Here is a 72089-nt window from a genome sequence, read left to right as displayed (position 1 = left end):
TAATTTTCAAATACCATTTTTATTTTAAAAAATTATTTATTCCTTTTTTCCGGAATTTCACTATTTTTATGTTCAAATGCCCACTAAATGCGCCACTAGTACCTTTTTCTATACTAAAACTAATTCCTTATTGTTTTCTAGAATTCAGATCAAGAATTTCCTTTTATGCAACAAATACATGATCTCTAAAATTAGGTTGAAAAGTTGTTTTAGAACCTTTAACTAGTATTAGTACCCGCGAGATGCGCGGAGAATTAAAAAGAACAATTTACACTGTATATTTTAATTTGTTAATGTTGATATCATCTTTACAATCAAACATTAAATATATTTTGAGACTCCAGTAAAACTTTTATTCCGCCGCCCTAATAGATATTCCATGAAAAATAATGATATTGTACAATTTGTTTGATATGAATGTTCCATAATAAATAATGATGCTATAAATTTTGCTTCATATGAAGCATGTCAACAACATCGGTTTAATGATCTCTTTAATTTTTCATCTTCTACATGCCCTTGATCAATTTTCTTAAATATGTTAGTATATTTTTTTAGCAGATCTTGTGTCACGACCCGGATTTTCCACCCTCGGGAGTCATGATGGCGCATACTAATGTGAGCTAGGCAAGCCGACTGTTTGAACCAATTACCTTTTTACCCCTTTATATTCTTTAACAATTATAAAGCAATAACGTGTAGACAGCGGAATTTACAATAAGCGGAAGAAAAGCAATGAACTATCTAAATATGTATCCAATACAACTGCTTGAACATCGACTACCCAGAACTGGTGTCACAGTTTCACAGATGGTCTAAGAACACTAAATACAAAGTCTAAAAGATAAAAGATATATTGTTTCTGAAATAAGTAAAGGAAACAGGATAAGGAAAGATAGGAGGTGACGCAAGGCTCGCGGACGTCTGCAGGACTACCTCGGGTCGCCTATGTGGACTGAAGACAGCACCATCACTGCGGTCCAAGCGCTCCGGTATCAGTATCTGCACACAGTGTAGAGTGTAGTATCAGCACAATCGACCCCATGTGTTGGTAAGTACCTAGTCTAACCTCGACGAAGTAGTGACGAGGCTAGGACCAGACTACCAAATAAACCTGTGCAGTTAAATCATATACAACAAAAAATAAAAGCAGATAATTACAGTTAAAGATGGGAGGGGGAAAACATGCTTCGGGGAATAACAGATAACAATAGAATATCAAGAGGAATATAAAGAAACCAAAATCCAATTACTAACAAGGATACGGAAAACAAATGCAGAATTCACTTTTATTTCACATCTTGTTGCAGGCGTGCAACCCGATCCCATTTCATATATCTCGTTGTAGGCGTGCAACCCGATCCCATTTCATATATCTCGTTACAGGCGTGCAACCCGCTCCCATTTCATATATTTCTGTGGCGGCGTGCCACCCGATCCCAGTTACAAATCAACAACAATCACAAAAGAATTCCGACAAGGAAACAAGAGAAATATAACAATATCCTGGCAAGGGAGCAATAATATTTCAACAACATCCCAGCAAGGAAACAATAATATCAAAACAAACATCCCGACAAGGGAACAATAATGATAATAACATGTGAAGCGCAATAAACTACAACGGAGTCATAACAATTACAATACAAAACTCACGAGCATACTTGACACCAACGTAAAGATACTCGTCACCATGCCTATATGTCGTACTCCACAATTAACACATAGCAAATAAGACACGACTCCTAATCCCTCAAGCTAAGGTTAGACCAAACACTTACCTCGATGTCACGAACACAATTCAAGTCTCAATTATCGCTTTACCTCTTGATTCCACCACCAATTTGTTCGTATCTAGCCACAAGTTACTTAATTACGTCAATAAATGCTAAATGAATCAATTCTAATGCATGAAAATAAATTTTTCAAAGTTTTACCCAAAAAGTCAAAAATCGCCCCCGGGCCCACATGGTCAAAACTCGAGGTTCGAACCAAAATCCGATTACCCATTCCCCCACGAACCCAAATATATAATTTGTTTTGAAATCGAACCTCAAATCAAGGTCTGAATCCCCAATTTTTGAAAAACCTAGGTTCTACCCAAAACACCCATTTTCCCCCATGAAAATCATTGATTTTGAGTTGAAATCATGTGAAAAGATGTTAAGGATTGAAGAAAACTAGTTAGAAACGACTTACAATTGATTTAGAGAAGAAGTTTTCTTTGGAAAATCGCTCAAGAGAGTTTATGTTTTGAGAAGATGTGAAAAATGGTTGAAAATGCGTCTAAGTGTGAAATTACAGGTCTCTGATATCGCAATTGCGACCAGGGTTCGCAATTGCGAACCCTTCAAAAACTGGGACTTTCGCATTTGCGACCCAATCAGCTTTCCGGTCATCTTCGCATTTGCGAGAGACCATTCGCAAATGCGAAATCGCATTTGCGAGAAGACAGTCGCATTTGCGACTCAGGCTGCTGAGGTCCATTCTTCGCATTTCCGATACAATGCTCGCATTTGTGAGCTCGCATTTGCGGCGAAGCCTGCAGGCCTGCAACATACCAACAAATTCCTAAGTGAAATTTTCACTCCGTGGCCTATCCAAAACTCACCCAAGCCCTCGGGGCTCCAAACCAAACATGCACACCAACCTAAAAACATCATACGGACTTGATCGTGCATTCAAATCACTCAAATAACATCAACAACTATGAATTTAGCATCAAAATCATGGAATTTCTTAAGAACTTCAATTTTTTTCCAATTTTCTCAAATACAATCAGATTCACGTCATCTCAAGTCCGTTTATTACTAAATTTCACAGGCTTAACTTAAATCACATATAAGACCTGTACCGGGTGCCGAAACCAAAATATGGGCCCGATACCATCAAGTTTTAAACAAATTTCATTTTCAAAAATTCATAAATATTCCAAAAAATAATTTTCTTTAAAAATTTATTTCTCGGGCTTGGGACCTCGAAATTCGATTCCAGGCATTTGCCCAAGTCCCATATTATCCTACGGACCCTTCGGGACCGTCAAATAATGGGTCCGGATCCGTTTACCCAAAATATTGACCGAAATCAACTTAAATCCATTTTGAAGTCAAAATTTATTATTTTTCACAGATTTTCACATAATGGCTTTCCGGCTACGCGTCCGGACTGCGCATGCAAATCGAGGTAATGTCGAAAGAGATTTTTAAGGATAGAAGAAGGAAGTACCTGAGTCGGGAAAAAGATGGGGATAACAGCTTCGCATATCGAACTCGGATTCCTAGGTCGATGCCCCAGCGGGCTGACCTCTCCACTGAACACGAACAGAAGAAAAACTCTTCGATCTCAATTGACGAACCTGCCGGTCTAGAATAGCTACCGGCTCCTCCTCATAAGACAAGTCCCTGTCCAACTGGACAGTGTTGAAATCTGACACGTGGGATGGATCGTCGTGATACTTCCGAAGCATGGATACATGCTACACTGGATGCACGACTGATAAGCTCGGCAGCAATGCAAGTCTATAAGCCACCTCTCCCACTCGATCAAGAATCTCAAACGGGCCAATGAATCTAGGGCTAAGCTTGCCCTTCTTCCCAAATCTCATCACACCCTTCATAGGCGACACTCGAAGCAATACCCGCTCACTGACCATGAATGCCAAATCACGAACCTTGCGGTCGACATAACTCTTTTGCCTGGACTGAGCTGTACGAAGCCTATCCTGAATAATCCTGACCTTGTCCAAGGCATCTTGAACTAGATCCGTACCCAACAACCGAGCCTCCCCCAGCTCAAACCATCCAACCGGCGACCGACACCGCCTCCCATACAAAGCCTCATAAGGAGCCATCTGGATACTCGACTGGTAACTGTTGTTGTAGGCAAACTCTGCTAAAGGCAAAAACTGATCCCACGAGCCTCCAAAGTCAATGACACAAGTTCGGAGCATATCCTCCAAAATCTGAATGGTCCGCTCGGACTGCCCGTCCGTCTGAGGATGAAACGCTGTGCTCAACTCAACCCGTGTGCCCAACTTTCGTTAAACTGCTCTCCACAAATGGGAGGTAAACTGCGTACCTCGATCCGAAATGATTGACTCGGGCATACCATGAAGATGAACAATCTCCCGAATATAGATCTCAGCTAACCTCTCGAAAGAGTAGGAGACTGCCACAAGAATGAAATGTGCTGACTTGGTCAGCCTATTAACAATAACCCACACTGCATCGAACTTCCTCTAAGTCGGTGGGAGTCCAACAACGAAGTCCATAGTGATACGCTCCCACTTCCACTCAGGAATCTCAATCTTCTGGAACAAACCACCAGGCCTCTGATGCTCATAATTAACCTGCTGACAATTCAAACACTGAGCCACATATGCAACGATGTCCTTATTCATTCTTTTCCACCAATAATGTTGCCGCAAATCCTGATACATCTTCGCGGCGCCCAGATGAATAGAGTACTGGGAACTATGGGCCTCCTCTAAAATCAACTCTCAAAGCTCATCCATATTAGGCACACAAGCTCGACCCTGAAACCTCAAAACTCCATCATCCTCTAAGGAACCTGCTTGGCATCTCCGTGCTGCACCGTGTCTCTAAGGACACACAAATGAGGATCATCATACTGCCGATCTCGGATACGCTCCAATAAAGAAGAACGAGCGACTGTGCAAGCTAACACACGACTGGGCTCAGAAACATCCAACCTCACGAACTAGTTGGCCAAAGTCTGAACATCCAAAGAAAGCGGTCTCTCACTGACCGGAATATAAGCAAGACTACCCATACTACCTGACTTCTTACTCAAAGCATCGGCCACCATATTAGCCTTTATAAGATGGTGATATCATAGTCCTTTAATAGCTCCAACCACCTTCTCTGCCTCAAATTTAGCTCCTTCTACTTGAACAAATACTGTAGACTCTTGTGATCCGTGAACACCTCACATGCCACGCCATACAAATAATGCCTCCAAATCTTCAATGCGTAAACAATAGCTGCTAACTCCAAATCATGAACCGGATAGTTCTTCTCATGAATTTTCAACTGCCACGAAGCATAGGCAATGACCTTGCCATCCTACATCAACACCGCACCAAGTCCAATACGAGATGCATCACAATAAACTATATAAGGCCCTGAACCTGTGGGCAGAACGAACACCGGTGCCGTAGTCAGAGCTGTCATGAGCTTATGAAAGCTCACCTCACACTTATCCGACTATCTGAACTGGGCACCCTTCTGGGTCAACCTGGTCATCGGGGTTGCGATAGATGAAAACTCCTCCACAAACCTACGATAGTAGCTTGCCAATCCTAAGAAACTCCGGATCTTTGTAGCTGATGCTGGTCTAGGATAGTTCTTGACTGCCTCAATCTTCTTCGGATCAACCTGAATACCCTTTGTTGATACAACATGACCCAGGAATGCTACTAAACTCAACCAAAACTCACACTTCAAAATTTGGCGTACAACTGACTATTCCTCAAAGTCTGAAGAACCACTCTAAGATGTTGCTCGTGCTCCTCCCGACTACGAGAATAGATCAGAATATCATCAATGAAGTCTATCACGAATGAATCCAAGTAAGGCCTAAACATTCGGTTCATCAAATTCATAAAAGCTGTTGGGGCATTTCTCAACTCGAATGACATCACCAAGAACTCATAATGCCCGTACCGAGTGCGGAAAGCTATCTTAGGGACATCGGATGCCCTAATCCTCAACTGATGGTAGCCAGATCTCAAGTCAATCTTCAAAAATACCTTGGCACCCTAAAGTTGATCAAACAAATCATCAATCCTCGGCAATGGATACTTATTCTTGATTGTAACCTTGTTCAACTACCGGTAATCAATACACATCCTCATCGATCCGTCCTTCTTCTTAACAAACAACACCATCACACCCAAGGTGAGATACTAGGTCTAATGAAGCCTTTTTCAAGCAAGTCTTGTAACTGCTTCTTCAACTCTTTCAACTCAGGCGGGGCCATATGATACGGCGGAATAGAAATGGGCTGAGTGCCCGGAGCCAAATCAATGCAGAAGTCAATATCCCTATCGGGTGGCATACCCGGCAGGTCTGAAGGAAATACCTCAAGAAACTCATGAACAACAGGCACAAAATCATAGAAGGAACCTCAGTACTAGAATCACGAACATAGGCCAAATAGGCCAAACACCCATTCTCGACCATACGCCGAGCCTTTACATAATAGATAACACTATGGGTGGAATGACCAGGAGTCGCTCTCCACTATAAACAAGGTAAACCTGGCAAGGCTAAGGTCACAGTCTTGGCATGACAGTCCAAGATAGCGTGGTACGGTGATAACCAGTCCATCCCTAATATGACATTTAAATCAACCATGTCCAGAAGTAACAAATCTACACGAGTCTCAAGACCCCCAATCATAACTACACACGAACGATGGACTCAATCTACTACAATAGAATCACCCACCGATATAGACACATAAACAGGAGCACTCAAAAAATCACTAGGCATGACCAGATATGGTGCAAAATAAGATGACACATAGGAGTACGTAGATCTTGGATCAAATAAAACCAAAGCATATCTACTACAAAATAGAACAGTACCTGTGATAACTACATCGGAAGCCTCAGCCTCGGGCCTGGCTGGAAGAGCATAACATCGGGGCTGGGCCCCACCACCATGAACTACATCTCTGGGACGGCCTGCTGCTAGCTGGCCTCCACCCCTAGCGGCCTGAGCTCCACCTCTAATACCTCTACCTCCACCTCTAGCACCTCTACCCCCACCTCTAGCTAGATGGGCAGGCTGTGGAACACCCGGTGCCTAAACCATGGCATGGGAACCCTGATGTGGAGAGCTGCTCGATGCTCGAGGGCAATACCTAGCAATGTGCCTCGTGTCGCCACAAGTAAAACAAGCCCTCGGCTGCTGGGGCTGATGACCCTGGAAACTCTGAAATGGCGGTGCACTGATAGGAGTTGGTGGTGCACTGTAGGACTGCTGATCAGAATACTACATATGAGAAAGGCCACCTGAAGCAACGTGAGAAACCTGAAGTGCTGACTGAAAAGGCCTAGGAAGATGGCCTCTACCATACGAATCTCTGCCTCCAAACGAGGTACCACTGAATCGGCCTGAATGACGAGGCCTCTTGTCAGACCCCTGACCACCTCCCTACGATAGAACCATCTCAACTCTCCTGGCCACATTGGCTGCCTCCTCGAAAGAAATCTCACTCCCAGTCTCCTTGGCCATCTGAAGTTGAATCGGCTGAATAAGTCCCTCAATGAATCTCCTCACCCTCTCTCTCTCGGTGGGAAGTATGATAATAGCATGATGAGCCAACTCGATGAATCTGGTCTCATACTGAGTAACGGTCATAGAACCCTACTGGAGACGCTCAAACTGCCTCCGATAGGCCTCTCTCTGAGTGATAGGGAGAAACTTCTCCAGAAATAGCAGAGTAAACTGCTCCCAAGTCAAAGCTGGTGATCCGGCTGGTCTAGCCAAACAATAATCTCTCCACCAAGTCTTGGCGGATCCAGACAAGCAAAAAGTAGCAAAATCGACCCCATTGGTCTCAACTATCCCCATGTTCCTGAGAACCTCGTGATAGTTGTCTAGATAATCCCAGGGATCCTCAAAAGATGCACCGCTGAAAGTAGTAGTGAAGATCTTGGTGAACCTATCCAATCTCCACGAAGCATCGACAAACATAGCTGCTCCATCACCGGTCTGAGCTATCACACCCGGCTGAACTGTTCCAACTGGCTGAACTGCTGGAGTCTGAAACTAGGGAGCCATCTGCTCTGGAGTGCGAGTAGCAGGAGTCTGGGCTCCTCCTCCAGCCTGAGAGACGGCTGGTGCTACAGGAAGTAAGCATGCCGGGGTGACACTCTCCATAAGGCCCACTAGGCGGACCAGAGCATCCTGGAGTACTGGGGTAGCAATAAACCCCTTAGGGACCTGAGCTGGGCCCATCGGAACTGTCTGGGCCGGAACCTCATCATCAAAGTCAACTTAAGGCTCCGCCGATGGTGCCGCTGCTCTAAGCTGAGCTTGGCCCCTACCTCGGCCTCTAGCACGGCCTCGCCATTTGCTCCTTGTAGAAGCTGCTGCTAGGGGCTCGGGCTGTGGGTCGGTGGATAAGGAAGCGCTTGTTCTCGTCATCTACGAAAGAACAGAGTACAAATTAAATGAACATTGAGAAACCAAACCGCACGATAAGAATGAATAAATGTGAAGTTTTTCCTAACTCTGTAGCCTCTGGGGGATAAATAAAGACGTCTCTGTACCGATCCCTCAGACTCTACTAAGATTGTTTTTGAACTGTGAGACCCATGTAACCTAGAGCTCTGATACCAACTTGTCACGACCCGAATTTTCCACCATCGGGAGTCGTGATGGCGCCTACTAATGTGAGCTAGGCAAGCCGACTGTTTGAACCAATTACCTTTTTACCCCTTTTATATTATTTGACAATTATAAAAGCAATAACGTGTAGACAGCAGAATTTACAATAAGCGAAAGAAAAGCAATGAACTATCTGAATATGTATCCAATATAACTACTTGAACATCGACTACCCAAAACTGGTGTTACAGTTTCATAGACTGTATAAGAACACTACATACAAAGTCTAAAAGATAAAAGATACATTGTTTCTGAAATAAGTAAAGGAAACAGGATAAAAGAAAGATATGAGGTGACGCCAAGGCCCGCAGACGTTTGCAGGACTACCTCGGGTCGCATGTGTGGACTGAAGACAGCACCCTCACTACGGTCCAAGCGCTCCGGTATCAGTATCTACACACAGTGTAGAGTGTAGTATCAGCACAACCGACCCCATGTGATGTTAAGTGCCTAGCATAACCTCGGCGAAGTAGTAACGAGGATATGACCAGACTACCAAATAAACCTGTGCAGTTAAATCATATACAGCGGAAAAATAAAAGCCGATAATTACAGTTAAAGATGGGAGGGGGAAAACATGCTTCGGGGAATAATAGATAACAACATAATATCAAGAGGAATATAAAGAAACCAAAATCCAATTACTAACAAGGATAAGGAAAACAAATGCAGAATTCATTTGCATTTCACATTTGCAGGCGTGCAACCCGATCCCATTTTATGTATCTCGTTGCAAGTATGCAACTCGATCCCATTTTATATATCTCATTACAGGCGTGCAACCCGATCCAATTTCATATATCTCGTTGGAGACGTGCAACCCGCTCCCATTTCATATATCTCGTTGCAAGCGTGCAACCTGCTCCCATTTCATATATCTCGTTGCAGGCGTGCAACCCGCTCCCATTTCATATATCTTGTTGCAGGCATGCAACCCACTCCCATTTCATATATCTTGTTGCAGGCGTGCAACCGACTCCCATTTCATATATTTCTGTAACGGCGTGTCACCCGATCCCAGTTACAAATCAACAACAATCACAAAAGAATCCCGGCAAGGGAACAAGAGCAATATAACAATATCCCGGCAAGGGAACAATAATATTTCAACAACATCCCGACAAGGGAACAATAATATCAAAACAAACATCCCGGCAAGGGAACAATAATATGACAATAACATCCCGACAAGGGAACAATAATGATAATAACATGTGAAGCGCAATAAACCACAGCGGAGTCATAAAAATTACAATACAAAACTCACGGGCATGCTTGACACTGATGTATAGATACTCGTCATCATGCCTATACGTCATACTCCACAATTAACACGTAGCAAATAAGACACGACTCCTATTCCCTCAAGCTAAGGTTAGATCAAACACTTACCTCGATGTCGCGAACACAATTCAAGTCTCAATTATCGCTTTAACTCTTGATTCCAGCACCAATTCGTTCGTATCTAGCCACAAGTTACTTAATTACGTCACTAAATGCTAAATGAATCAATTCTAATGCGTGAAAATAAGTTTTCCAAAGTTTTACCCAAAAAGTCAAAAATCGCCCCCAGGCCCACATGGTCAAAACCCGATGTTCGAACCAAAACCCAATTAACCATTCCCCCACGAACCCAAATATATAATATGTTTTGAAATCAGACCTCAAATCGAGGTCCAAATCCCCAATTTTTGAAAATCCTAGGTTCTACCCAAAACACCCATTTTCCCCCATGAAAATCATTGATTTGGAGTTGAAATCATGTGAAAATATGTTAAGGATTGAAGAAAACTAGTTATAAACGACTTACAATTGATTTGGAGAAGAAGTTTTCTTTGGAAAATTGCCCAAGAGAGTTATGTTTTGAGAAGATGTGAAAAATGGTTGAAAATGCGTCTAAGTGTGAATTTACAGGTCTCTGATATCGCAATTGCGATCAAGGTTCGTAATTAGAAACTGGTACTTTTGCATTTGCGACCCAATCAGCTTTCCGGTCATCTTCGCATTTGCGAGAGACCATTCGCAAATGCGAAATTGCATTTGCGAGAAGACAGTCGCATTTGCGACTAAGGCTGCCCAGGTTCATTCTTAGCATTTGCGATACAATGCTCGCAATTGCGAGCCAGGCTTCACAAATACGAAGCCTCCATGCCTGCAACATACCAGCAAATTCCTAAGTGAAATTTTCACTCTGTGGCCTATCCAAAACTCACCCGAGCCCTCGGGGATCCAAACCAAACATGCACACCAACCTAGAAACATCATACGGACTTGCTCGTGCATTCAAATCACTCAAATAATATCAACAACTATGAATTTAGCATCAAAATCATGGAATTTCTTAAGAGCTTCAAATATTTTTCAATTTTCTCAAATACGATCTGATTCACGTCATCTCAAGTCCGTTTATTACCAAATTTCAAAGACTTATCTTAAATCACATATAAAACCTTTACCTAGTGTCGGAACCAAAATACGGGCCCGATACCACCAAGTTTTAAACACATTTCATTTTCAAGAACTCATAAATATTCCAGAAAATAATGTTCTTTAAAAACTCATTTTTCGGGCTTGGGACCTTGGAATTCGATTTCGTGCATTCGCTCAAGTCCCATATTTTCCTACGGACCCTCCGGGACCGTCAAATCATGGGTCCGGGTCCGTTTACCCAAAATATTGACCGAAGTCAACTTAAATCTATTTTAAAGTCAAAATTCATCATTTTCACAGATTTTCACATAATGTCTTTTCGGCTACACGCCCGGACTATGCACGCAGATCGAGGTGATACCGAAAGAGGTTTTAAGGCCTCAGAACGTAGAATTTACTTATAAAATAAGTAATGACCTTTTGGGTCATCACATCTTGGACTTTAAGTTTATTACTTAATATACTATACTTTAACTTTGGTTCATCATTGTATGCTCATTATCTATAATACACGCGCATAGGAGAAAAAAAGTGAGAAAAGATTAAAAACGTACGAAATACTGCAAAAAAAATCTCAGTTCTCATAAGCATTCGAGATATATGAGTAATTAACTAGATGCCAATATGTTACTATTCTCGTGGAGTTATTGAGATAAATTTCAGCTTCCTTCAAGTATCCACATTTAAAATACATATCAATGAGTGCAAATTCACTTTGCAATTATGGATCAACCTTCCCTATTATAGCCACTATGTTGTCAATGCAGTTGTATTAACTAACATGTTTGAGCTTATCACATTTTTTTGTATCCTCATATCATTGACACCAATACTTAAAAGACGCCCTCTTCTATCTCGATTGGAAAATTATATATGAACAATAATCAGTTTAGGTAATCTATATATGCACAATTATAGTGAAAACCGATTAACTATTTGGAACTGACCATTCATTATATCACGCAAAGTAGGATCGATTTTCTTCATTTTTGATTCTGCTCCATTTACCATTTGTGGGATCAACATCTTGTAGAAGAAATAGTGAAAGATAAAACAATTACCGAATAGTTCATTCTTATCAACATCAATTTTATTTTTCAAATGCTTACAAGGTTTAAAGTTGATGATATTCAAACTAAACTGTAGAACATTAATTTCAATCACACCCGTCCTATGAGAAAACGTCAATTTCAATTTATGCTTGTTAATCTTAAGTTTCATATTGTTTGGTCCAACTACAAAATTCTTCATAACATACAATCTCATTTCATATATTTTTCTTTTAAATTTAAGTTAGTATGAGGTCATGTTATATAAAGATTATGCATTATTTTGTTTGTAAAAACCCCACAACATACTAATGCATCAATAGGTTAAACATGAATCAACACCCAAATAAATTTTTATCTTGACAGCATGGACAAAATTTGATCATAACTCTCTGACTAATGGCTTAGTCGTTTGAATTCAAAATCTGCCAAGAAGAAAAAATCCTTTTCTGTTATGCATTAAGCGTAAAAGTTGTACAAACTAACATAAAAAAAAAAAATTTAATACCAAACTATAAAAGTAAAAACTCACAAAATCAGCAAATTTTATTGAATATGCAAAGAAATACAAATAAACTCGTCTGTAATTTAAAATCTTGAGTTATTTATGTATTCAATCACATATGCAGATTTCTTACATAAAATCATAAAGGAAAATAGATTTTCAATGATAAATTTATATTTCCTAACACCAGTTCAAATTGTAAATGAAACTATATTAAATCTCTATCTAGACCCTAACAAAACCGTAATTAATGTGGATTAAATATACGCATAAGTTGAAGAAAAAACAAAACAACTCGAATATCCACATTACATGGTAATGGAAAAGTTTAATAGGACTTAAAAATGTATGCACCTTTTCATCTTGAATAAGTAATTCAAGGGGCTGTCTAATTTATCACGATATAGAACGTGTCATCTCTAACAACTCCAACCCATTTTGATACTTGCTATTTCACTAATATAGTTAATGGTTGCAATCATATTTTGTAGCTTCTAATTGATTGTAGATTTGTTTATAATGAACTGTACGTAAGGTATTTTGTAGTAGGTCATATGATTAATATATTAAAAACTATAAGCAGCAAAACCCTGATTAAAAGAGATTCTTAATAGCATTTCCTTATAAACATCAGTACCAGCTCTAATATGCAATATATAAAAAATAATTATTAAGTAAATCCACAATTTTGAAGGTTTTGCAAAAGGAAAACAATATTTAATACTAATTTCTTAGATAAATGAGCAACATCTCTAATATGAAATTCATTATAAAAAAAATCAATTATTAAGTAGATACACAAATCTGGAGAATGTTCAAAAGGAAAAAGTATTAATTTTATTTCCTTATATAATCAGTCATAGTTCTAATATACCATTCATAAAAAGTATTCAATTATTAATCAGGAAAAAATTCTAGAGAATGTTTCTTCAAAAGGAAAAAATATTTAGTAATATTTTCTTATATTAATCGATGACAACACTTTATGCAGTTTATAATTTTGTTTTAATTATTAATTAGATTAGATAAACAATTCTGGAGAATGTTTAAAAGGAAAAGATATTTAATATTATTTCCTTATATAACTCGGTGATAGCTCCAGCAATTCTTTAAAAAAAAATCAATTAGTAATTAGATACAAAATTCTAGAGAATGTTCCTTCAAAAGGAAAAGATACTTAGTACTATTTAGTTATACAATTCGGTGACACTTTATGCAATTCAAAAAATCCAATTATTAATTAGATATAAAAGAATATCAATTAATAACTTTTATTAATGTTATACAAATAGAATCCAACAAATTAAAGCTTAGGTTAGCGGCGAATTTCCATTAATTATAAAGCTTGATCAATTAGCGGTGGATTTCCATTAGTTATATATATATATATATATATCAAATATGTCTAATATCTATTTAGATTATGTATAAAATTTATTAAAATACTTTCATTAATTATGTTTCCATTTATAATTTCTAATTATTAATGTTGTCTTAAATTGCCAACTGGCTTCTTTTTAGCTTGCCCCTTGGCTTAACCACATGCTTCACTACTCTCCTTTTAATATAATATAGATATCAGCACTTTGCCTTTAAATCTAAATAATTTCAGTTTCACTTTTATATAACGACTCTACTATAACACGATTATCTACTTATCTCTTGTCTTGATCAAATTTCGGAAACTCAAAGTGTCGGGGTCATCCCCTGTCGGGCTTGGCAGACGGATCATGATTGCTACGAGTTCGAGAGAAATCTGACTGCTTGTTCCGTGGTTACGCTTTTTAGGTTTCAAATGAGATGGCGGCGTTCTTTCGATGTCCTTGGACCATTGCGGCTGTTTCGGAACCGAAACGTCATTTGGTATTGAAGTGTTGTTTCATGGTTTCCGCCATTATGACACACATTACTGAGAAACCGAAACGTTTCGTGCCCTATCAGATTCGATTGGCGACTCTTGGGTTTCGTGCTTGGGAGATTTATGTCTCTTACAAATAGGAGGAACACACCATTCGATTGACACACTTTTTTGCCCTTTGCTTGAAAGAATTCTGCAAATATACTTTCTTCCTGATACTCCAAATTTTCGTTTGCCCTCAGTTGACTGAAAACTTTCATCCTTTCTTTCCATTGTCTTTTTGCCACATCATATTGACAAGATGGCTGATGATTCCTCTCGCACTGATCTCCCTGTCACAATTCCGGCACCGAAAAATGTTGCTCCCGCCACTAGAGGGGCAGAAGTGGTGGAAGTTGAGGAGGTCCCGTCGGTAGTTGAGATCTTGCCTCGTCCTGGGGGAGAATTGACCGACTTCTGCACTCGCGCCGGGGTGGAGCCGGAACCTGTCCACTCCATTATGAGAGAAGAAGACATTGTAGAGTTGAAAGCTAGGTGGGGAATCCCCAATTACGTTGACATGCGGCCGGCGGTAGGGAATGGCATAGTCCATTTTGACCGCCCTGGGTACTGTGTGTTCTACGCCTACCCTTTTCTTATTGGATATACACTTCCTCTCCCTCTGTTGATGGTGGATTTCTGTCATTTTTACGAGGTATCCCCACTCAACTTTTGCCGTACCTGTACAAGCTGTTCCTTATGTTGCTTAAGTTCGCAGAACTCGCCGGTCGTGAGATCACTTTGGATCATATGCTCAACATCTTCGCCCCTTAACTTATTTGTGGCACGATGATCCACATGCGTCCTCGGGGATCGAAGAGTCTGGTGGTGAAGATGGATGACAGGACTAACCATCATTTCTACAAGAATTATTTTTACGTGCGGACCGAGCACATCGTGATGGATCCAACGGGATTCCCTGAGAAGTGGAACTTTGCACGTAAGTTTCTTATATTTTTGGTCGGTGAGATGTCCGACTACTTTCTGTTACAGTACTAAACCTTATTATGTCTTTGCAGCTGAGAAATTGTCCCCTCCATCTGTCGAAGGTATCCGCGAGTGGGTTAGTGCCATCCTTCCCCATACAGTGGGGGTTTGCACATGGTCGACCTTTTATGAAAGGTTTGGACGCAGGCCCCTTACAGGTGAGATATCGTTTCTGTTTGCCATTCTTCCTCTCTTTTTACTTAGTTTCTTATGTGTTGTTTGTCAATGCCAGGGAGAGTGCGGAGAGCGAGGGCTCTTCCATTAGCTTTTCGTCAGCCTGCATCATTTGCTCGCCCAGCTGCAGCACCTGCCGCTCGGTCTTCATCGAGGTTGCTTCAGTTGAGTTCGTAGTTATGGTTATTCCTGCGGAGGCTGCTTCTCAGACTGAGGTCCCGACTCGTGTCGCTCATCCGACGGGTGAATCTCCCCGTGTTGAGGAATAAGAAGGGTCGTCTAAGAGGCGACGAGTGGAATTCGAGACAACCCCTCCAACTGTAATACACCTGGATGACTCTCCCTTGACAGGATCTGGGGCGGGGATTGATACTACTCCATCCGTAGAAATGGAGTTAGCCGTCGTATCTGCCCCGTCGACGAAGATTCCTGCCGCTGTTGCTGATCAGCAACCTGCTGTGACGGAGAGCCAGATTTCTAAGGCTGTGGCTGTGGTTTCGAACGTACCTTCGTCCTTCGTACCTGGTTGTGCTTCCTCCTTAGTTGCTGAAAGAGGAAAGGGCGTTGTGGTCGACGATTATGAATCCGAGTCAGACCTTGATCCTGACGACATTAGGATGATTGAGGAGGGTGTTACCCACTCAGCGGTTCGTGCGGGAGGCCCGGCCCGTATCCTTGAGATCCCTTCGGATGTTAATCTTCTAGGGGACATGAAGGATTTGGTGCCGCAGTTCAACATTTTGTGCTTCGCTGCCGAGAATGAGACTCTCCGGAACATTCCTGACAACAATTTGATGAATGAAGTGGCCTCTATGAGCTTGAGGGTACATTACACTTTTTCTTTTATACTTCTCTTGTTCTTCTTGGTGATATGGATTTAATCCATCTTCTCGTTTTTCAGACGTACATGGTGGAAGTGGAGAGTATGCGCAAGGTCGACATTCGGGCCAAGATTTTCTTGAAGATGCTGGAGAAGTATCGACGCTATAGCAACAAGTGCCGTGAGATGCACGAGCGGCTGAGGGAGAATCCTGGTGCTCGGTCCCTTGGTGAGGAATTGGATAAGAGAGACTAGCAGTTGATGGAGGCCATTCGCAAAAATAGTGTGCTCGAGGAGCAGCTTCACGCGAAGGATAAAGAGCTTGAGTTAGGCAAGGGGGTAGCCGCAGAGATGGATTAGAATCTTATCAAGGTCGAGGCAATGAGTGCAGAGTGGATGGGGAAGTTGGTCGAGTTGGAGAGAAAGGTTTCCGGGTTGGAGAGTATCGAGAGTGACTGGTCTGCAACTTCGGCAAAGGCGGCGGCTTTGGAAACCACTATCCACGTCCTTCGATCAGAGCAGGAGTCGGAGAGGGTGACAACCACGCTGATGGAAGCGAGGCTCGATGAGCGTATAAGTGAGATCGACCGGGATGCATCGTCCATAGGAGATCGGGTTGCCGCACTTGAGGCTGAGAGGGAGCAACTACTGGCTCAAATCTTGTCTTCTTACGCTACCGTCCCTCGCCGTTTGCATGATCTTTAGGTTCATGCTGAAGCCCAGTGGGATATATACAAGAGTTAGTGGGAAGCGGGCAATGTTGCTGAGGCCGCATACGAGGGAGCATGGACAAAGGCGCGAGAGGCTCGTGTCAACTGTGGTTATGACTTTGTGACTCCGGAGGCTGATGAGGGTGCGGATGATGAGGGAGGACTTCTTGGAGATGGTGATGATGATGGCGGTGAAGACACCGAATGAAGAATGTCATCTTTGTCTGTTTTCGTTTTTAGTTTTCAATTTTTTTTATTTGTTCGTCGTCTGTTGTCGTTGTTTCTTTCCCCTTTCCTTTTCTTTCTTTTTTCTTTTACTGTTGACTTGGGTTGTATGTAAGATGCGATTGTTCGTGCAATGACTTTGTATAAAGAAGAGTTTTTCGTTGTTTGCCTTGTACTTTATCTTTGTTTTTTTTGTTCATGGCTTTGGTGCGAGGTAGATTCCCGTATGGCGAGTCCTGGTTTTTCGTTCTCTTTATATTTTTCTGACGGCTTTTGGCCTTGGGAATATTTCGAATTTTCTCTTTGGCGATGGCCCGCGGTCTTGAGGGTGTGATTTCGAACTTTTGTCGAGATATCGACTCGTCGTTGTTCGATAAAAGTCGACCTCTTTTTTTTTTTTTGGCGAAGGCCCTTGGCCTTAAAAGGTGTTATTTCGAACTTATCAAAATAGTCACCTGTCATCGTTCGATCGAGGTCGAACTCTTCTTTTTGGCGAAGGCCCTTGGCCTTGAAAGGTTATTTCGAACTTATCGAAATAGTAACCTGTCGTCGTTCGATCATGGTCGAACTCTTCTTTTTGGCGAATGCCCTTGGCCTTGAAAGGTTATTTCGAACTTATCGAAATAGTAACCTGTCGTCGTTCGATCGAGATCGAACTCTTCTTTTTGGCTAAGGCCCTTGGCCTTGAAAGGTTATTTTGAACTTATCAAAATAATAACCTGTTATCGTTCGATCAAGGTCGAACTCTTCTTTTTGGCGAAGGCCCTTGGCCTTGAAAGGTTATTTCAAACTTATCGAAATAGTAACCTGTCGTCGTTCGATCGAGGTCGAACTCTTCTTTTTGGCGAAGTCCGTTTGCCTTGAAAGGTTATTTCGAACTTATAGAAATAGTAACCTGTCGTCGTTCGATCGAGGTCGAACTCTTCTTTTTGGCGAAGGCTCCTGGCCTTGAAAGGTTATTTCGAACTTATCAAAATAGTAACCTGTCGTCGTTCGATCGAGGTCGAATTCTTCTTTTTGGCAAAGGCTCTTGGCCTTGAAAGGTTATTTCGAACTTATCGAAATAGTAACCTGTCGTCGTTCGATCGAGGTCGAACTCTTCTTTTTGGCAAAGGCCGTTGGCCTTGAAACGTTATTTCGAACTTATCGAAATAGTAACCTGTCGTCATTCGATCGAGGCCGAACTCTTCTTTTTGGCAAAAGCCCTTAGCCTTGAAAGGTTATTTCGAACTTATCGAAATAGTAACATGTCATCGTTCGATCGAGGTCGAACTCTTCTTTTTGGCAAAGGCCCTTGGCCTTGAAAGGTTATTTCGAACTTATCAAAATAGTAACCTGTCGTCGTTCGATCGAGGTCGAATTCTTCTTTTTGGCGAAGGCCCTTGGCCTTGAAAGGTTATTTCGAACTTATCGAAATAGTAACCTGTCGTCGGTCGATCGAGGTCGAATTCTTCTTTTTGGCGAAGTCCCTTGGCCTTGAAAGGTTATTTCGAACTTATCGAAATAGTAACCTGTCGTCGTTCGATCGAGGTCGAATTCTTCTTTGTGGCGAAGGCCCTTGGCCTTGAAAGGTTATTTCGAACTTATCAAAATAGTAACCTGTCGTCGTTCGATCGAGGTCGAACTCTTCTTTTTGGTGAAGGCCCTTGGCCTTGAAAGGTTATTTCGAACTTATCGAAATAGTAACCTATCGTCAGTTCCAATTTTTGGAGAATCAGGCATCTTCTAGGGGAGTCCCAGTTCGCTTGATATGGTTTGCATTGGAGAGTGTAATGTCGGAGGGTGCGAAACGTGGCTGTTTTGCTTGTGTTCGTTTTGTGCACACATTGGAGTTTTCTTGTTTGATTCCTGCCTTCCGCCCTGGAGGTGTCATCAACGGGCGATGTTTCGGTTGTCTTGTGGTAGTTTCCCATTCTCCGATTGAGATGTTTCTTTACTCGCTCGCCCGCGTGGCACTTGTATTCCTGCTTGAGCAAAGAGTAGAAGGTGAGTTGGAATGGTACTTTTCTTACCCCTATCCGATGGATCGGTGAATGAGAGTAAGTTTGTGACGTTGCTCGTTTTGTCTGGCATTTCGATGGTTGATGGGGCGATGATTCCTAAATTCGGTGACTCTACTCAGCTCTCTTTTCCCCTCCTATGTTGTGCCTTTGACCTGCGTGGGTTGGGCTTTGCCTTAGCGCTCTTTTCAGTGGGTAATCGTATTTCTTGTCTTTGATCTGGAAGAGACTAGGAAATTTCACTAAGAAATCCCCACAGATGGCGCCAAATTATTTGACTCAAAAGATATTGGAACCTTTTTGAACAAATCAATTAAAGAAAGTGAAGGGGTAAATCTTAGTTAAACATAATAAATCCCATATCAATGAGCTACTCGAAAAGATGATATTTGAGCTGAAATAGGGGTAATCAATCTTATTGAAGCTCTTCATTGTGGCTCACATTAATCAATGGGAGAGGTTGCTTTACATGTTTTTCTTTGAGTGCTTCATTCTTCCTTTTGTTATGAAGATTACAGAAAAGAGAAAAAATGAGAAGGGAAAAGAAGTCGAGAGCCCCCTTCAACCGAAGGTTTTCCCTCACTATATATAGTCATGGGACCTTTGCTATTTACTTGGTCCGACGCTCTCTTACTCTATGTCTTTCTTGGTCGTCCTCTAAATGTCGTTTCTTCTGGCTCGACGGGTGTCGAGAATGTTGGATGTGGAATTGGTCATGTCGTCTTTCACTGTCTTGTCGCCTGAACGGGACGTTCGCAAGCTTGACAGCAGACGTCAGATTTCGACCAATACACAAAGGACAAATAAGAGAAATGCAAGCTAACTTATGCCAAGGGTCGTACATTAGTAGTGGTGATAAAGGAGGAAGATGAGCTATCTCTATTCGTAGACAAAATCGAGTATCGTCAAATTTTGGAAAATAAATCAAGAATCTTTAGGCATATTCCATTTAGGACATAGGACAGTTAAGTAAAAGCCAAAATAGCTACTTTTATTTGAGATTGACATTTCACTTATTTTCCAACTTATGTCGAGGCATGAAAGGTAATCACTTAAACTTTAAATTTCAATAAAATTAATGCCAATATAATATATGGCTGTAAATAAAATAAAGAAAAAAGCTCTTTTTTTCCTTATATATAGCTACCCTATATTCAGTGTCTTTACATCACATTACTCCCTCAGACACGGGTCGCTGCCTTTTCTTTTTCTTCTCATATACTTTCGTATTCTGACATATCAAAATTCAGGTACTTTTTCTATGTTGGTAAATCATTTAATAGCAAATAAATTAATACAGTAAGAACTTAGATTACTCAGAGTTGCCAACTGGTTTCTTTTGAGTGGCTAGAAATTTAGTGGTCCCTTTGTTTTTATTTTTATTTAGTGGTCCCTTTGTTTTTTTTTTGTTTTTTTTGTTTTTTTTTTTTTTTTTTTTGTATTTTCTTGGGGTGTCATGATCAAATATTGTGGTCAGTGTAATTTTGTAAAAAAGTCGATAATTTTTATGCTATGTACTTTGCTCCAGGGTCTTTAAATAGATAGTTGAGTTGAGGGGGGAGTGGAGAGTGAGAAATGGCGAATCGTAATTTGGAGAAATTGGCATCAATTGATGCACAGTTGAGGCAATTGGTACCTGGTAAAGTTTCTGAAGATGATAAGCTTATTGAGTATGATGCTTTGCTTTTGGATCGGTTTCTTGATATTCTTCAGGATTTGCATGGTGAAGATCTCAAAGAAACAGTATGTTTTCTTTCCCAATTATTCTTTCTTTTGTTTTTTGGGCCTATTTACTTGTTTGTGCTGTCAATTTACTGTTGATGGAGTTGTGTGATTTTTGGTCTTTGGATTTGACTAGTTTGACTGTCATGTGACCTTGTTTCGAGTCGTGCACAGTGTAAGTTTGCGTACAATAGATCCTTGTGATCTGAGCGGGAGCTTATTGCAATTGGCTGCATTTTTGGATTTGACTAGTTTGAGTTTGATTAAATTTGAAAAGAAGGGTGTTGTTCCTCTTCCATTCTTAATCTATTTTATGGTAAAGATTGAATTTTTAAGTCACTTATTTTTTTTTTTTTTAAAAAGATTGAATTTTTATGTATGTTCTGGCTGAGTTGACCATATACACTTGAGTCTGAATGTTTGTTATACGATAAAAACGGTATTAGATAGTCAATATCAATCATCTTCAAAGTGGTCTTTGATGTTGTGTACTCTCATTTAATGTTGTTGAAGTTCTGCAATTTTACTTGTTGAATACAAAGTTTGAATTTGTTTAAATTTCAAATGTGTGTTTTTTCTTTTAATCTGGTTCGTTTCTTGAAGCTAAAGATTGAATTATCGGAAAAAGGAATAAAAAGATTTGATTTATATATCTGTTCTGACTGAGTTGACCACAAACACTTCACTAAAATGTTTGTAATACTTAAAAATGGTATTATATAGTCAATTGTGCATAATCTTTCAAAATGTTGTTTCGTTGCTGTCTACTCTCAATTTAATGTTGATGAAGTTCTGTGATATTACTTGGTTTTGGATACACAACTTTGAATTTGATTGAATTTGTAAAAAGGGTGTTTACTCCTCCATTCTTGATCTGGTTTATGTTAAAGATTGAATTTTTAAGTCACTTATCAAGAAAGGAATAAAAAGACTGGATTTTAGGTCTGTTCCGACTGAGTTGACCACAAACACTTGAGTCTAAAATGTTTGTAATACCTATAAACGCTATTGGATAGTCAATTGTCAATCATCTTCCAAAGTGGTCTCTGGTGCTGTGTATTCTTCATTTAATAATGATGAAGTTCTGTGATTTTACTTTGGTTTTTGGATACACCAGTTTGAATTTGATTAAATTTGAAAAAAAAGGTGGTGTTTTTCTTCCACTTTTAATCTGGTTTATTGCTTGAAGCTAAAGATTGAATTTTTAAATCATCTAGAAAGGAATAAAAGATTGGATTTTATGTCAAGGCTGCATACTCACTACCCTCCCCAGACCCCACCACTTGTGTGACTACACTTGGTATGTTGTTATTGTTGTTGTTGTTCTGACCGAGTTGACCCCAAACACTTGGGTCTAACATGTTTGTACTACTTATTGGTGGATGACTCATTTTTAGTAGTTTGACTGTCAGACTGTGTTAGTTTAACAGAGTAGACAAAATCTTCATGTTTATGGTGATTAAAAATCCTAATCTTGGGGTTGACCAAGTGGTTCATTGAGTTGATTAAATTAATTAATATACTTGTGAAAGATTGACTAGTTTGAACTCGATTAAATTCAACAAAGAAAAGGTGTTGTTTCTCTTCCACTTTTAATCTAGTTCTTGCTTGAAGCTAAAGATTGAATTTCTGTGTTAGCTTTAATCTGGTTTATTGCTAGATGTAATCTACTTCATTCTTGGTGGATCGCTCGTTTTTTAGTAGTTTGACAAGTTTAGTAGAGTAGACGAAATCAACGTATGCGGTGATTTGAAATTCTAAACTTGGTGCGGAGGCTTCTGTCATCGTAAATCAATTGAGATGTACTTGTAAAAGACTGGTCAACGTTAAAGTCTTTGATTTCTTCAATATCACTCTAGGTCCAAGAGTGCTATGAGCTTTCTGCCGAGTATGAAGGAAAGCATGATCCGAAGAAACTGGAGGAGCTTGGCAATGTATTAACAAGTTTGGATCCAGGGGATTCAATTGTCATTGCTAAAGCTTTCTCTCACATGCTTAACTTGGCCAATTTGGCCGAGGAGGTTCAGATCGCCTACCGCCGGCGCCAAAAGCTGAAGAAAACGGGGGATTTTGTCGATGAGAGCAATGCAACAACTGAATCAGATATTGAAGAAACTTTTAAGAAACTGGTGGGGGACTTGAAGAAGTCCCCTCAAGAAGTTTTTGATGCTCTGAAAAATCAGACTGTGGATCTCGTCCTAACTGCTCATCCTACTCAATCTGTCCGAAGATCTTTGCTTCAAAAGCATGGAAGGTTTGGTCTCTAATCACCATGTTTTTTGTCAATTTTATGCTTCGTTTTTGTTTTTCTAATCAGTGTAGATGGAAATTCTCTTTTCTGCCCAAACAAATTTCTTGCATTCTTAATTTGTTTAGTTTCTTCCACTATAACCTTACTCTATAACTAAATTTTCAGGATCCGCAACTGCTTGGCTCAGTTGTATGCCAAAGACATAACACCTGATGATAAGCAGGAGCTTGATGAGGCTTTACAGAGGGAGGTAATTATCAAAGTTTAGTTACTTAATGCATGTGGTTTTCCTTGAATGAAATTCGATCTTATTTATCTATGCCGCATCATATATTAGTGTAGTTTTACTCTCTAAGCTTTCTAGATGGGAAACATTAAAGAATTTGCATAAGATTGGAAAACCAAAATTATCTTATAACTTATTGTAGATTCTGTTTGGTTATTCAGTTAATACTCCAAAACTTAAATTATGCATGTTATAGTGGTAGGAGCTCTACTTAAAATGTACTGAACCTTTGTGCTTTTACTGGTGCAACAAAGTTGCAACATTTGATGTCAAAAACTTTTTCTATTTATAGAATTTTGTGAAATTTTGGTGTGGAAAGCTTCTATGACTTTGTTCTAATCAGTCAGTCACTATGAAGCTGAATTATTTGCATGAGATGGCCACTACAGTAATGCAAGTAATCCTTGCTTTTCTGGCGGTTGAGTAAAGTATCAGTTGTACTATTACTCTATCCTTTTACACTGAATCTAACTATGTTTCAACCTCCACGTAGATCGATAATTTTGAAGGGATGTGCTTACTTTTTTCCTGCAGTAACACAACCATTTAATCTGAATTGTATTTTATCCTGAAACATTGGAGGTAGTTCGTTTTTCACAACTGTCTGCTGCTTACTTCTTGTGCAGATTCAAGCTGCTTTCCGCACTGATGAGATCCGAAGAACTCCTCCAACTCCACAAGATGAAATGAGAGCTGGAATGAGCTATTTCCATGAAACAATTTGGAAGGGCGTACCAAAGTTCCTGCGCCGTGTTGATACAGCTCTCAAAAACATAGGGATTGATGAACGAGTTCCTTATAATGCACCTCTTATTCAATTCTCCTCTTGGATGGGTGGTGATCGTGATGGTATGATTCCTCTCCTGCAGAGAATGTTTCCACTTACATTAGCTGAAAGTTGAGGACAAAAAAATGAAATGGGATTATATTACAGTAAGACCGCTTTATAACAACACACTTCGATAATAGTCATCAATGTAAAAGCCAAGTTTTTTTGGAACCCATTTTATATGTTATATTTTACCTCTCTATAATAGTTTTTTGTCTATAGCAACAACAACCATCTTTGTAACAACCTTTTACCTATGACAACAACAACCATCTTTGTAACATAAGGTTGTTTTGTTAAATTATCCCTCTATAACGACCATATAAAATTTCTAAGATTACGAATAATAAGTCTAAAGACTTTAATGCACCACGTACGATAAGGAATATTATGTTACATCCATACTTAAAGATTTTATTCAATTTAATTTAAAGATATTCTTGAATATTTTCATTTCATTGCACAAAATTTTAAATCGTTGCACATTTAGTTATGAATTTACTTAGCTTTCTTTAATATTTAATTAGTAAACTATGCATATCTGTTGAGATTTTAAATTTAAATAATTTTCTTATGTTTTAAATGTAACAATAAAAGGGGAAAAATTGATTTTTGATAATTTTTGTCTATAACGGCGCATTAATATCTAAACGTCAAATGTTGTTATAGGTATATAACAACCTTCACTATAAAAGTCAAAAAAATGTCATACAAACGATGTTGTTACAAAGAGGTTTGAAATGTATTTTGAAGGGATGGACGACAGCAAAATGTTCCTTGTATTTTGAAGGGATGGATGACAGCAAAATGTTCCTTCTGCTCCTCTGGGAAGGATTTTTTTAATATATGCCGGACATGGATTTCGTAGTTGCTAAATGCAGTAAATATTCCTCATATGTCTGTCAACCCTGCCCTTCTAAATATAGGTAATCCAAGAGTGACGCCTGAGGTCACAAGAGATGTTTGCTTGTTGGCCAGAATGATGGCAGCCAATTTGTACTATTCACAAATAGAGGACCTCATGTTTGAGGTATCCGACATGTTTTTCTTACTTTTGTCTTGATCCATTTTGAGATGTTGCGCCATTTTTCAACACTATTTTATATTTTTTCTAACTTGCACATTCTTTTAGTTATCTATGTGGCGTTGCAACGATGAGCTTCGCGTGCGATCAGATGAAGTACTCCACAGTTCTTCAAGGAGAGATGCAAAACACTACATAGGTAACTCGTGATTGCTATTGAGCTTGTTCCATGAAATTGAATCCAAGAAAAAAGCTCGTTATTTGCATGACTTGATAGGAATGTGTTAAATGCTTGTTTGCAATATGAGTCAATTTTCGCCTTTCAAGTGAGACAAGGGTGTTATTTTCATTATTGCCTATCAAAAAAGAAAAAGAAAAGTAAGGAAAGGGTGTTACTTTTTATGATTTTAAACAGAGAAAAAGAGGTCGTTCTAGCATTTGTTGCTCTGGTCAGTGTTGATTTTTTAGAAATTGCAAACCAGCTCTCTCAATTTCTCTTAGACAGATGTTCCTTTCCTCCAAAAAAAGAATAATTCTTTGGGACAGAGCAATGGCATATTCTCAGACCTTTCAACATTTTCTTCTAATGCAGAATTTTGGAAGCAAGTTCCTCCAAATGAACCTTATCGGGTAATTCTTGGTGATGTGAGAGATAAGCTGTATCAGACACGCGAGCGTGCTCGCCAACTGTTAGCCCATGGATACTCTGAAATTCCAGAGGAAGCAACTTATACTAATATTGAGCAGGTTTTATACTACTACACCTTTTCTTTTCATGTGACTGCTTTCTATGTACAGAACATCCTAAAATTAAGGAGTGAAAGTTCACTTAGTCTCTTTGGTCATATAACACTAATATGGTCATATGTTTTCTGTAGTTCTTGGAACCTCTTGAGCTCTGCTACAGATCTCTTTGTGCTTGTGGTGATCGGTCCATCGCTGACGGTAGCCTTCTGGATTTCCTAAGACAAGTTTCGACCTTTGGACTTTCACTTGTGAGACTTGACATAAGACAAGAGTCAGACCGCCATACCGATGTGCTTGATGCTATTACTCAGCACTTAGAAATTGGTTCATATCGAGAATGGTCTGAAGAACGTAAACAAGAGTGGCTTCTGTCTGAACTCAGCGGCAAGAGACCTTTATTTGGACCTGATCTTCCAAAAACTGAAGAAATTGCCGACGTTTTGGACACATTCCATGTCATAGCCGAACTCCCAGCTGACTGCTTCGGGGCATACATCATCTCAATGGCCACTGCACCATCTGATGTGCTCGCAGTTGAGCTTCTACAGCGTGAATGCCGAGTGAAGCAACCTTTACGAGTTGTTCCACTTTTTGAGAAGTTGGCTGATCTGGATGCTGCTCCTGCTGCTGTTGCACGTCTTTTCTCAGTTGAGTGGTACAGAAACCGGATAAATGGCAAGCAAGAGGTCATGATCGGATACTCTGATTCTGGCAAGGATGCAGGTCGGTTATCAGCAGCGTGGCAGCTGTATAAGGCTCAAGAGGAGCTTGTAAAAGTTGCCAAGGAGTACGGCGTGAAGCTAACTATGTTCCACGGCAGAGGTGGTACTGTTGGACGAGGAGGTGGCCCCACCCATCTTGCTATATTGTCTCAACCACCCGATACAATCCATGGAAATCTGCGTGTTACAGTTCAGGGTGAGGTCATTGAGCAATGTTTTGGGGAGGAACACTTGTGTTTTAGGACACTTCAGCGTTTTACTGCTGCTACCCTTGAACATGGGATGCATCCACCAGTTTCTCCAAAACCAGAATGGCGTGCACTTATGGACGAAATTGCAGTTGTTGCTACAGAGAAGTATCGATCAATAGTTTTTAAAGAACCCCGATTCGTTGAGTATTTCCGCCTGGTAAGTATGCTAGAAATGAACTTGGTTATTAGTTGTAGATGTGACAAATATTGCCTTGAGTTTTGTAATTAGTTTTTACCAATCATGAATATTGCAGGCCACACCCGAGTTAGAGTATGGTCGAATGAACATTGGCAGCCGTCCATCAAAGCGTAAACCCAGCGGAGGCATAGAATCACTTAGAGCTATTCCATGGATCTTTGCCTGGACTCAGACTAGATTCCATCTGCCCGTGTGGCTCGGCTTTGGAGCAGCATTTAAGTATGCCATCAACAAGGATATCAAAAACCTCCGCATGCTGCAGGAAATGTACAATGCATGGCCATTCTTTAGGGTAACAATTGATTTGGTTGAAATGGTGTTTGCCAAAGGAAACCCCAGCATTGCTGCATTATACGACAAGCTTCTGGTTTCAGAAGATTTGTGGTCCTTCGGTGAACAACTGAGGTCAAACTACGAAGAGACAAAGAGCCTCCTGCTGCAGGTAAATATTTTCTCAAAAGGATCAGTTCTCACTTATCGTGCTTGATTGCTTCGCAATTGATTGTTCTACATTATCACATCTAAACCTCTCTTTTCCTTTTTCGATAGATTGCTGGACACAAGGATCTTTTGGAGGGTGACCCCTACTTGAGACAACGACTCAGGTTGCGTGACTCCTATATCACAACTTTGAACGTGTGCCAAGCCTACACCCTAAAGCGTATTCGTGACCCAAACTACAGTGTCACACCAAGGCCACACATATCCAAGGAATACATGGAATCAAAGCCAGCTGCTGAACTTGTGAAGCTGAACCCGACTAGCGAATACGCCCCTGGCTTGGAGGACACACTCATCTTGACCATGAAGGGTATTGCTGCTGGAATGCAGAATACTGGTTAAGTTTGTTCTATTTCATGTTTTTTCTTATTTACATTCGAAAAGGCATCATCACCTGGAATATGGAAGATGTCATCTTATCCTGTTGTGTTTTGAGGTGGTGAGTTTGTACCCATTACTGGAAACTATGCATTATGATCACGTATCATTAAGTTTCTGGGCAAAAAGCTCCGAATAGGGACCAGCATTGAGCAAGGTTACTTGCCGTGTAATGAACTAGAATCTTATACTGGGCATGGTTCACTGGAATCCCTATTTTCTATTCCAATTTCCAATTTTAGTAACTCTGAACATCATGCACTTGTTTGGTTTTGATGTATTAAATGAAACAAAATCATGGTGTAAAATTTGGTATTTGAATCCAGTGTTTGGTTTGTATTTTGAATCTAGCATAGCTAATCCTGGTATAATTTATGGAAAAATATAATATTTGTCCGTCGGCCAAAACTAATTGCATTCCGTAGCCAAATGGTGTATAAAATATGTATATTATATGTATACATTTACAAAAAAATCATTTTGTCGACAACTTTTCGGGGGGGGGGCTAATAGCATATGTATTTACTTTTAAGCCACTGTTTAAAATGTTTTAGTTTTTAGGCTCTGCTTTAATAAATTTTTACCCGTCCGGACGAAAATACCATTCTGCTCATATAGTTCTGGACCAAGTGTCCTTAACTTATGAGCTTGTTACTGTAAGTTCAGGATTAGTTGTCCTTAATTTATGAGCTTGTAAGTCTAAGTTTAGGACTACCTGTTCTTAACTTTTGAACTTGTAACTCTAAGTTCAGGACTATATGTCCTTAACTTTTGAATTTAGAACTCGAAGTTCAGGACTACCTGTCCTTAATTTCTGTGCTTGTAACTCTAAGTTAAGGACCAAGTGTCCTTAATTTTTGAACTTCCAACTCTAAATTCAGGACTAAGTGTCCTTAAATTATGAACTTGTTACTGTAAGTTCAGGACTAGTTATCATTAATTTATGAGCTTGCAAGTCTAAGTTAAGGATTACATGTCCTTAGTTTTTGAGCTTGTAACTCTAAGTTTAGAACTACCTGTTCTTAACTTTTGAACTTGTAACTCTAAGTTCAGGACTACATATTCTTATTTTTTGAACTTGGAACTCTAATTTAAGGAACTCTACACATTCAAACAAAGAGAAAAAGAAATATGGGATGAAGTACTAAATCCAAAAGGCGTGTGTTCTAAATATGGGATAGCCGTTCCAAAAGGAATTGCATTCTGAGATAAAAGCTAAGGCGAGATATCTATCCCTACTTTCTTTATTTTTCGTTACTTTGACACCTAGGAAGACGAAGAGACTAGCAAGGAAGAGAACATGGAGAGAAAAGAGATAGAAGAAAGGGTAACACCGTCTTTTTATATTAATTTTAATAGACTAGTGGCTACTTTTGCTGTTATTTTATTATGACTCTATTGATGTTACTAATATATCGTCTCTTGTCGTCTTCTTGAGCCGAGGGTCTCCTGGAAACAGTCTCTCTGCCATCGGGGTAGGGTTAAGGTCTGCATACACATTACCCTGCCCAGACCCCACTAGTGGGATTACACTGGGCCATTGTTGTAGACTAGTGGCTACTTTTGTCCAACATTAAAAATACTGGATAAAAAGTAAATACCACTTTAAAAGTGGTTATCCCATGTAATTTTTACACTTTTCGGAGTGACTAAAAATATACATTTCTCTACAAATTTAATGCGCCAATTGGAGTATTATTATGTAACTAATATGACATGGAACAATACATCGATTAAACACCAAAAGACAAACTTGCGAGCGTGGATGGAATGGATCGAATGGGGTTCGGTAGTGATTTAAAGCACCTAGTTCATGACTAGAGGCTTAAAATTAAGAGAGTTGACCAAAATCAATATTTTGGGTCAACGGACTCGTAATCGGGATTTGAAGATTTCAATAAGTTCATATGATGATTTTAGACTGATACATATATTCAAATTGGATCTCGGGTGGCCCGGGGTTGATTCGGCGCTTTAAGTTGAAAATTGGCAATTTGAAGAATTTAAGAGTTCACAAGTTTGATTTTTATGTTATTGCACTTCGATTCGTATTTTGAGACTTTAATCAAGTCCAATTAGTCATTCAGACTTGTTGGAATAGTTTAGAGGTAAGTATCTTGCTTAACCTCAACTTGAGGAACTATTTTCTAAAATTAGGCTTACATGTTATATGTTATGCGTTTGGGAGTGACGTATATGAGAGATGACGAGCGTATATCCGGGTTCTAAGGTTACAACATACTCGCTGCATATTTTAAGCTTCGTTATGCCTTGTTTTGGTACATACTTTATTTGTGATATGCTTTAGTTATTTGTATAGCTACTTGAGCTTTCTTATTCATGTTGTAAGTCATGTCTACGTTTATTATGCTTTATTTGGACATAATGGCTATTTGTATGTTGGATTATATGTTGGAGATATAGTCGTACGTTATACATATGCATACATCATGCGTAGAGATCATCTCATGTACACATGCATATATCCCTGCATGGTTATTTCTCTGTCCAAGTGCATACATGCTTATCTCTTCATATGCATACATTCCTGCATAAGATTCTTTTATATGGACTAAGATTATAAAACGTGAGTTGTCCGTGTAGTTGAGATGATTATGACACGTGAATTGTCCATGCGATTGATATTGTTATGGCTGGTCTATGTCGTGCTGTTCTTGTGATATTAATATGTTATGGCATGATGAGTTTCTGTGCGGGCGCTTGGATATGGATTTATCCCTCCAAAGTCAGGTGATTACCCATTTTACCTTAGATTCTGTGAGCGCAGGTGATACATGTATTGTGTTTGAGCACATAGGATGTGCTGGATCATGTTGGAGCATATGGGATATGCTGGATATTAGTTATGGTGGAGTCTTGAGCATGCATTGACATTCTAGATTCATGTAGAAGCATTCATGTATATCATCGACATATGCAAATTCATGCATTTTACATATGCATGAGACTTAGCTTGTTAGTGTATTGTTGGACACTTTTAGGGCGTTAATTGATGTATATGTTGAATTTTCGCCATGCATAAATATTTTAGACTCATGTAGAAGTATTCGTATAAATGCTATTTGAAAATTAATGTGAAATTGGGTCTTTAACTCTTTATCATGTATAGACACTCTACATTAAAGTAGAAGTATTCGAGTTAAAGCTACTTGTTATATATCTCCTTTATATGCGGGATTGGGGCATTTTTATATGCTTTTTACCTTGTTATCCAAAAGTATGCTTATTATCATCCTCTTTGAGTGTGAACCTTATTATTAATATCCATTGTTGCTTGGTCGTTTCTCTGTTGTTGTATATGCTTATGAGCTGCACAGGTTATATACAGTGAGTATCTTTGATTAAAACTTTGTCACTACTTCTTTTAAGGTTAGTCTTGATACTTACCAAGTACATGAGTTCAGTTGTACTCATACTATACTTATGTACTTTGCATGCAGAAATTGGGGTTGAGCTATTGCGGAGTTCTAGAGCGAGCGTTGAAGACATTAGCTGCCATCTTGTTCATGGTAGTTTAAAACTTGTATTTGTGTTTATGTATATTCAAACAAATAATGTTTTTTTCTCATACCAACATTGAAGTTCCAAATTTCAGTTGTTCATGACTTGTACGGTTCTTTAAATAGTTTGCATCAAATTTCCTTTTTTATTTTTATTTATTTATTGTTGATCTTCTAATTAGATGATATTATGTTAGTTGGTTTACCTAGCAAATTAAGTTAAATGCCATTACGACTTGCCATCACGACTCGTGGGATTTGTGTGTTTGCTGATATACGTATCTACTTATCAATTTTAGTAGTTTTTTATTTTTGTTAATGTTAAGGGTGTCAAAATTTTATACTGATGGAACTTATATCGAATAGAATTTAACTGTATTTATTGGCTGATTTCTTTTCATAATTACTTGTTTCTAACGACTTGTTTTATATTTTGCATAACTTGTTTCTAAACGACTCCTAATGGCATCTTTGTTGCATCTTGCTCAGTTGCGTCTTCCCTATGTATGCTGCAAAGATCACTTTTCTTCCTTTAGCATGCAGAAGTAACATATACTAGAGACTAGAGACTCTAGATGACAATTTATAGCTTTGAGCTACTTCTTTTAATTTATTTTTCACTCTACTATTTTTCCTTTATTAGTTCTAATACAATTTTCAGATTCTCAATTCATCTATATTGTTACACCTCATGTTTTTGTACGTGAAAGTATGTCGTAAGTCAATTGATTTAAGCTCAGAAATGAGATACTCTTTAAAAGTATATAAAGAGATTTAATGTTGTTACACCCCGTACTTCAGACGTCACTGTCATTATAGGATTATCTAATGTAAACTCAAAAAGGACGAAATCCTTCTACAAGAATAAGAAAGGTTTACTGAAGTCTTAAGTAAGTCAAGATGAATATGAGACTTGTTAATCATGATTTAAATGAGTTTAAAGTCATGATATGGCTATATATGATGTTTTGATATGAAATATAAAGTTTAAGAAAAATCGGATTTAAGTTGCGGAAAAACCGACTAAGGATTTGCCTTGTAATGAAGAGTTTTGAGCAATACATTTCATGTGTTAAATGACGTCTTTTTGGGACATATTATATATCAAAATGAAGGCCTTGGAACCTAGTTCCCAACGGTCCAAACCAATTATTCATACGACATCGGGGTAGAGAAATATGAATTTATAAAATAAGGTCGCCAAGTCACGTCGTCGCACTTCGGAGAAACTGGCAGTTTTATAGGTCAGGTTGCGGCACAGTTTTTTCTCAATCTATTGAGAGTTACATGGATATCTTTATATAGAATTAAAGCTCTATGTGTCTAGTTTCCAACTCTACAAACTGTTTGTCAATACGATGTTGGAGTAGAGAGATACAAGTGCCCAAAATGGCACTGCTCAAGCTGCCAAGCAGGCAGCTTACCCACCTGCTTGGAGAATTGAGGCGGTGGCCTTATCCCCTTATATCTCGTCAACAATACAGATTTTACTCACACCAAAACACTCTCAACATCTCCAAAACCCTCCCTAACATATCCCAAGATCCCAATAACCAAACTCAAGGAAAATCAACTCAAATCATCATTAAAGGTGTTAAAGACTACAAAAGAATGCTTCTATGGTGTTATGGTGTGATTGAGGGATATTGTGGGATAAGTTGAGATAGGGTTTTGAGTTTTAGCTACTATCCAAGGTATGTATAACATCTTCTTGATTGTGCCTAAGGTTAATCTTGTGTTGGTTGTGTTGTTTGAGTGAAAAATCATATGATGCACTTGAAGGGACATAGGATATGGTTGTCTTTTTGGTTGGACCGTTTTGTGGCTAAATATATAGTTTGTGGTGGCTGGAAATTGTGATAAATAATTTGATAATGTTGTGACTACTTTTGTTAAGCTTTTATAGGTGTTAATTAAGTTGATTGAACAAGAAAAGATGAAAAACAAGTGATTGACGATAAAAATTAAGGTGCGGGACGTATGATGCTGTTTTATAAGGCATTTTATGGATGTTTTAAACTAGAAATAATATGGTACATATAAGTATGATATTATGAAGGTTGTAAACTAATTTATGGAATAAGAGTTGGATTCAATTCATATCTTATTATGAGTAAAAATGAGTTTGCCGCTCAATATGATTGTTAAGATAATCAGAGAAACTCACATTGGATTATATTGTTGTTGTTGCTATTGTTGGTTATAGTTGTTGTTGTTGGGCTGTTGATGACCCTTAGTGGTCTTTGGGATGTATTAAAAATAGGGGAGTTGCTGCCCGATTTTCCTCAAGCCGTACGACTAGCCAAATACGATGGTACGACATTATATGTTAACGACAATATCATTTCACTTGTTGTAGATGCAAGACATTGTGTCGAGCTTGGTTGAGTAATAAGGAAGATATCATACAGGTATGTTAAGGCTATCCCTTCTTTCCTTTTGGCATGATCCATATGATACCACGAAATGAGCAAGCACACAACTTTCATAAATGATTCTACTCTTAGAAGTACTAGGGTTGCCTATGTTCTTGATTCCCCATATATCCTACTACCATATTGTCTATTCATGGGTCTCATGACATTCCGAGAGATCTTATTGACTTACTTCATTATGCATTGCACTTATTTATACATGTACATTGACTCATGACCAGATGGCGTTATATACGCGTATATTATATGTATATGAGATATGGGAAAAGGTTATGGTGTTATATACGCACCACCACCTGATCAGCTGGTATACGTTGATGATTTTCCCACAGTTGCTGAGATGATATTATGGGATGCCCTCAGAGGATTGATGATATTATGTATGCATATACCTATGCATGATATGACATTTATACGCACATGTATGACATTATAAATGTTTCATGATTCACAGAGCTATTCAAACTTACAGGTTGAGTCCTTTACTTCATGCTTCTTTCATGTCTTTTACATACTGCTTTCATGCCTTACATACTCGTTACTTTATTTGTGCTAATGTCCCTTTTGCTTGAGGACGCTGTGTTTCATGCCCATAGGTCCCATATTACAGGTTGACAGTCCTCCTAGTAGGCTATCAGCTCAGCAAAAAGGTGTTGTTGCACTCCACTTGCTCCGAAGTTACCTATTTGGTCAATATAATTTGGACATGTATTGACTGGTATGGTGGAGCCATGTCCCGACCTATATGATGTTTATGTACTCTTAGAGGCTTGTAGACAGATGTCATGTACATAGATACTTGTATGTCCTTGTCGGCCTACGTTTTGAGTATACAAATGATCATGTGGGCCTTATAGACCCATATGTCATGTGTATAAGTTTCTATATCATATTGGGTCGTCCTATGTCTAGTATTCCTTTATGTTTTATTCTGGTTATCTCATGATGGACCTTTTGGCCCATTTACCCATGATAGTATGATAACAAAGATAAGTTACGTTGGTACACAGTTGAGTAAGGTACCGGGTGCCCGTCGTGCCCCTTCGGTGTGGGTCATGATAGAAATGGTATCAGAGCAGTTCTGTCCTAGGGATTCTACAAGCTGTGTCTAGTAGAGTCTTGTTTATGGGTGTGTTGTGCACCACACTTATAAGCAGGAGGCTACATGCATTTAGGATTGCCACTCTTTCTTTTTACTCTAGATAGAGCTCCTTTGTAAGAATTCAAACTCCTAAATTATATTTTATATGTAATACAATGAAACCTACATCCAGAAAGAAGATGGTTGGTAAGAGATTGAATGTGGTTGTGGAAAAGTTGAGTTAGAGGAACTTGATTTTGCATTAAGTTTATGATGAGTAAATGTGAGGTCTTCAGCAGATCACGTGTGTACTAAGACGTGTAAGCTTCTTAATAAGGAGCCCTAAGGCATGATTATCTATCTACCTATATGGTAAGAAGAAATAAGAGAATCAGAAGGTAGATACAAGTTTCAATAAGTAAAAGAAGCAAGGTGAAGAAGTGTATGAGGTACCTAGTTAGTGAGATTATCAGTATTTACAATTCAGGCAGAAAAATATAAACATTCTGAGTTACTTTCAATAGTAACAGAGATATATACAATTGGCCACACCCATCTTAATTATGCCCTATGGAAGCTAACAAAAATAGTTTAAAAGAAATATGGCATATCAGGATCCAGCTGGGGTTTAACCCAAATTTGTGGATGGATTGTTATCATTAGCTAACATTTCTGAAGGAAAGTGAAAACGTGGTAACAGATCTCCTTGTGAGACACCTAGATGGTGCACTCTAGAATAGTACAATCATATATGAATACTAGAATGTACAGAAATTTCAGAAGATAGGCTGTTGAATCCTAGAAGGGATAAATATTTACCTTAGTATGATTCCCACCCATAGTAAAAGAGAGAGAGAATTTTAGGCATCCCGAAGAGCTAGTGAGATGAAGCAAGGGGAGCTAATAGTGAAAGAACGTTTTGTTGAAGTTTTCAGAATAACGTGATAGACAGAAATATTAGTCGGAGAATAAGAAGAGAGTAAATAAAGTATTATAAGTAAGATGTGATAAATGGATGATAACGGTAAATCAAAATATGACAGGATGATAGAGTCTACAGTCAAGTGAAGGAAAAGACAAGAGGAGACATGCCTTGAAACTATAAAAGAGTATAAGCCATAAAGTCATATCCTCATTTCGAGAAATAAGTTGGTGACCCGAATGTGATTACGAAAAGGCTATGTTAGACCCCCGGAGTAATAAAAATCAGTATAGGCTGGAGAACAAGATAAACTGAACATGTATTAGGGACCGAACGATTTGATAATAGTCAGCATCATGAGAAATTTAGAGATCGCGTTCTGGTAATAATAGAATGGACAACAGAAGAATAACATTTAAAGGTCATTTAGGAAGAGGCTTCCCTTAAGCGAGCAATGTGAGCAAAGCTAAGCTTAAGGGACTAAATGTGCCAGTTACACTAGGTGTCACCCTTATGCGTAAGGAATTTAGTTATCCCTGGTACAGAAGGGTTATTGTAAGGCTAGTAAGGGTCATTGATGACGCCAAAGATGAAAAGGTAACTATGAAATGGTAAAGAAAGAATGTGGTAAAAAGGGAGAAAGGGATGAGGTTGCCTTTATTCATATCCTATAGATATGTCGCGACTCCAGAAAATTATGCAAGCACGACACTGGAGAAAGGCAGTAAGAGCTCCCGGTCAGGATGTTATTGATAAATAAGTGCGAATGAACCCTTGATACATCAGGAGATAGTACGAGAAGTAAGTTAAGACAAAATAAATAACCCAAGAGAGATAACAAGAAATATAGATATGAGAATGGACTAACAAATAGTTAGTAGTTGATTTAGGAAGAGCCTAGTTATGGCTACATAAGAGGATACAGACAAATCTATAGATTATGCAAGATAAATGTAGGGAACCCTAACATAGTGAATTCAGTCTTGCAAATATGATGTAGTAACCCTTGAGAAATAATAAGATAGGAATTGGGGTAATTAAAGATACCGTACAAGTGTTACGAAAATAAGAAAGAGTGCCACTAAGGAGACAATCAAAATTTGAGTTCAGAAGTAACCCTACGAGCACACGGGCACAGAGGTATGTCACTAAGGTTATTTGTAGGCGAGTAAGAATATCAAAAATTCCTCCCGGTATACAATATAACAAGCTCGCAACTTTACAAGAGCCAGAAGGTCTCCTTAAGTACTACAAAGAAAGACTAGCTGAGGAAATAAGGAAGTAGGCTTCAACTTAAGCATAATGACATAAAGAAGAAATGGTCTTATAACAACAGTATCACAACAACATTGTATGTACTCCATAAGAAGTGGCACCTATCGTGGCTAATAAACGGGAAGAAGAAAAAAAATCAAAAGGTGATATTAGAGATTATATGAGTTATAGGAAATTCAAGTATTCGTGGTCAATAAGATAAGCCAAGTATTCATGCAACAAGTGGCAGAACGATCAGGAAAAGTAATTGCTTACATTTAAATACAACTGAGAAGGCACAAAAGGAAATCTATAGTGCTAGCAAGTTACAGGAAGGTTGCGAGTAGTATAAATAGATAAGTGTAGATCGCAAGATAAAGTATCGTAGAGCGACAAGGTTTTAGGTAGATAGGAGTAAGGATAAGAAAAGGTGAGTGAGAAGGTGAAAAAGATAGGTAAGGCTTTGGGATTAAGCCCATCAGAACAAGAGAATTAATGGTTTCCGTAAGTTATAGAAAGCTCGGTAGATCCTGAATGAACTCAGAGGAGTCTAAGGCTGGGAGCAATTAGAAGAGATGAAATGCTGTCGTGGTAGTAAAATGAGGGTGTAATTGTGATAAATAAGAGGATGAAGTTTGGTCCTTCGATTGAGTAATCATTTAAAGAAAAGGGATTTCATGGATGGCACGATATTAGAATACCCCATAAGATGAATCACGTTGGAATGATATGAAGTACAGTTATTGAAGTATAGTATCACCCTGTGATGACCCAAAAGGTCATCACTTGTTTTAAAATAAATTCTGCATTCCGAGGCCTTAAAGACCTCTTTCAACACCACCTCAATTTATGTGTGCAGTCCGAGCGCGTAGCCGGAAAGCTATTATGTGGAAATCTGTGAAAACGTTGAAATTTTGACTTAAAATGCATTTAAGTTGACTTCGGTCAACATTTTGGGTAAACGGACCCGGACCCATGATTTGATGGTCCCGGAGGGTCCATGGAAAAATATGGGACTTGGGCGTATGCCCGAAATCGGATTCCGATGTCCCAAGCCCGAGAAATGAATTTTTTAAAGAAAATTATTTTCTGGAAATTTCTATGAGTTTTGGAAATGAAATGCATTAAGAGTTTGATGGTATTGGGCTCGTATTCTAGTTCTGGAGCCCGGTACAGATCTTATATGTGAAATAAGATGTGTATGTGAAATTTGGTAAGAAACGGAAGTCGTTTGAGGTGATTCGGACCCGTAGTTGTAAAAATTTCCTACTTTGAAAGTTTTCAGATTTTTCTTAGATTTCAATGCTAAATTCGTTGTTTAAGAGGTTATTTTGGCGATTTGATCGCACAGATAAGTTCATATGATGTTTTTGAGTTAGTACGTAATGTTTGGTTTGGAGCCTCGAGGGATCGGGTGAGTTTCAGATGGGTTTCGAAAAGTTTTTGAACTATGGAAAATTGCAGGTTTCTGTTGTTCAGTGCCCAGGGATTTTGTTCTTCGCGTTCGCGTGGTTCCACTCGCGAACGCGTAAGGCTGAGGGGGGATTACCCTTCGCGAACACGTCGAGGCACTCGCGAACGCGTAAGGTTAAAGGCCTGGGGGAGGGGTTCACATTTTGTTCTACGCGAACGCGGCCACTTGCCCGCAAATGCGAAGGCTCGAGGGGTCAAAGCTCCGCGAAAGCGAAGGTCACTGGGGCCTAACCCATCGCAAACACGACAGGACTATCGCGAACGTGATGAAGGCCTGTTCAGTGATTTTAAAACAGAAGCAAAAACGGGACTTAATCAAAATTTCATAACTTCTTCTTCCAAACTCCAAATTGGGCGATTTTTAAAAGGGTATTTCACCACCAATTCATAGGTATGTAATTTTAGACTCATTTTCTACAATTTCCATTAACACCCATTGGATTTCTAGGCCTATGTCATATTTGTAAGGGTAGAAAATTAAGGATTTGGGTAGAGTTAGGGCTTTTTGTATATTTGGGATTTAGACCTCATTTTGTGGTAGAATTTTGGAACTAATTATATATTCGGTCTCGTGGGTGAATGGGTAATCGGATTTTGGTCTGAACCTCGTGTTTTGACCCAGCGGGTCCGGGGTCAATTTTTGACTTTTTGGGAAGAATGATGGGAATTCTATAACTGAGCATTGGAATTGGATTGTTTAGCATTTATTGATGTTGTTAAATAAATTTGGACTAGATACGAGTTGTTTGGAGGCGAATTCTAAAGGAAAAGCGGTGTTTGAGGCTTGAGTTGGCCGTGGAAGTTCGAGGTAAGTGTTTGGTCTAACCTTAGCTTGAGGGATTAAGAGTTGTGTTCTATTTGCTACTTGTTTCTTGTTGAGTAGGATGTATAGGTATGGTGACGAGTATCTATACGTTGGTGCCGAGCATGACCGTGAGTCTCAAATTGTAATTTATTGTGTTCTTAAATAATACTACGGATGCTTAAATTGATGATCCTCTGAATTGAGCAAGAATTATGATTATTCTCGTGGAAATTACTTATTGTTGAGTATTGGTGTTAGCTGAGGTAGTTAGATGTTGGAACAAGTTTGGTTATAGCTGTTTCTCCCTTGCCGGGACATATTTACTTATACTGTCGATTCCCTTGCCGGGATAGTGTAGTTCTTTATTGATCCCTTGCCGGGTCTCTTGTTATTATTGTTGTTGATTGTATATGTGGATTGGGTTGCGCACCACAACAATGTTATATTTGGATCGGGTTGCACGCCGCAACAATGATAAATGATATGGATCGGGTTGCACGCCACAACAGTGTTATTATATGTTGGGATCGGGTTGCGCGCCGCAACAATTGATGATACACGTGTTTATAGATTAGAGACAAGTTCCTTATTATTTTGCTGTGAATTTTAAGTTGTCCTTATGCCCTTACTCTTGATTTACTGTTGATATTGATATACCCCCGCAACATGTACCCCCTCCCATCTTTACTTGTTATTCTTGTTTTATTTTCCGTTGCATATTATATAACTGCACAAGTTTATCCGGTAGTCTAGTCCTAGCCTCGTCACTACTTCATCGAGGTTAGGCTAGGCACTTACCAGCACATGGGGTCGGTTGTGCTGATGCTACACTCTACACTATGTGCAGATCCCGGAGCAGCTTTTGGACAGTAGCATTTGGGGCGGCTGCCTTGAGTCCGGCTAGATATCCCGAGGTAGTCCTGCAGGCGTCCCCAGGCACGACGTTCTCTTCTATCTTATTATGTATTCTGTTTTCAGTTGTTTCCGACACAGATTGTCCTTCCTTTTCAGACAGTTTCTTGTATAATTCATAGACAGTCCGTGATATTGTGACACCGGATTTTGGGTAGAGACGTATGTTAGCATTGTCGTACTGGCTTTGGTTATTCTATCAGATTAAGTCTTCCGCTTGATTTTATTTATCGTTAATATTTCAATGTTGATTACCTGTTAATTCAAATTGTTAAAAAGGGCTAAAATAAAAGAGTTAGTGATTCTTTATTTAGCGGCTTGCCTAGCTTCTACGAGTAGGTGCCATCACGACTCCCGAGGGTGGGAAATCGGGGTCGTGACAAGTTGGTATCAGAGCTCTAGGTTACATAGGTCTCACAATTCACGGAAAAGCTTAGTAGAGTCTGAGGGATCGGTACAGAGATGTCTGTATTTATCCCCTAGAGGCTACAGAGTTAGGAAAAACTTCATATTTATTCTTTCTTGTCGTGCGATTTGGTTTCTCAATGCTAATTGAATTTTTACTATGTTCTTTCGCAGATGGCAGGAACACGCGCTTCCTCATCCATCGATCAGCAGCTCCCTCGAGGGGCAGAGGACGAGGCCGAGGCCGTGCTAGTGGCCGAGGTAGGGGAAAAGCTCAGCCGAGAGCAGCAGCACCAGCGGCAGAGCCTCAGGTTGACTTTGATGATGAGGTTCTAGCCCAGACAGTTCCGGTGGGCCCAGTTCAAGTCCCAGAGGGGTTTATTGCTACCCCATTACTCCAGGATGCTCTGGTCCGTCTAGTGGGCCTTGTAGAGAGTGTCACCTGGACATGCTTTCTTCTCGTAGCCCCAGCCGTCTCTCAGGCTGGAGGAGGAGCCCAGACTCCTGCTACTCGCACTCCAGAGCAGGTAGCTCCCTAGTTTCAGACTCCAGCAGCTCAGCCAGTTGGAGCAGTTCCACCGGGTGTGGTAGCTCAGACCGGTGATGGACTAGCTATGTTTGTCGATGCCTTGTGGAGGTTGGACAGGTTCACCAAGCTCTTCACTACTACCTTCAGCGGTGCATCTTCTGAGAATCCCCAGGATTATCAGACAGCTGTCATGAGGTTCTCAGGGATAGTAAAGACCAATGGGGTCGATTTTGCTACTTTTTGCTTATCTGGATCTACCAAGACTTGGTGGAGAGATTATTGCTTGGCTAGACAAGACGGATCACCAGCCTTGACTTGGGAGCAGTTTACCCAGCTATTTCTGGAGAAGTTTCTCCCTATTACTCTGAGAGAGATCTATCGGAGGCAGTTTGAGTGTCTCCAGCAAGGTTCTATGACTGTTAGTCAGTATGAGACCAGATTCATCAACTTGGCATGTCATGCTCTTATCATACTTCCCACCGAGAGAGAGAGAGAGAGGGTGAGGAGGTTCATTGAGGGCCTTATCCAGCCTATTCGACTTCAGATGGCCAAGGAGACTGGGAGTGAGATTTCTTTCCAGGAGGCGGCCAATGTGGCCAGGAGAGTTGAGATGGTTCTATCGCAGGGAGGTGGTCAGGGGTCTAATAAGAGGCCTCGTCATTTAGGCCGATTCAGTGGTACCTCGTCTGGAGGAAGAGATTCGTATGGTAGAGGCCATCCTCCTAGGCCTTTTTAGTTAGCCCTTCAGGTTTCTCACGGTGCTTCATGTGGGCTGACAAGGTCAATGCGTATAAGATTTTGCTACTCGTACACTATCAAATTCTAGTATAGTTTATGATATCATCCCACCAAGACTGGAGAATCTAGCTACAAACTTATAATGTTCTTACTACTGTTTGAGAGAATCAAATTGATGAAGTTTTGTTTGTTGAAAATTTAAATTGCTTAAGTTGAAACTAAATAACTTTCGGAAGATTTATATTTAAAAAGAGTTGGGAATCATTGAATTCACTTGATAGCATGATAATAATAAAATCTTAGCTTCTACATATATTTCTCTTAGGAATAACTGTTTATTGCTAATACAATTATATTTTGCTCACTAAGAAATAATCAATTAACAACACTCCGCGAGATTATGTAAATCAATTGATATATTACTTGTGATGATTAAACCGAAATAATTTTCTTGCCTGAATTGTGCTAAAAGATAGCAAAAACCTCTTGCGATTACTTTTTACTAAAAATCAATAATCTTGCCAACTACAACTCCTCCGTGAGAATTAGAATGGAAGTAAGCAAGATTACAGACTTGGAATGATAGCTTAAAAAGAATTACTCTCAATCTATTATTTTACCCAATAGTTATCGTATATTAATTTTGCTTCGTGAGAATTACAAAATTGATATACAACTAACTTTGGAAAATAAATAGATAGAAGTGATAATAATTAATTAAAACTAATATTCCAACACAATATAGAAATATAATTAGAAAGTTTCAGGTCAAGCATGTAGTAAAATTGAGATTAATATTATAACGCTATCGAGCTTCATCAACTATCCCAACAAAAGAGATTACTCCATTATGGAGTATTTAAATCTCACAAAGAAAGAAATTCTTAAAATACTATCAACACTCTTAGAAAATTCAAAGACTACAAGATAAAATGAAATAGATAAAGAAAGAAGCAAAGACCAAAACTAGAGAAAAGTTGTTAATTAGGCACAAATGATCCCTCCCCCCCTTTCAACACAAACATCCTATTTATAGAAATCAAATCTCATAAGGTGCCACGATGTCTCGTGGTTCTTTTGCCATGATGCGTCGTGCTTCTATTGCCATGATGCGTCGTGCTTCTATTGCCATGATGCCTCGTAGTTCTTTTGCCATGATGCCTCGTGCTTCTCTTTTATTCCTTTATTTGCTTTATCATGATATTTTTATTTCCTGCAAAATACTATTAGAAAATACAGATAATTGACATATTATATGTATATTATTTAAAATAATTTATTTGTAAGTATATAATATATGAATATTTTATAGTCATCAAACTCCCCCGCACTTGAATCCTTGCTCGTCCTCGAGGCAGTAATTTTATTAATAATTGTTGTTTCTTGTACAATATAAAAGTAAAAAAAAATAAAGTTTCACATAAAATTCAAAACCTATAAGTTTTTCAAGTCGCCAAATCTATACCTTGTTTCTGCTTCTGCTTTTGTTTGCCAAAAACTTTCAACTCCTCTTTTGATGAACCTTTTGAGATTGATAACATTATGATTACAATTTCGTGTTTCTCAAATTTTGTCCATAGGCTTGCCCTTTATGTCAGTCTCCACTAATGTAGAATCAACACTAATTTCTAAAATTATTTTAGGACTTTTTCAAGCTTGTAATGATAGGCTTAATGCTGGTAAGGTAAAAGGATATATTTGTAGTGACTTTGTTCCATCCAGCTTTATTATGAGAGCCGATTATTTTACCAAAGTAACTATGTACAACTCAACACAAGAAATAACTCTAGAGATTGGGCTAAAGGTCCCGGTCTCCTATTTCATAATTAATATCACTTAAGTCATCATTTCTCTCAATAGATTTCTTAAATTCAAGCTTCTTGAACCAATAATTTATTTTACAGGTATATACACCTTGTTTTCCTCTTTTTTTTAAGAGTGAAATAGAACATTTACTCCATAAGTATTCCTTCATCGCTTGCTTTAATAATCATTTTTGCTCAACTATAACTGGAAGGATTATCAATCTTTTTGTAAGGTAAACCAATATGGTGTATCAATAAAAGTTGGTTTATCCCTCGTTTTTTTTGTTTTTTGGTCTCAAAGTTGGGTCCTAAAAGGTAAAATATAAATATTTGTGGTTAAAAATAAATAGGCTAAAAAGTGTGTCAAAGATAGCCTAATTTCATTCTAAAAATAGCTAGAATTTCGCTTTGATAGACATTTGGGGCAAGTTCTAGCAAAATTTTATTGATTCTACCTGTTGAGATCATAATGCTTCTCAATTCCAATACTTTCTCAAATTTGGAGATACTCGTTCTTGCATTCACAAAAATAAAATCACAAACTTGGAAGTTATATGGCAAAATGAAAAAAATTATGTTTGAAAAATATGTAAACTTTTATTTTAAAACTTTAATATTGTACAAGAACAACAATTAAGAATAAAATAAAAGATGAATATATATATGTGTGTATATATATATATATATGAGAGAGAGAAGAAAAAACTTGAAAGAGTGTGTGACAACACATATTTTTATATGTAATAGACTGACTAATTTAAGACTTTATTAGTCATTTGGTCCTGGTTTAAATATAAACCAACAAATTTACATGTGCCAACATTTTGAATTGATTCATTAAATGGTTAATCAACCAGTTACTTAGGCATACTGATCACCATGGAGTTACTCCTCCACAGGTGACTCTGTTTTTGTAGAGGCCTTCATGAGATGTTCTAGTTGTACAATAACCTGGATATTGACCAGATTAATTGATTAAGTATTTAATTACCCAAATATATGTCAGGCTTATGAGGCTCCACTGCTTCTCCCTCAATGGCTACGAGTTTTGTATCTTGGTTCTGAGTTTAACGTCATCAGCTCGACTTATTAATTGCGGAATTCATCAGTCTATCAAAGTAACCGATGGATGTTGTTCAAAATGTCTTCCATAGTAAAATTTTAGCATGTGACCATTTACCTTAAACTTGTCTCCTCCATTTTTCTGAATTTCAATTGCCCCGTATGGAGTAACACCTGTAACATTGTAAGGACCTGTCCACCTAGATTTTAATTTTCCTGGGAATAACCTGAGTCGGCTATTGTAAAGATGTACCTGATCTCCAATTTTGAAACTCTTTGGTCGGATCAATTTGTCATGCCATATTTTTGTTTTTTCTTTAAAAATTTTAGCATTTTCATAGGCTCCCAATCTCAGTACTTCCAATTCATTAACCTGAATAAATCGCTTTTTACCAGCGGAGGTTAAATCAAAGTTCAGTGCTTTCAATGCCCAAAAAGCTTTATGTTCTAATTCTACGGGAAAATAACAAGCTTTTCCAAAGACTAATCTATATGGAGATGTTCCAATTGGCATTTTGAATGTCGTTCAGTACGCCCATAATGCATCATCTAATTTTAAAGCCCAGTCTTTTCTTGAAACTCCAACCATTTTTTCAAGAATTCTTTTTAACTCGCGATTGGAAACCTCAACTTGCCCTTGAGTTTGAGCATGATATGGTGTTCCTGTTTTGTGAGTCACATTATATTTTGACAGTAAACAAAAAAAAATGTCTATTGATAAAATGAGTTCCTTGATCACTAGTGATGACTCGCGGCGTGCCAAATCTAGTAAAAATATTTTTTCTAAGAAAATTGCACACTATACGAGCATCATTATTCCTTGTGGGGATGACTTCAACCCATCTTGACACATAATCCACAACCACAAGGATATATTCAAAAGAGTGAGAAGAAGGAAAAGGACCCATAAAATCTATTCCCCAAACATAAAATATTTCACATACCTATATTGATTGCAGAGGCATCTCATCTCTCTTGGTGATATACCCTGTTCTCTGACTCCTGTCACATTATGCTACATATGCTCGATCATCTTTAAAGAGTGGTCCAGAAGAATCCGGCTTTTGAAACTTTAAAAGTCGTTCGATTTGCTGCATAATGTCCTCCAATTGCTCCATCATGACGGTGATATAGAATTTTATTCATATCTTCTTTAGGTACACACCTTCTAATGACATTATCAAATGACATTCTCCTATAGGCATATGTTCCATGAGGGCATGTGAAGGTTGTCTTATCTTGATCTTCTGGTGCAATTGGTATCTGATTATATCCTGAATAGCCATCAAGAAAACAGTAAAAACCATATCCGGCAATTCTTTCCAACATTTGATCAATAAATGGCAAAGGAAAATGATCTTTTCTAGTGACATCATTGAGACGTCTGTAATCAATACAGACTCTCCATCCTGTAACAGTCCTGGTAGGTATGAGCTCATTATTTTTATTTTTTATAACTGTCATACCTCCTTGCTTTGGTACTACCTGAACGGGACTTACCCACGAGCTGTCAGAAATGGGGTATATAATACTTGCTGCCAACAACTTTACGATCTCTTTTTTCACTACTTCATGCATTGCTGGATTCAATCTTCTTTGCGGCTGGACTGTTGGCTTGTAGCTATCCTCCATGAGGATTCTGTGTGTACAAAAAGCCGGACTAATCCCTTTAATATCTTCTACAGTCCACCCCAAGGCTCCTTTGTGTGCTTTCAATACTTTAATCAAACTATTTTCTTGTTCTGCAGTAAGAGAAGATGAAATAATTACTGGAAATAATTCTTGCTCAAGATAAACATATTTCAAATGAGAAGGTAGAGTTTTGAGTTCAATTTTTGATTGAACTTTTTCGGATTTCATCTCTTCTTCTTCTGAATCTTTGTCCAATATTTCTTTCTGATAGTGGGATCATCGTCCTGTGTGGTGCCTGATTTGACCAAGCATCTTTCTATTGAATTTGAAATTAATTGATCATCTTTTAATTCATCTGTAAGATAACTAATCATGTCAATTGAAAAACATGAAGATGATGTTTCATCTCCTGAATATCTTAGTATCTTTTGCATATCAAATATGACTCTTTCTTCATCAACTCTTAAAATTAATTGTCCTTGATGAACATCTATAATTGCTCTTCCTGTAGCAAGAAATGGTCTACCTAAAATTATTGGTTCATTAGGACATTCTTTCATTTCAAGCACTATAAAATCTACAGGGAAAACAAACTTATCTACTCTTACGAGTACATTTTCAATTATTCCCTTAGGTTTCTTAGTACTTTGATCTACAAACTGAAGAGAAACACTTGTGTCTTTTATTTCACCAAGATCTAACTTTTTAAAGATAGAAAATGGCATCAAATTTATTGAAGCTCCAGAATCACAAAGTGCTTTTTCAAAATATACTCCTCTCAAAGTGCATGGAATTGTAAAACTGCCTGGATCACCAAGTTTTTGTGGAAGCTTATTTTGAAGTATAGCACTGAATTTTTTCGTAAGCATTACCACAAAAACTTCTTCTAATTTTCTTTTACTTGACAAATTTAAAAATTTGGCATATGAAGGCATTTGCAACAAAGCATCAGTAAAATGAATATTGATATGAATTTGTTTTAAAATCTCCATAAATTTTGCAAATTGGTTGTCAAGCTTTTCTCTTTTCATTTTTTGTGGAAAGGGAATAGTCACAGGGAGAGGAGTCAATTTTTCAATATTTTTTTCTTCTTTTTTCTTGACTTCATTCTTTTTAGATGGTTCAGAGGGTATTTCAACATTCTTACCGTTGTTTACCTGTTGTTCTGACTGGTCTACATAGGGTTCATCAAGATCCTTACCTGACCGTAAGGTGATGGCCTTAAGGTGCTCTTTTGGGTTTTTCTCTGTATTGCTTGGTAAAGGACCTTGAATCTTTTCTGAAACAAGAGCTGCCAATTGGCTCAACTGTATTTCCAGATTTTTGAGGGATGATTTTTGGATCTCCATCTTTTCATCAGTGACCTTAATATACTTATACAGAAGATCATTAAGACTTGAATGAGCTTGTTGAGGCCTTTGCTGATAGGGCCCTGCTTGTTGATAAGGTCTAAAGTTTGATTGACCATGGTTTGGATTCTGGTATCCGGGTGGATCCTGTATTTGTTGCTTCTGTAAGCTTTGAGAGTTCTCTGCACCATTTGGATTGCTCCCTGAAATCCTGGATGTTTTTGTGTCATTGAACTTCCAAAAGGATACTGCTTGTAACCGATGACATTGACATGTTCATCATTGTGATTGATTGCTTGACATTCATGGTTCTGCTGATTTCCTCCACACATGTCACAAGCCTCAGATTGGCTTGGTTTTTGTGTATTCACCTGAAAAGTTTCAAACTTTTGTGCCAAAGAAATAATTTGCTATATTAGTGTATTTAAAGCATCAACCTGATTTACTGTAGCGGCCTTCTTGATAATTATACGCTCAGATGGCCATTGGATGTCATTCTCAGAAATTTCATTCAGCAATTGCAATGCTTCCTCTGTTGTTTTTCCCATTATTGAACCTCCTTCAGCTGCATCTATCACATTTCTAGAAGAGGGTTTTAGCCTGTGATAAAAAATATACAATTGCATATGTTCAGGAATATCGTGGTGTGGACATTTTCTTAACATTGCTTTTAACCTTTCCCAAGCTTGATAAACTGACTCTGTGTCAGTCTGCAAGAAATTAGATATGTCTTGTCTTAACTTTGTAGTTTTAGCAGGGGAAAAATATTTGTTTAAAAATTTCTGAGTCATTTGATCCCATGTGGTAATGGAACCTTGTGGCAAACTTCGCAACCACGTATTGGCATCTCCTTTTAAAGAGAAAGGAAATAGCCTTAACTTGATAGCTTCAGGAGGTACTCCATTATACTTAGCTGTTTCAACAAGTTCCAAAAAGTCAACTAAATGACTGTGTGGATCTTCACTTGCGTCTCCAGTGAAGATGCAAGACTGTTGAATTGTTTGAATCAGGCCAGTCCTGATTTCAAAGTTGTTGGATGCCACTGGAGGTTTTCTGATACTAGATTCACAGTTGAAGCGGTCAGGTCTAGCATAATCCCTTAGGATTCTGTTTGCTGGCCTTGGTGCCACTTCATCAAATTGATCCTCTATTTGGACTGGTGGTGGTACTTCGCGTGGGTTGATATTTTCTACTTTCTGATTCTCCATACCTTCACAAGCTATGCTTTGGGAAGATAATTCTTGTCCTTTCCTGCGCAATCGAAGAGATCTTTCAATTTCAGGATCGTAATTGACCAACTCTTTTATAGAAGAGCGGGTCATAAACTACTCAAAATTCTAAAAAAAACAAACTGAACTTAACTTCTAAAGTGGTAGTAATAGTAGTACTTAGAAGAAAATAATTAAAAGAAAGTGATGAATAACAAGGACAACAAAGATTACAAAGATGACAAAAATAATAAGCGATCAAATAAAAATAGTAGTATGATAATGTTGTTGTTGTTGTTGTTGTTATTATTATTATTATTATTATTATTATTATTATTATTATTATTATTATTATTATTATTAATAGTAGTAGTAGTAGTAGTAGTATATGATAATAGTAATTATATTAGTACTAATTAGCAATAGATGTTATGGAAAAAAATGGTAAACGAAATCAGTTAGTAGTAACAGTAACTAAAGATGAAAAATAATAATATAATACTAATATAGAATATAGTTACAAGTAGTACTAGTATTAATAATAGTGACTGCTATGCTATAATGATGATAAGAAGGATAAATGATAATAACACTTGTATAAGATGTTAGTACTTGTAATAGTAAAAGTAATAGTAGTAATATTTACTAAACATTGATAGCAAAGATAATAATACTAATAGTAAGTTCCCAAATTAGTAACATAACATTTAGTCTGAAGTAGACTTGTGCCAATCCCCGGCAACGGCGCCAAAAATTTGACGAGGCCAATACGTATAAGATTTTGCTACTCGTACTCTATCAAATTCTAGTATAGTTTATGATATCGTCCCACAGAGATTGGAGAATCTAGCTACAAACTTATAATGTTCTTACTACTATTTGAGAGAATCAAATTGATGAAGTTTTGTTTGTTGAAAATTTAAATTGCTTAAGTTGAAACTAAATAACTTTCGGAAGATTTATATTTAAAAAGAGTTGGGAATCATTGAATTCACTCGACAGCGTGATAATAATAAAATCTTAGCTTCTACATATATTTCTCTTAGGAATAACTGTTTATTGCTAATACAATTATATTTTGCTCACTAAGAAATAATCAATTAACAACACTCCACGAGGTTATGTAAATCAATTGATATATTACTTGTGACGATTAAACCGAAATAATTTTCTTTCCTGAATTGTGCTAAAAGATAGCAAAAACCTCTTGCGATTACTTTTTACTAAAAATCAATAATCTTGCCAACTACAACTCCTCCGTGAGAATTATAATGGAAGTAAGCAAGATTACAGACTTGGAATGGTAGCTTAAAAAGAATTACTCTCAATCTATTATTTTTCCCAATAGTTATCGTATATTAATTTTGCTTCGTGAGAATTACAAAATTGACATACAACTAACTTTGGAGAATAAATAGATAGAAGTGATAATAATTAATTAAAACTAATATTCCAGCACAATATAGAAATATAATTAGAAAGTTTCAGGTCAAGCATGTAGTAAAATTGAGATTAATATTAGAACGCTATCGAGCTTCATCAACTATCCCAACAAAAGAGATTACTCCATTATGGAGTATTTGAATCTCACAAAGAAAGAAATTCTTAAAATACTATCAACACTCTTAGAAAATTCAAAGACTATACGATAAAATGAAATAGATAAAGAAAGAAGCAAAGACCAAAACTAGAGAAAAGTTGTTAATTATGCACATATGATCCTCCCCCGCTCCTTCAACACAAACATCCTATTTATAGAAATCAAATCTCATAAGGTGCCACGGTGTCTCGTGGTTCTTTTGCCATGATGCGTCGTGCTTCGATTGCCATGATGCGCCGTGCTTCTATTGCCATGATGCCTCGTGGTTCTTTTGCCATGATGCCTCGTGCTTCTCTTTTTATTCCTTTATTTTCTTTATCATGATATTTTTATTTCCTGCAAAATACTATTAGCAAATACAGATAATTGACATATTATATATATATATATTATTTAAAATAATTTATTTTTAAGTATATAATATATGAATATTTTATAGTCATCATGGGCGTGGTTCTCACACGCAGTATTCTGATCAGCAACCCTACAGTGCACCACCAGCTCCTATCAGTGCATCGTCGTTCCAGAGTTTTCGGGGTGGTCATTCAAGTCGCTAGGTTCAGTCTCAGTTTCCTCAGTCGTAGCATTAAGGTGGATGTTTTGAGTGTGGTGATTATGATCATATCTGGAGGGCTTGTCCGAGATTGGTGGGTACTCAGTCGCAGCAGCAGGCTTCCCGTGTTATGGTTCAGGCACCAGGTGTTCCACAGCCCGCTCCGCCAGCTAGGGGTGGGGGTAGAGGTGCTAGAGGTGGATGTAGAGGTGTGAGAGGTGGAGCTCAGACCGCTAGAGGTGGAGGCCAACCAGCTGCAGGTCGTCCCAGAGATGTAGTCTATGGTGGAGAGGCCTAGCCCCGATGTTATGCTCTTCCAGCCAGGCCTGAGGCTGAGGCTTACGATGCCGTTATCACAGGTACTGTTCTGGTTTGTGGCAGAGATGCTTCAGTTTTATTTGATCCAGGGTCTACCTACTCCTATGTGTCATCTTATTTTGCACCGTATCTGGTCATGCCTAGTGATTCCTTGAGTGCCTCTGTATATGTGTCTACACCGGTAGGTGATTCTATTGTGGTAGATTGAGTCCATCGCTCTTGTATAGTTGTGATTGGGGGTCTTGAGACTCGTGTAGATTTGTTGCTTCTGGACATGGTTGATTTCGATGTCATATTGGGGATGGACTGGTTATCACCTTACCACGCTATCTTGGACTGTCATGCCAAAACTGTGACCTTAGCCTTGCCGAGTTTACCTCGTTTAGAGTGGAGAGGGACTCTTGGTCATTCTACCTGTAGTGTTATCTCTTATGTGAAGGCTCGACGTATGGTCGAGAAGAGGTGTTTGGCCTATTTGGCATATATTCGTGATTCTAGTGTCGAGGTTCCTTCTATTGATTCTGTGCCTATTGTTCGTGAGTTCCCTGAGGTATTTCCTTCAGACCTGCCGGGTATGCCACCCGATAAGGATATTGACTTCTGCATTGATTTGGCTCCGGGCACTCTGCCCATTTCTATTCCAACGTATTGTATGGCCTCGCCTGAGTTGAAAGAGTTGAAGGAGCAGTTGCTAGACTTGCTTGAGAAGGGTTTCATTAGACCTAGTTTTCGCCTTGGGGTGCGCTGGTGTTGTTTGTTAAGAAGAAGGATGGGTCGATGAGAATGTGTATTGATTACCGGCAATTGAATAAGGTTACAATCAAGAATAAGTATCGATTGCTGAGTATTGATGATTTGATTGATCAGCTTCAGGGTGCCAAGGTATTTTCGAAGATTGACTTGAGATCTGGCTACCACCAATTGAGGATTAGGGCATCTGATGTCCCTAAGATAGCCTTCCGCACTCGGTACGAGCATTATGAGTTCTTGGTGATGTCATTCGGGTTGACAAATTCCCCAGCAGCTTTTATGGATTTGATGAACCGAGTGTTGAGGCCTTACTTGGATTCGTTCGTGATAGTCTTCATTGATGACATTTTGATATATTCCCGCAGCCGGGAGGAGCACGAGCAGCATCTTAGAGTGGTTCTTCAAACTCTGAGGGATAGTCAGTTGTATGCTAAGTTTTCGAAGTGTGAGTTCTGGTTGAGTTCAGTTGCATTCCTAGGCCATGTTGTATCGGCAGAGGGTATTCAGGTTGATCCGAAGAAGATTGAGGCAGTTAAGAACTGGCCTAGACCAGCATCACCTGCAGAGATCCAGAGTTTCTTGGGATTGGCAGGCTACTATCGTTGGTTTGTGGAGGGGTTTTCATTTATCGCAGCCCCGATGACTAGGTTGACCCATAAGGGTGCCCAGTTCAGGTGGTCGGACGAGTGTGGGTCGAGTTTTCAAAAGCTCAAGACAGCTTTGATTACGGCACCAATGTTGGTTTTGCCCACAGGTTCAGGGCCATATATAGTTTATCGTGATGCATCTCGTATTGGGCTTGGTGTAGTATTGATTCAGGATGGCAAGGTCATTGCTTATGCTTTGCGGCAGTTCAAGATTCACGAGAAGAATTATCCGGTTCATGATTTGGAGTTAGCAGCCATTGTTCACGCGTTGAAGATTTGGAGGCATTATCTATATGGCATGGCATGTGAGGCATTCACGAATCACAAGAGTCTACAGTACTTGTTCAAGCAGAAAGAGTTGAATTTGAGGCAAAGAAGGTGGTTGGAGCTGTTAAAGGACTATGATATCACCATTTTATATCATCCGGAAAAGGCCAATGTGGTGGCCGATGCTTTGAGTAGGAAGTCAGCCAGTATGGGCAGTCTTGCTTATATTCCGGTCGATGAGAGGCCGCTTGCCTTGGATGTTCAATTTTTGGCCAATCAATTTGTGAGGTTAGATGTTTCTGAGCCCAGTCGGGTGTTAGCTTGCACGGTCGCTCGTTCTTCTTTATTAGAGCGTATCTGTGATCGGCAGTATGATGATCCCCATTTGTGTGTCCTTAGAGACACGGTGTAGCACGGAGGTGCCAAGCAGGTTACCTTAGGTGATGATGAAGTTTTGAGATTTCAGGGTCGAGTTTGTGTGCCTAATGTGGATGGACTCCGAGAGTTGATTTTAGAGGATGAAGAAGGACATCGTTACATATGTGGCTCGATGTTTAAATTGTCAGCAGGTTAAGTATGAGCATTAGAGGCCTGGTGGTTTATTCCAGAAGATTGAGATTCCTGAGTGGAAGTGGGAACAGATCACTATGGACTTTGTTGTTGGACTCCCACGGACTTAAAGGAAGTTCGATGCAGTGTGGGTTATTGTTGATAGGCTGACCAAGTCAGCGCATTTCATTCCTATGGCAGTCTCCTATTCTTCCGAGAGGTTAGCTGAGATCTATATCCGGGAGATTGTTCGTCTTCATGGTGTGCCCGTGTCTATTATTTCGGATTGAGGTACGCAGTTTACCTCGCATTTCTGGAGAGCAGTTCAGCGAGAGTTGGGCACACAGGTTGAGTTAAGCACAACATTTCATCCTTAGACGGACAGGTAGTCTGAGCAAATTATTCAGATTTTGGAGGATATGCTCTGAGCTTGTGTCATTGACTTTGGAGGCTCGTGGGATCAGTTTTTGCCTTTAGCAGAGTTTGCCTACAACAACAGCTACCAGTCAAGTATTCAGATGGCTCCATATGAGGCTTTATATGGTAGGCGGTATCGGTCTCCAGTTGGATGGTTTGAGCCGGGGGAGGCTCGGTTGTTGGGTACGGATCTGGTTCAGGATGCCTTGGACAAGGTCAAGATTATTTAGGATAGGCTTCGTACAGCTCAGTCCAAGCAAAAGAGTTATGCCGACCGCAAAGTTCGAGATTTGGCTTTCATGGTCGGTGAGCGTGTATTGCTTTGAGTGTCGCCTATGAAGGGTGTGATGAGATTTGAAAGGAAGGGAAGCTTAGCCCTAGGTTCATTGGCCTGTTTGAGATTCTTGATCGAGTGGGAGGGGTGGCCTATAGACTTGCATTTCCGCCAAGCTTATCAGCCGTGCATCCAGTGTTTCATGTGTCCATGCTTCGGAAATATCACCACAATCCATCCCACGTGTTAGATTTCAGCACTGTCCAGTTGGACAAGAACTTGTCTTATGAGGAGGAGCCGGTAGCTATTCTAGACCGGCAGGTTCATCAGCTGATCGAAAAGTTTTCCTTCTGTTCGTGTTCAGTGGAGAGGTCAGCCTGTTGAGGCATCGACCTGGGAGTCTGATCGTTGCCAACACCACACTACTAAAAAGTAGGAAGAGAGGGTTGCAATAGTTTTTACCCGATATGAGGGTCGGGATCAATTTCCACAGGGAGCTAGGAATGAAGTCGAGTATCTATCTAGACTAGAGTTGTGTATTTGTTCCAAATGTCACTTCCATACATTTTTGGGTTTTTGATTATAAACTACTATTATCAAACTATCAATTGAAACTAGATTATGCTACGAGATAATTGCTAAGTTGTATCTAATGGGAAGAAGGGCACTAGGGTCGTGACATTATCTAAGTGGCTAATTGATGGGTAGATGTTACTAAGGTTCGATTGACATAATTGGGGCTTATGCTATAACCATTGCACAATTTTACCCACTCTCACACCTCTCGGTAGAGAGAGTGATTTTGCTCAATTGACTCTCTCTAGACCAAATGGGTGGGCAAATTAGCCCAAGTAACTAGGGTTCAAGTTGGGTAACTACTCTCTCGAGGTTTAACCCTTTAATTGGGACTATCAATTCTCCTGAGTCCATCCCAATACCTTGTTGGGTCAATTTTGGAGACTTAGGCTCTCTTTCTCAAGAATAGCCAAGTCAACTTAGCACAAACCAGTGTTTGCAACCACCAATTCTTAGATTAAACCATAAAATACCCAAATAACAAACACCCATAGTCAATCTAACAATAGATGACAACACCCATCAATTACCCACACTAGGGTTGAGCCACAAACCTAGCTAATGGGTTTAGCGACTCATGCTTGAAGGAGAAAATAGAGAAATAGATGAAGAACAAGACATATTAATTAAATGCTAAATTAAAATACAAGAATCTATCGTTAATTTAAAGCTAAGATGCCAAAAAATGGCTACATATGAAGTTACCACGAGTGCAGCTAAGTTCTGGATATATCTGATGACCTAAAAATGGTAAAATATTCTATTTATGCTAGGCTGGAAAAACTAGACAAAAATACCCCTGCGGGGTCAGCGCGGGCCGCATAAAATGGACCGCGGCCGCGCTAGGCTCTTGGACTTCAATTCTAGGCTCTCTGACTTGGCTCCGCGGACCGCATAGAATGGACCGCGGCCGCGGAGGCAGCTGTCGCGGTCCGCTCAACCATGACCACGGACCGCATTGGCATTTTCCATTTCTCTAAATATCTCTTCCGCAGACCGCATAAAAAGGCAGTGCGGCCACGGAACCTTCACCGCGGGCCGCGCAATGTGGACTGTGGCCGCGTTGCCTGAAGCCTGATCTTGCCATCTATCTGAATCACCTAGTGCGGCCGCATTCGACTTTGTGCGGTCCGCACTAGGCTTGTTTGCCCTCAGTTTACTTTGTCATTAATACTTGAGCAGGTTTCACTCCTTTTGAGCCGATCTTTGACATTTCGTCACTTTGTCGATTAAACCTGCAATCAAGCACAACTTATGAGCCTTTTGGAACTATTTTGTAACGATTTATAATCAAAGCATAGGCAAGACGGAGCATGAAACTTGTTAAAATCCCTACTTATCAACTCCCCCAAACTTAAGTCTTTGCTTGTCCTCAAGCAAACAAAATAAGAGCCACCCCTTAAGGGAGAATCCAAGTATCCAACTATCCTAAAGTAACCTCAACAAGCATCAATTGTGACTAACAATTGCCCTCAATACGAATAAATCATTAACAACATTTAAACTTTGAAAAACTATGGATCAAGTGTGACACAAGAGCATCAAGAGTTGACTCATTACATCAAAGAACTCTCTGAATTACTTTGGTCATTGTGGCACCCAAACTCACACATCCTCAACTCTCCCTAAGCAAACCTCACCTTTTAGAGTATTAGCACACAAATCGAGGTTAATGGAAATTCACTCTTCTCTCTCAAGGAAAGGCCACAAATCCGGCTCTAAGTACCATATGCTTGCCCCTCATGTAAGTATCCACTAATGTAAGGGTCATTCAACTCAAGATCATATAGGACTTTTGAGGAGTCAATGTGAAGGCTTTTGGTTCAAGGTAGGAAAAGTTTTTGGTCTAAATGGGTTCCATCTTCCCTTAAGCACTTCTTTTGATTCATTTGGCATAATTCTCTTGACTCTTTGAGTATCTCACTTCTTTTTAAGGGGTTAGAGAGATATAATGTCACTCTTTCTTATGCACTTCAAAACGTTTCTCCTTTTTTTAACTTTTTCCACACCTTTTTTTTTCTTGAATCCCTTTTTATTCTTTTTCACATTGGGCTCTATTTTTGTCTTTTTCTTTTCTTTTCTTTTTCATTGCCTTCCTTTTCTTCTCTTTAGTACCTTTTACCACTTTGTTCCCTCTCTCGTCTCTCCCCCAAAACTTAGACTTTTTCCATTGCTCAAGGGAAGATCGGGTGCCAAAAGAGGGTATATTTTAGAACAGATATAGGCTGATAGTGTTGGTTCTTGAAAGAAAAATGTTTAAAGCTCAAAAGGGTTAACTAGGGATTATATAATTGGTGGGCTATGAAAATTTTCAACTATCATTTGAATCAAGGAGAGCCTATAATCACTTCTCAAGACAAATTTCACTCAAGATTTCGCCTCAACAGACATTCAGGGCAAGTTCTAGACCATTGGCTTAGGACTTGGACTCACAGTTCGATTTCTCACCACACAAGCTCAAGGATTGCTAAAGACATAGAGTCAGGGGCCCACAACAACCTTAGACACGATTGAGCACACAATAGTCCTGAAAGACCACATGATGATTGTTTGGTCAACACAAAAGTCTCAAGGTCACGACTTTCACCATCCTAAACACAAAAACTTGTCTTTGATCATGGGATCAAAGGCAAATGTGTTAGGCCCAAGTGAAGCTTTGCTTGAGGTACCCTTAACTATAAGCTACCAAAAATAAAAACAAAAACGGACTCAAACCCTTAAGAAGGTTGTCACGCCATCCATCATCGGGAAGAGTCACCCGGTTCACACAATACTCCACCTTTGGAAAGAACCGTGACATTAAGAAAACCAAAGGATTATTGAAGTGCCAAAAACGAAACAGAAAGCTACGAGCCTATCTAAGAAGCTAAAAACTAGAAAATAGAGCTACGAGCCTATATAAGAAGCTAAAACCTAGAAAATAGAATGAATATGTACAATAGGGGATTTGAATATACAACGGGGGATGAATATATACAATAATATAACTTTATATATGGACCAAAGGGAAGATAAATGCGATAAAAATAGCTAAATGTAAAGTTATATACAACCCAATAGAAAATCAAAAAGGCATAAACTAAATCAGTGTATATATACAATAATCCAAAAATAAAATGTAGGGCGCACCCCCTCAAATAAAAGCTGGCATTGTCCCCAATGCCAACTAAACAAATAAGCACCAACATGTATAAGGAAAGGATATAAGGACTCCCTAAGCCGTGTCCGTATGCATGGGATCATCAGTGGTCCCCGGGTCCTTTGTATGCGCGGGAACCTCAAACTGGTTCCCGATCTCCTATTGCTCAGCTTCTGGAACTGGGGCCTGGACCTGGATGGGCTAAATATCAAAAACATCTTGTGGCTGACTGGAGGAAGCCTCCGGTGGGTCCGCCAACTGGATGATCGCCTCATCTGCACTGGGGAGCTTCCTCTTCTTCTTAAGAAGCCTCTATGTCTGCTCCTGCAATGGCTCTGCTCCTGGTACTGTTGCTGGAGCTGGATCCTCAAATAGCAAATCTAAAGGCAGCTGGTCTGCCTTCAGTCTGTCCACATCCGCTCTAATCTCCTTCACAGACTCCTTGGAAGCCCGTGTTTTGAATAGCTTCTTGTGCTCCCTGGCAAGCTCCTTCAGGGCCTTGCCATGTGAATCCACTGCCCTAGCCAAGGCAGCCTGAGAATCAAGGATCTTCTGCTGGTTGGCAAGAATCTCCTTAAGTGAATCCTCTATAGACTGGGGCACCTGCACTGGCTGTGGTGCCGATTGAGCCGCAATGGTGGAGGTCAATGTAGACAACTTGGACGAAACAGTCGCCATCCAGTTGTTCAAGCTATGAGGTGTCTGGCTCAGCTGGTGGGCAGTAATGGGATGGGCCCGGGAAGATGGAATCCTTGGGCCAGCTGATGTTGAAGGACCAGCAGTAGTGGAACGTCCGGGAGGCATGCCATCAACTGTGGAGGCAGGCTCATTGGAGGGCTCCACCGTAACCGGCTCTTCAGACTGTCCAATTGGGGCAGAAACAGGCGGCTTGTAATTCTTGTCTTTGGGGTTGTCTGACCCCTTCAAACTATACCACGAAAACAGAGCCACAGGTTTGACCTTGATGTCAAAAGGTCTCTTCTCCACCTCCAGGTCCCAAAAATACATAGTGAAGGTGCTGGGAAAAGGGTAGTTCCGATCATGCTCAACCCCCACTGCAGAAATGACGTGGGACATCACATTCCCACGTTGATAGAGTATCCCGCCATAATAGATGCAACAAGAACAGCCCAGGCAAGTGGAATAGTGTGATCATGGGTAGTGGGGTCGAGTCGACTGCACACAAAAGTCAACCACCCTCTAGATTCAAAGTTAAAGGTCCTCCGAAGTATTTTGGCCCCTGCTTGCAACCACTCTGGAACCGTACCCGGGATTGCCAGGTATGAAGCTAACCACGGACGAACCTCCTCGCCCATTGCCAACTTTTCATTGTAAAAGGACTCATCTTCTTCATTGAACCCCAGGTATTCATTTAGTGCCTTCCCGGTAAATACCACATTTTTGTTTCGCACTTTGGTCACTTTAGTGCCCTTCAAGATGTGGGCCACATTGCTATAAAACTCCTTGACCATGTGCTCATTCGCCTTCACACAATTATCTTTGAAGTGCTCCCAACCCACTCGAGCTCGAAACTGTCTATGTACATTGGGGTGTAGGGGTAGAAGGTCTTTATCAATGAAGCTCCTTTTCAAGAATCAACTTTCGTAACGGCCACCATTACCTAAACTTGTGGAACGCCACGTGGCTGACGAATCTATCTTCCCAAACAGCGGGATTTCTAGTCCGATCAATACCCCCAACCTGAGGCACACCACCCCCGGGTAACTCCCCATCTCCCTTATCACCTCTAACACCCTCTCCAGATATTGAAGTTGTGGGAGAGGTAGAGTATTCATCCCCATTACCTGCTGCTGAGCCTTCAGACGACCCAGAAGAAATGTTGATTGAAGCTTGAGCATCGGGGGAAGAGGGAGGAGTGTCTCTATGTATGGCCCTCTCCAGATATGGGATGTATAATGGGACTGAATCCGAAGAGATCTCCAGGGAGGGATCGTACTCACTCCCCGAGTTGTCAATGGCTCTGTCAGCCGCTTTTATGGCCTTCCTCATGTCTTTGATGTTTTTTCTAGCCTGGAGAGTGAGTTTTACCATCCTTTGCTTCCCTCACCGGGAAGAATCACCTCGGTCGGGTTGTTTCGAGCCTTTGCCTCGTTGTTTAACCATTGTCTGCAAGCACAAACATCTAGCTTTGTTAGTATCAGCACAGGTAGTGAATCAATTGTAGAAAATGAATTGCAGAATAGAAGCCCAAAAGTTGTAGAAGATGTTGCAGACACTTTGCACCGCGGACCGCACAAAAAGGAGTGCGGCCGCACTGAAGGCACCGCGGACCGCATAAAAGCAACCGCAGTCCGCATTGGGGGTGAGGTCTAAAAATGCATCCTCTGAATCACACCACCGCGGTCCGCACAAAGTAGCATCGCGGCTGCGGTGGGCCAGCGCGTACCGCACAAAATGTAGTGCGATCGCACTGGGCAACAAGTCAATCTTTCAGAACATAAGCACTGCGGTCCGCACAAAGTGGTACCGCGGACCGTATCAGAGCACTACAAACCGCACAAAAGGGTCCGCGGAAGGTGCTTAGTCAAGGCACTGAGTTAGGGTTCATGGGTTTTGCCTTTTTGTTCAAGTTTTCACCTAACTTTGTCCCTACTCAATTCACCCAGTTAATAATATTGGCACACAAAACTTAACAGTTAAACTAAACTAACATCAAAATTGAAGAATTATGGGGGGGGGAGAAGTCTACACAGTTAATAGAAAATGAAATAAAATGAAATTAAATAATTAAAATAACAAGAAGTGGTTGAATTGTTACCAGATATTGAGAAGAAGTGAAGAAACACAATACAAACAAACTAGTACGAAGAAGAGGGAAGATGAACAGTAATTTTTAGGTTTCTAAGAATCTATTTTTCGAAAAGGGTAACCAGTGACCCCTGTGGTCTATTTATAGAAAAATGTGTGGGACCCAGTTATACCTACCAGCGCGGCCGCACAAAACGGACCGCAGACTGCGGTGGGTTTGTTCAAAATAAGCTTGATAAGGCAACCTCCGCGGACCGCACAAAACAGATCGCGGCCGCGAAGGTCCACTGCGGTCCGCAATAAATGGAATGCGGCCGCGGTTGCAATCTTCAGAGAGTACCTCACTTGGCCTTTACCAGTGTGGACCGCACAAAGTGCAATGCGGCCGCACTGGCAACTTCGGAGACTGTTCAATTTTTCCAAAATGTTTTGCACTGTATCAACACAATCCCTGCAACATCTCATAACCAATTAGTCCAAAAATCAAACCTAAGCTACAAAGAAAATCAAAGAAAACAAGAAGAAAAAGACATGGGTTGCCTCCCAAGAAGCGCCTGATTTAACTTCGCGGCACGACGCATGTTACCCGCACATCACTTTAGATGAAGAAGTACCACCACGTGGCTGTCATCAAATTTCCCAAGATAATGCTTGACCCGGTGCCCATTAACTCTGAAAACTTCACCATTTTTGTTCCTTAGATCAAGAGCACCAAATGGGGTCACAAACACAATTTCAAATGGCCCACTCCACTTTGACTTGAGCTTACCCGGAAACAGACGTAACCAGGAATTGAACAAGAGAACCATATCTCCAACCTTGAACTCCTTACCCCGAGCATATTTGTCGTGAAGGTAATTCATTTTGTCCTTATACAAGGATGAACTTGAGTAGGCATGGAATCTAAACTCATCGAGCTCATTGAGTTGCTCAACACGAAGATTTGCCGCAACATCCCATTCTAAATTCAACTTCCTCAAAGCCCACATGGCCTTGTGCTCTAACTCAACCGGAAGATGACAAGCTTTTCCAAACACCAACCGATATGGAGACATACCAATCGGAGTTTTGTAAGCCGTCCGATAAGCCCATAGAGCGTCATCCAACATTTCGACCAATCGGTCCTATTAGCATTGGCAGAAACCTTATGATTGACACCGTACTTTTAAAGCAACGTGTCGAAAGCCTTGTTACAAAAGTGAGACCCCCCATCACTGATAATCGCACAAGGAGTGCCAAACCTTGTGAAGATGCTCTTTTTAAGAAACGCAACAACACTCCGGGTTTCATTATTAGGCAAATCCACGGCTTCAACCCATTTTGAGACATAATCAACCGCCACGAGAATGTAAGTATTCCCACAAGAGCTAACAAATGGACCCATGAAATTGATGCCCCAAACGTCAAAGATATCCACTTCTAGAATCGTATTGAGAGGCATCTCATATCTTTTTGAAATTTTGCCCGCTCTTTGGCACTCATCACACCTCTTCACCAAATAGCCCACATCTTTGAACACGGTGGGCCAATAGAATTCACAACTAAGAACTTTCGAGGCGGTCCTCACCCCACCATGATGGCCACCATAGGGTGAAGAATGACAAGCCTCTAAGATACTCAATTGTTCTTCCTCCAGGACACATCTACGAATCACACCATCCGTGCAAATCTTGAACAAGTATGGCTCATCCCAATAGAAATCCAAACTATCCCGCTTGAGCTTCTTCCTTTGGTTAGAAGAGAGCTCACACAGGATTATTCCGGTCATAAGGTAATTGGCAACATCGGCAAACCATGGCATATCCTTCATTGACACCGCAAGGAGTTGTTCGTCGGGAAATGAATCATTGATCTCAAGGCCGTCACAAGGCCTCCCCTCCTCCTCCAAACAGGACAAGTGGTCTGCCACTTGATTCTCACTACCTTTCCGGTCAACAATTTCTAGAACAAACTCTTGAAGAAGTAACACCCATCTCATCAATCTCGCCTTGGAGTCTTTCTTGGTCATCAAATACCTAAGGGCAGCATGATTGGTGTGCACTATAACTTTGGCTCCCATAAGGTAAGGTCGGAATTTTTTTATAGCAAATACAATAGCCAACAACTCTTTCTCTGTGGCTGTATAGTTCCTTTGAGACTCATTCATGGTCTTGCTTGCGTAGTATACCGGATGAAACACCTTGTTGATCCTTTGTCCCAAAATAGCCCCAACCGCAACGTCATTAGCATCACACATGAGCTCGAAAGGCAAGCTCCAATTAGGTGCGGTAATGATGGGGGTAGAAGTGAACTTGAGTTTGAGAAGCTCGAATGCTTGCATACAACTCTCATTGAACAAGAACTTTGCATCTTTCTCTAGCAACTTGCACAAAGGGTATACCACTTTGGAAAAATCTTTTATGAACCTCCAGTAAAAACCCGCGTGCCCAAGGAAACTCTTCACCCCTTTGACAGACGTAGGGGGAGGAAGCCTCGAAATCACCTCTATCTTGGCTTTATCCACTTCAATTCCTCGCTTCGAGATTTTGTGACCCAACACTATACACTCTTCTACCATAAAATGGCACTTTTCCCAATTGAGAACAAGGTTGGTGTCTTCACATCGGGCCAATACTCTATCCAAATTTTTCAGGCACCCATCAAAAGAATCCCCAACCACGCTGAAATCATCCATGAAAACCTCCAAGATATCTTCTACCATGTCGGTGAAAATAGCCATCATACAACGTTGGAAGGTCGCCGGATCATTACACAATTCGAACGACATTCGAGAGAAAGCGAATGTGCCATAAGGACATGTAAAAGTTGTCTTCTCATGGTCCTCCGGGGCAATTAAAATTTGATTGTACCCCGAGTAACCATCCAAAAAGCAATAGAAAGCACGCCTCGCAAGACGATCTAGCATTTGGTCAAGGAATGACAATGGGAAATGATCTTTTCGGGTCACCTTGTTTAGCTTCCGGTAATCCATACATACTCTCCACCCGGTGACCGTGCGAGTAGGAATGAGTTCATTGTTGTCATTGGTCACCACAGTCATACCACCCTTCTTTGGCACACATTACACCGGATAAGTCCAAGAACTGTCAGAAATAGGATAAACCACACCGGCGTCTAACCACTTGATAACCTCTTTCTTCACCACTTCGTGTATCGCCTCATTTAATCTTCTTTGATGCTCCAAGGAAGGCTTTGCATCGTCCTCCAAGATGATTTTGTGCATGCAAAATGCAGGGCTTATTCCCCGAATGTCAGCTAGAGTCCATCCAATTGCCCTTTTTCGCTTTTGAAGCACCGCCAAAGTGGCCTCAACCTACATTTTAGTAAGGCGAGAAGAAAAAATAACTGGTAAAGTAGAATTTGAACCCAAGAATTCATAATTGAGGTGTGGAGGAAGTGGTTTCAACTCCAACACCGGTGGTTCCTCAATTGATGGCTTTATTGGTGGAGTTTTCTGATTTTCAAGATCCAAAGATAGCTTCCTCGGCTCATAAGAATAAGAGCCCATCCCATGTAGGGAATTGACACATTCCACTCTACTAGCATCATCATTGACATCCATGTTCAAGAGCACTGCTTCAAGAGGATCTTCCACATTGATCATAGCACTGATATCATCCACAATCACTGCTCTAACAAGGTCTATAAATGAGCACACCTCGGTGCTATTAGGCTACTTCATAGATTTGCAAACGTGGAAAACGGCCTTTTCATCTCCCACTCGGAAAGTGAGCTCACCTGCTTCAACATCAACCAATGCCTTCCCCGTTGCAAGGAAAGGTCTTCCCAAGATAATAGTAACCTCATAGTCCACCTCACAATCCAAAATCACAAAGTCGGTCGGCAATATGAACTTATCCACCCGGACAAGCACATCATCAATAATGCCCAAAGGGTCGCTTCATCGATCGATCCGCCATTTGAAGTCTCATTGAAGTTGGCCTAGGTTGCCCGATACCCAAAGTTTTGAAAACCGAGTAGGGCATCAAATTGATACTAGCTCCCAAGTCACAAAGAGCTTTGGCAAAATTCACACTTCCAATGGTGCAAGGAATGGTGAAGGTGTCGGGATCTTCAAGCTTCGGGGCCATTGAATGCACTATAGCACTAACTTGGTGAGTCATTTTTATAGTTTCCCAGTCCATAGAACGCTTTTTTGTAACCAAGTCTTTCATGAATTTTACATAACCCGGCATTTGTTCAAGTGCCTCCACCAGAGGCACATTAATAGATAAGCTCTTCATCATGTCAATGAACTTTTTAAACTGATTATCATTATTCTGCTTTCCGAGCCTTTGAGGATAAGGTGGAGGTGTCGTTAGCAGAGGAGCCTTGGCTTTTGGCACAACCGGCTCGGGCATGTCAATCACGTGTTCCCTAGATGGGTTCACAGCATCTTGGGTTTCTACCTCGGCCTTACCAATATCAATCCTCACATCATTGTTCACATTCTCTTCAACCACATCTTCAACAATCAAAGGTACATCATCATCTCACAACTCAACATCTTCATCCACAACTTGCTTTTGCTTTGAGGCATTCACATCACCGTCTCTCCCACTTCTTGTTGTAACCGCCATCACATGATTGTTATTTCCACCCTTCGGGTTCACTACCGTATCACTTGGTAGAGCACCATTTGGGTGAGTATTCAATGACTGAGAGATTTGGCCTAATTGCACCTCCAAGTTTCGGATAGAGGTGGTGTGAGAAGCTAACTGTGCATCCGAATCAGCATTCCTCTTCATCATCTGCTCGAACATAATTTTAATTCTACCCCTATCATTACCAGAAGAACTAGGACCTTGAGAAGGGAAAGGGGGTGGGTTGTTCGGTTGTTGGTACATTGGGGGCCTTTGAAAGCCTTGCTCCCGGTTGCCTTGGTTTCCATTGTTGTTCCACCCGCCTTGATTGATGTTGTTGCTCTAGTTGTTGCTCTAGTTGTTGTTATTTCCATTCCAATTGACTTGGTTGTTGTTCTGATTACCCCAATTGTTGTTTTGGTTGTTATTCCAATTGCCACCACTTTGTTGTTGATTGCCCCAATTTCCTTGGGGACGCCATTGTTGGTTTGAGGAGTTGCCTCTGTTGCCTTGATAGTTGTTGACATATTGTACCTCTTCACTTTGGTCATCATAACCATCATTTTGACACCCATCATATTTATCAACAATTTCTCAGAATTTCCTTGATTTTGTTGCCTCCTTTGCCTTCTCTTGTTGACAAGCATACTAACACCCTCCATGGAATTCACTTGGTGAGGATTCTGAACTTGTTGCAACTGTGCCTTAGCCAATTGATTCATCGTAGTAGTAAGCTCAGCTATTGCTTGCCCGTGATCATGTAATTCCTTGTGCAAATGGATAACCGTAGGTTCACCTTGAGGCACATTTGCTCTACTCTACCATGCTAAAGAAGTGTCTGCCATTTCATCAAGTACATCACATGCCTCCTCATAAGAAAGCTTCATAAAATTTCCCCCGGCCAATTGGTTAATAATGCATTGATTTGTAGTATTTATGCCCCGGTAGAAGGTTTGTTGGATCATGGCCTCGGTCATATAATTATTTGGGCACTCCTTCACCATCGTTCTATACCGCTCCCAAATCTCATGCAAAGGTTCCGTTGGCTCTTGCTTGAAGGCTAATACTTCATCTCGAAGTGTCGCCATATGACTAGGAGAGAAGAATTTTGCAATAAACTTATCCGCCAACTCATCACAAGTTGTGATGGAATGGATGGGGAGTCTCTCGAGCCAATCCAATGCCTTTCCCCAAAGTGAGAACGGGAAAAGTCTCAATCTCAATGCATCCTCGGACACATTCGTCTGTTTGCTCCCCCAACATATATCTACGAACCCCTTGAGATGTTTGTAGGCATTTTGATTTGCAGCGCCCGTGAAGTACCCACGCTGCTTAACTAAGGTCAACATCATATTGGTTATCTGAAAGTTGCCCGCCCGGATTCGGGGTGGGACAATAGCACTTGCCTAGCCCTGATTCAGTAATACTCTGGGAGCCACTCTTGGAGGAACCGGGGGAGGGTCTGGAATATTGTCATTTGGATTAGCATTGGCATTCCTGCCTCTCCGTTGACCTTGAGGTGCTAGAGGTACCTCATCTTGCTCAAGATCATCTACCTCCTCCCCTGCCATCATGTTTCCAAGAGGATCATTAGCATTGTTTAAAGCCATGTTGGTACCTGAGTAATGTCACAAACAAGTAAGTAACAAAGAAGGAAAGAAGAACAATACACAAAACTAACTAAATAGATAGCCAAAACCATTAGCTCCCCGGCAACGGCGCCAAAAAGTGATCGCTGCCAACTCCACACTAATAAAAAGTAAGAGAGGATCGCAATAGCTTTTACCCGATATGAGGGTTGGGATTGATTTCCACAGGGGGCTAGGAATGGAGTCGAGTATCTATCTAGACTAGAGTTGTGTATTTGTTCCAAATGTCACTTCCATACATTTTTCGGTTTTTGATTATAAACTACTATTATCAAATTATCAATTGAAACTAGATTATGCTATGAGATAATTGCTAAGTTGTATCTAATGGGAAGAAGGGCACTAGGGTCGTGACATTACCTAGGTGGCTAATTGACGGGTAGATGTCACTAAGGTTTGATTGACATAATTGGGGCTTATGCTATAATCGTTGCACAATTTTACCCACTCTCACACCTCTCGGTAGAGAGAGTGATTTTGTGCAATTGACTCTCTCAAGACCAAATGGGTGGGCAAATTAGCTCAAGCAACTAGGGTTCAAGTTGGGTAATTACTCTCTCGAGGTTTAACCCTTTAATTGGGACTATCAATTCTCTTGAGTCCATCCCAATTCCTTGTTGGGTCAATTTTGGAGACTTAGGCTCTCTTTCTCAAGAAGAGCCAAGTCAACTTAGCACAAACCAGTGTTTGCAACCATCAATTCATAGATTAAACCATAAAATTGACCCAAATAACAAACATCCATAGTCAATCTAACAATAGATGGCGACACCCATCAATTACCCACACTAGGGTTGAGCCACAACCCTAGCTAATGGGTTTAGTGACTCATGTTTGAAGGAGAAAATAGAGAAATAGATGAAGAACAAGGCATATTAATTAAATGCTAAATTAAAATACAAGAATCTATTGTTATGTTGAAGCTAAGATGCCAAAAAATGGCTAAAGATGAAGTTCCCACGAGCGCAGCTAAGTTCTGGATATATTTGATGACCTAAAAATGGTAAAATGTTCTATTTATACTAGGCTAGAAAAACTAGACAAAAATACCCCTATGGGATCAGCGCGGGCCGCATAAAATGGACTGCGGCCGCGCTAGACTCTTGGACTTCAATTCTGGGCTCTCTAACTTGGGCTCCGCGGACCGCGTAGAATGGACCGCGACCGCGAAGGCTGCTGTCGCGGTCCGCACAACCATGACCGCGGACCGCATTGGCATTTTCCATTTCTCTAAATATCTCTTTTGCGGACCGCACAAAAAGGTAGTGCGGTCGCGGAACCTTCACCGTGGATCGCGCAATGTGTAATGCGGCCGCGTTGCCTGAAGCCTGGTTTCTGTCATCTCTCTTCCGCAGACCGCACAAAAAGGCACTACGGCCGCAGAACCTTCACCGCGGGCCGCGCAATGTGGACTGAGGCCGCGTTGCCTAAAGCCTGATCTTGCCATCCCTCTGAATCACCTAGTGCGGCCGCATTCGACTTTGTGCAGACCGCACTAGGCTTGTTTGCCCTTAGTTTACTTTGTCTTTGATACTTGAGCAGGTTTCACTCCTTTTGAGCCGATCTTTGACATTTCGTCACTTTGTCGATCAAACCTGCAATCAAGCACAACTTATGAGCCTTTTGGGACTATTTTGTAACGATTTATAATCAAAGCATAGGCAAGAAGGAGCATGAAACTCATTAAAATCCCTACTTATCAACTCCCCTAAACTTAAGCCTTTGCTTGTCCTCAAGCAAACAAAATAAGACCCACCCCTTAAGGGAGAATCCAAGTATTTCCAACTATCCTAAAGTAACCTCAACAAGCATCAATTGGGACTAACAATTGCCCTCAATACGAATAAATCATTAACAACATTTAAACTTTGAAAAACTATGGATCAAGTGTGCCACAAGAGCATCAAGAGTTGACTCATTACATCAAAGAACTCTCTCAATTACTTTGGTCATTGTGGAACCCAAACTCACACATCCTGAACACTCCCTAAGCAAACCTCAGCTTTTAGAGTATTAGCACACAAACCGAGGTTAATAGGAATTCACTCATCTCTCTCAAGGAAAGGCTACAAATCCAGCTCTAAGTACCATATGTTTGCCCCTCATGTAAGTATCCACTAATGTAAGCGTCATTCAACTCAATATCATATAGGGCTTTTGAGGAGTCAATGTGAAGGCTTTTGGTTCAGGGTAGGAAAAGTTTTTGGTCTAAATGGGTTCAATCTTTCCTTAAGCACTTATTTTGATTCATTTGGTACAATTCTCTTGATCTTTGAGTATCTCACTTCTTTTTAAGGGGTTAGAGAGATATAATGTCACTCTTTTTTATGCACTTCAAAACGTTTCTCCTTTTTTCAACTTTTTCTGCACCCTTTTTTTTTTCTTGAATCCCTTTTTATTCTTTTTCACATTGGGCTCTCTTTTTGTCTTTTTCTTTTCTTTTCTTTTTCATTGCCTTCCTTTTCTTAGCTTTAGTACCTTTTACCACTTTGTTCCCTCTCTCATCTCTCCCCCCAAACTTAGACTTTTGCCATTGCTCAAGGAAAAATCGGGTGCCAAAAGAGGGTATATTTTAGAACGGATATAGGCTTATAGTATTGGTTCTTGAAAGAAAAAGGTGTAAAGCTCAAAAGGGTTAACTAGGGATTATATCATTGGTGGGCTATGGAATTGTTCAACTATCATTTGGATCAAGGAGAGCCTATAATCACTTCTCAAGCCAAATTTCACTCAAGAGTTCGCCTCAACAGACAATCAAGGCAGGTTCTAGACCATTGGCTTAGGACTTGGACTCACAGTTCGATTTCTCACCACACAAGCTCAAGTATTGCTAAAGACATAGAGTCGGGGGCCCACAACAACCTTAGACACGATTGAGCACACAATAGTCTCGAAAGACCACATGATGATTGTTTGGTCAACATAAGCGTCTCAAGGTCACGACTTTCACCATCCTAAACATAACAACTTGTCTTTGATCATGGGATCAAAGGCAAATGTGTTAGGCCCAAGTGAAGCTTTGCTTGAGGTACCCTTAACTATAAGCTACCAAAAATAAAAACAAAAACGGACTCAAACCCTTAAGAAGGTTGTCACGCCATCCATCATCGGGAAGAGCCACCTAGTTCACATAATACTCCACCTTTGGAAAGAACCGTGACATTAAGAAAACCAAATGCTTATTGAAGCGCCAAAAACAAAACAGAAAGCTACGAACCTATCTAAGAAGCTAAAAACTAGTAAATAGAGCTACGAGCCTATCTAAGAAGCTAAAAACTAGAAAATAGAATGAATATGTACAATAGGGGATTTGAATATACAACGAGGGATGAATATATACAATAATGTAACTTTATATATAGGCCAAAGGGAAGATAAATGCGATAAAAGTAGCTAAATGTAAAGTTATATACAACCCAATAGAAAATCAAAAAGGCATAAACTAAATAAAAATAATTAAACATTTATTTATATAATATCATCAGTAAATCCTTATGAAAAAATTATAAATTAATAAAACTGATATACATGCTTACTAAAAATTGAAGTCATAACAGACGAAGCTTGCTAAACATACTTAACTTTAATAACTTTAATATCTCTTACATAGATTGTACTTATGTTTGATATATTTTTTCTAAGAATATAAGCTCGTGTGTAACCAACAATTCTAGTTGCATTGTAATTTCTAATTAACTATAGGCACAATTTTTAAATAATTTTGAAAAGTACAATTTTATTTTATGTTGATTTCCTAAATATTAGGAATTTTTACATAGTTCAAACAAGGAATAAAATAAGGAAAGATTCAATAACCAAAATTTAGCTCATTTTAAAATCCTAAATATTAGAAATATATCTAAATTACAATCTTGTCCGATGTAAACTCAGTTTTAAAAGGATAAAAAAGGCAAACAATATTTCGCTAAGGGCCTTCGTGGATTTTAATATAGTATATATATAGATATAGATAAATATAGATATACATCACGACCCAAACTAAAGGGGGACGATGGGCACCCGGTACCTTACTCTACTGAGTACCAACGTAACTTATATTTCTTATCATATTATCATGGGTAAATGGGCCAAAATAGCCGTCATGAGATAACCAGAATAAAACATAAAGGAATACTAGATATAGGACGACCCAATATGATATAGAAACCTATACACGTGACATACGGGCCTATAAGGCCCACATGATCATTTATATACTCAGAATGTAGGCCGACAAGGACATACAAGTATCCATATACATGACATCTGTCTACAAGCCTCTAAGAGTACCTAAACGTCATATAGGTCGGGACAGGGCCCCGCCATACCAATCAATACATGTCCAAATCATACTAACCAAATAGGTAACTCTGGAGCAAGTGGAGTGCAACAACACCTTTCCGCTGAGCTGATAGCCTACTATGAGGACTGTCAACCTGTCTATCGGGACCTGCGGGCATGAAACGCAATGTCCCCAAGTAAAAAGGACGTCAGTACAAATAAAGTACCGAGTATGTAAGGCATGAAAGCAGTATGTAAGAGACATGATAGAAACATGAAGTAAAGGACTCAACCTGTAAGTCTGAATAGCTCTGTGAATCATTCATGTGCATATAAATATCATATCATGCATAGGTATATGCGTACATAACATCATCAAGCCTCTGAGGGCATCCCATAATATATCTCAGCCACTGTGGGCAAAATCATCAACGTATACCAGTTGCTCAGGTGGTGGTG

The 72089-nt window shown here is 39.7% G+C and overlaps 3 protein-coding genes and 1 non-coding gene across 4 annotated transcripts; 2 read left to right on the top strand and 2 right to left on the bottom strand.

Moving 5' to 3' along the window:
* The first annotated feature begins 20382 nt into the window (after positions 1 to 20382).
* LOC104217758 (phosphoenolpyruvate carboxylase) lies at positions 20383 to 28473 on the top strand. The gene is made up of 11 exons (XM_009768071.2): positions 20383 to 20467; positions 20746 to 20960; positions 22799 to 23193; positions 23356 to 23440; positions 24103 to 24325; positions 25232 to 25335; positions 25438 to 25528; positions 25922 to 26076; positions 26208 to 27206; positions 27304 to 27690; positions 27798 to 28473. The coding sequence occupies exons 2-11, from the start codon at positions 20793 to 20795 to the stop codon at positions 28089 to 28091; spliced, it is 2901 nt and encodes a 966-aa protein (XP_009766373.1). The 5' UTR covers positions 20383 to 20467; positions 20746 to 20792; the 3' UTR covers positions 28092 to 28473.
* A 16639-nt stretch (positions 28474 to 45112) lies between these two features.
* LOC104233067 (uncharacterized) lies at positions 45113 to 45583 on the bottom strand. Its single transcript, XM_009786375.2, has one exon. The coding sequence runs from the start codon at positions 45581 to 45583 to the stop codon at positions 45113 to 45115; it is 471 nt and encodes a 156-aa protein (XP_009784677.2).
* Positions 45584 to 46925: 1342 nt separating this feature from the next.
* Positions 46926 to 49372, bottom strand: LOC138870503 (uncharacterized). The gene is made up of 4 exons (XM_070148312.1): positions 48726 to 49372; positions 48488 to 48650; positions 48167 to 48421; positions 46926 to 48065 (listed from the first exon to the last, which is right to left on the bottom strand). The coding sequence occupies exons 1-4, from the start codon at positions 49370 to 49372 to the stop codon at positions 46926 to 46928; spliced, it is 2205 nt and encodes a 734-aa protein (XP_070004413.1).
* On the top strand, positions 48687 to 48793 carry LOC138872248 (small nucleolar RNA R71). The gene has a single exon (XR_011400715.1). It is a non-coding gene; the product is annotated as a small nucleolar RNA R71 (small nucleolar RNA).
* Positions 49373 to 72089: the final 22717 nt, after the last annotated feature.

This window comes from Nicotiana sylvestris, chromosome 6, assembly GCF_000393655.2.
Source record: "Nicotiana sylvestris chromosome 6, ASM39365v2, whole genome shotgun sequence".
NCBI lineage: Eukaryota > Viridiplantae > Streptophyta > Magnoliopsida > Solanales > Solanaceae > Nicotiana > Nicotiana sylvestris.
This window is presented reverse-complemented; position numbering and strand designations above follow the sequence as displayed.

Coding starts and splice junctions, on each gene's coding strand:
- LOC138870503 (XM_070148312.1), bottom strand. CDS start 49,372: ATGACCCGCTCTTCTATAAAAGAGTTGGTCAATTACGATCCTGAAATT. Junction 48,651..48,725: donor GTTTATCAAGCTTGGGAAAG/GTTAAAAGCAAT, acceptor TTTTTATCACAG/GCTAAAACCCTCTTCTAGAA. Junction 48,422..48,487: donor AGGCCGCTACAGTAAATCAG/GTTGATGCTTTA, acceptor GAAACTTTTCAG/GTGAATACACAAAAACCAAG.
- LOC104233067 (XM_009786375.2), bottom strand. CDS start 45,583: ATGCCAATTGGAACATCTCCATATAGATTAGTCTTTGGAAAAGCTTGT.
- LOC104217758 (XM_009768071.2), top strand. CDS start 20,793: ATGGCGAATCGTAATTTGGAGAAATTGGCATCAATTGATGCACAGTTG. Junction 24,326..25,231: donor GATGGGTGGTGATCGTGATG/GTATGATTCCTC, acceptor TTCTAAATATAG/GTAATCCAAGAGTGACGCCT. Junction 25,529..25,921: donor AGATGCAAAACACTACATAG/GTAACTCGTGAT, acceptor CTTCTAATGCAG/AATTTTGGAAGCAAGTTCCT.